This window comes from Tamandua tetradactyla, chromosome 7 (assembly GCF_023851605.1).
Source record: "Tamandua tetradactyla isolate mTamTet1 chromosome 7, mTamTet1.pri, whole genome shotgun sequence".
Lineage (NCBI taxonomy): Eukaryota > Metazoa > Chordata > Mammalia > Pilosa > Myrmecophagidae > Tamandua > Tamandua tetradactyla.
Window position 1 is genome coordinate 121,769,575 of NC_135333.1, and position 72,089 is coordinate 121,841,663.

Here is a 72,089-nt window from a genome sequence, read left to right on the forward strand (position 1 = left end):
ATTCCAGGTTAATCCAGAAGTAACATTCACATCAAGCCATAATGAACTATCATGTTGATAGAAATCATACACAGTCAATTATTACAAACATCTAACTTAGTGGTACAAGATATTATTTATATGGTAGTGGTTGGTTCACACTAGGTGCCCTCCATCTTGCAATAATCAATCTGCAATCTTTCCCATATTCCATTGAGTCTGATCATTAATCTGTTATCAATCCTCTATATATTACAATACTTGAAAATTGGGATTACATCCCCCAGTCGACTGATTTCATACTCACTGTTCCATTAACAACAATTTAAGAACGCTAATATCACATATTCAGGAGCAGACATTTAAATTTATTTTAGTACCCCTGAGATATGACCTGAACATCATCCTCCCTATAATCATGACTGCTGTGATTGATTTCATAAGTTACATGCACATACCCAGATCAATGACACATATGCCCCCAGTCATATCCCCAGCTCTGAGCAAGCTCTGACCTGCACAGCTGGGTCACATCCACCCACAGCCCATGCAGATGCAACATCGGCCCACTGCCCTGAGCTCTGTGCATGCTCACAAAGGGCCCTGTGCCCTAGACCATGCATACCAGGGCCCCACCCTCCAGACACTTGCCCTGCACAGACACATCCTCCCCGCCACTGGGCACATGTGCATTCATGCATTGACTTCTTGACCCCTGCACTCCAACCCCCTGCCCCACAAATGTGCACACTTGCCTCACCTCCCAGCACAGGTGCCCTGCTCCCACGCTGATAGGTGCTCACAGGTGAAACTCTGCTACATAGTCACCACCATACACATGCGTGCACACCTGTTCCAACTCACTCTACACCTGCACACCTGCGCCAGGGCACAGCCCACTCAGTACCACCCCACCAACCCACACCCCACAACCCCAGTGACCTACATGCACCCACATCTGCAATCAGGGCCCTCTGGGTGCCTCCCCCTGCATAAGGAGACACATGCACACTGTCCCCCAGTGCTCCGATCTCTGTGCCACCTACCCTACACTTTGATACACAAGACCCTCAAATCCACGCACCCACCCACATCCTACCTACACACTAGCCATTATGCATTCACATAGCCTCCCCATCAACCTCCCACCATGCTCTACCTCGGTGTCCCCCATGCTGCACCCTGTTCCAGTACTCCAAATTTTTCCTGACCTGCACCCCATACTCTCAGCTCCCAGACCACACCTCCCCAACCTCGTGACCTTCACCCATGCTCATAGGCAACAACATAGCATCCCCAACCTGTGCTGCAACGTATCAGTGCACTGTTGTGCCTTGCCCCACATCCTGCATCCAGCCCCACATCCATCCCATAAATGCAATGCTTTAGACTCCTGACAGACTACTGAAGGAATCAACTTCCAAAGTAAACCTATGAAGATATTTATATGCCTCAAAGACAACAGAAGATCACTAAGCACATCATGATTCAGACACATATAGCCCAGCTTAATGACTAAGTTAAAATACCAAAGGAGACATTATACTTTGGAACAACTAATCAAAGATGTTCATATAACACTACTAAATAAGGTAAATGGGATGGCTAATGACAAAAAGGAGATCAAGCAGACACTAGAAGAACATAAAGAGAAATTTGAAAACATAAATAGAAAAATAGCAGATATCACAGAAATTAAAGATGCTGTAGACCAAGTCAAAAATATAATCAAATCACATACAACAGAATACTTGAAGAAGCAGAAGAAAGAATAAGCAAACTAGAGGACATGACAACTGATTTCAAACACTCAAAACAGCAAATGGCAAAAAGATGGAAAATTTTGAATTAGGTCTCAGGGAAATGATGGATGAAAGAAAGCACACAAATATAAGAATCATTGGTGTCCCAGAAGAAGAGAAGAATAAAGGGCTAGAAAGAGTAGTTGAGGATATAATGGGTGAAAATTTCCCAACCCTTATAAAGACATAAATATGCAAGTCAAAGAAGATCAACGAATTTCAAATAGAATAAATCCAAATAGGCCTTTTCCAAGACACATGAAATCAGTCTGTCAAATGTTGACCAGAAGCAGAAAATCCTGAAAGCAGCAAGAGAAAAACAATCTACTATATACAAGGATAGCATTTAATACTGAGTTTAGACTACTCAACTGGCACTATAGCGGTGAGAAAGCAGTGGTATGATATATAATCCTGAAAGGTATGATAAGATCCTGAAAGAGAAAGACTTCCAGCCAAGAATTTTGCACCCAGCCAAATTGTCCTTCAGAATTGAAGAAGGGATTAAAATTTTCTCAGAAAAGCAAATCCTGAAATAATTTGTCAACAAGAGATGGGCTCTACAAGAAATACTAAACAGAATTCTTCCAGTTTAAAAAAAAAAAGAGAAGATGGAGGTCTGGAGGAGGGCACATAAATGAAAAATACCATTAAGGGTAACTTAAAGGAAAAAAGGAGAAAGAGGGAAAAGAATATACAAATCTGACAAATAAAATCCAAAAGATAAGATGGTGGATTCAAGAAACACCTTTACATTAATATCTTTGAATGTTAATGGACTAAACTTACCAAATAAGTGATACAGATTGGCATAATGGACTAAGAAATATGATCTAGCTATATGCTGCTCACAAAAGACTAACCTTAGACATGGGATACAAACAGGTTGAAAGTAAAAGGATGGAAAAAGATGTTCCATGCAAATTGTAACCAAAAGAAAGCAGGAGTAGCTACACTAATATCAGACAAAATAGACTTTAAATGTAAAAGCATCATAAGAGACAAAAAAGGGCATTATATATTAATAAAAGGGACAATTCACCATGAAAAAATAGCAATCATAATATTTATGTTCCCAATCAAGGAGTTGCAAAGTACATGAGACAGCCAGTGGGAAAACTGGAGGGAACAATAGGTGCTTCAACAATAATAGTAGGAGACATCAATATATTACTCTCCTCTATAGATAGAACAACCAAACAGATAAAAAAGGAAATAGAGAACTTAACTTGATAAATTAATTAGATCTAACAGACATATATAGGTCATTACACCCCAAAACACCAGGATATACATTCTTCTCCCAGTGCTCATGGAACATTCTTGAGGACAGATCATATGCTAGGGCACAAAACAGGTCTTTATAAATTTAAAAACTGAAATTATTCAAAGCACTTTTTCTGATCACAATGAAATGAAGCTGGGTATCAATAATCATCAAAGAATGAGAACTTTCACAAATGTATGGAGATCAAATAACACACTCTTAAACCACCAGTGGGTCAAAGAAGTAATCGCTAGAGAAATCAGTAGCTATCTAGAGACAAATGTAAATAAAAATACAACGTATCAGAACTTATGGCATGTGCCAAAGGCTATGCTGAGAGGGAAATGTATTGCCCTAAAATGCCTGCATTAAAAAATGAGAAAGAGCAAAAATTGAGGACTTAACTGCTCACTTAAAGGAACTTAAAAAAGAACAGCAAATTAACCCAAAGTAAATAGAAGAAGAGAAATAACAAAGATTAAAGCTGAGTCAAATGAGTGGGAGAAGAAAAGAACAATAGAAAGAATCAATAAAACCAAAATTCCTGAAAACACCAAAATGAGCTACACTGACTCAGGAAGAAATAGAAGATCTCAACAAATCAATCACAAGAGATTGAATCACTCATCAAAAATCTTCCTACAAAGAAAAGCTCAGGGGCTTCATAAGGGAATTTTATCAAAATTCCAAAAAGAACTAACACCAATCCTGCTCAAACTTTTCCAAAAAAAACGAGGAAAAAAGGAATACTACCTAATTCATTTAATGAAGCTAACATCATTTTGATACCAAAACCAGATAAAGATGCTATAAGACAGGAAAACTACAGGCTGATCTCCCTAATGAACATAGAAGCAAAAATTCACAACAAAATACTAGCAAATCAAATCCAACAACACATTGAAATAATTATACACCATGACCAAGTGGGATTTATACCAGGAATGCAAGGATGTTCAACACAAGAAAATCAATAAATGTAATATAGCACATTAACAAATTGAAAGGGAAAAATCATATGATCATCTCGATTGATGCTGAAAAAGCATTCAACAAAATTCAACATCCTTTTCTGATAAAAACACTTCAAAAGATAGGAATCAAAGATAACTTACTCAGTATGATAAAGGGTATTTATGAAAAAACCGATAGCCTGCTTGGTACTTAATGGTGAGAGTGAAAACTTTCTGCCTAAGATCAGGAACAAGACAAAGATGCCCTTAGTCACCGTTATTATTCGACATTGTACTAAAAGTTCTAGCTATAGCGGACTTTCTCAAGCAGGAAAAAGAAATAAAAGGTATCCAAATTGGAAAAGGGGAAGTATAATTTTCATTATTTGCAGATGACATGATACTATGCTTGGAAAATTCTGAGAAATCTACAACAAAGTAGATAGAGCTAATAAAGAAATTCATCAAGGTGGCAGGAATACAAAATTAATGTGCAAAATCAGTAAGATTCTATACACAAGTAATTATCTAAGTGAGGAGTTAAAGGAAAAATTCCATTCAAATAGCAAACAAAAGAATCAGGTACCTAGCAATGAATTTAACCAGGGATGTGAAGGACTTGTACACAGAAAACTACATAACATTGCTAAAAGAAATCAAAGATCTAAATAGGTGAAAAGTTATTCCCTGATCATGGATAGGAAGGCTTAATATAGTTATGATGTCAATTCTACCCAAATTGATCTAGAGATTCAATGCTGTACCAATAAAAATTCCAAAAACCTACTTGGAAGACTTAAAAAAGCTAGTCACCAAATTCATCTGGAAGTGAAAGAGAGCCAAAACAGCTTGAAAGCATCCTAAAAAAGAACAAAGTGGGAGAATTAATACTTCCTGACTTTAAATAAAGCCGTAGTAGTCAAAACAGCATGGTACTGGCACAAAGACAGAAATATTAACCAAATGAATAGAATGAGAATGCAGAAATAGACCACCAAATCTATGGTCAAGTGATTTTTGACAAGGCCCCCAAATCCACTGAACTGGGACAAAATAGCCATTTCAATAAATGAGCATGGGAGAACTAGATACCAATAGCCAAAAGAATGAAAGAGGACCCTTATCTTACACCCTATACAAAAATTAACTCAAAGTCGATCAAACACCTACATATAAGAACTGGCACCACAAAGCTTCCAGAAGAAAATGGAGGGAAATAGCTTCAAGATCTAGTAATAGAAGGTAGCTTCCTAAACTTTATACCCAATGCACAAGCAACAAAGGAAAGAGTAGATAAATGGGAACTCCTCAAAAGCAAATGCTTCTGCCCCTCAAAAGTTTTTGTCAAAAAGGTAAGGAGGTTGCTAATTCAATGGGGGAAAAATATCTGGAAATCCCATATTGGACAAAGGTTTGATATCCTGTATACGTAAAGAATTATACAATTTAACAACAAAAGAACAACTCAATATAAAATGGGCTAAAGATATGAATAGGTATTTTTGTGAAGAACAAAAACACATGGCTCAAAATTACATGAGAAAAATGTTCATTTTCATTAGCTATAAGGAAATGCAGATTAAGACTACAATGAGATACCAACTCACACCTATAAGAATGGCTGCTATTAAGCAAACAAGAAACTACAAATGTTGAAGAGGATGCAGAGAAACTGGTGGGAATGTATAATGGTAAAGCTGCTATGGAAGGAAGTTTGGTGGTTCCTTAGGAAACTAAGTATCAAGTTGGCCTGTGCCCCAACAATAGCACTACTAGGTATATACCCGAAAGTCCTGAAAGCAGTGACACAGCAAACATTTGCACACTGATGTTCCTAATAGCATTATTCACAATCGCCAAAAGATGGGAACAATCTAAATGCCCATAAAAAGATGAGTGGATTACCAAAATGTGGTATATAGAAGCTAAAGGTGTGTGAATGGTCAGCTAATGAGTTTGAACTCAAATGCAAGGGAATAGAAAGAAGTGAAGGCAGTTCTTTAGTGGGTCTATAAGTAATATTACCATATTGAAGGTGAACATGATTAAAAGGGGCTGTATAGACTTATGTATCACACTGATTAACACTAGAAATATAAATAAATTCATGAAAGGACTATTTCAAAGGTATGATTCATGTGCAAAGAGTTTTTAAGTACAGGATACAGGGGGGAAACTGCTATTGCATGCTATAGGCTACATTTAACAGGAAAACTTCAGCAGTTCTACATCAACAGCAGGACAAATAATGGGTTGGCAGGGAACAGGAGTTAAGGGGACTATTCTAGTTTGCTAGCTGCTGGAATGCAATATACCAGAAATGGAATGGTTTTTAGCAAGGGGAATTTAATAAGTTGCTAGTTTATAATTCTAAGGCTGAGAAAATGTCCCAATTAAAACAAGTCTATAGAAATGTCCAATTTAAGGCATCCAGGGAAAGATACCTTGGTTCAAGAAGGCTGACGATGTTCAACATTTCTCTCTCAGCTGGAAGGGCACATGGTGAACATGGTGGTATCTGCTGGCTTTCTTGTGTCTCTGCCAAAAAGGGGATCTCTCCAAAATGTTTCCTCTTTTAAAGGATTCCAGCAAGCAACTCCACCTTCAGTGGGTGGAGACACATCTCCACGGAAATCATCTAATCAAAAGTTACCACGCACAATTGGGTGGGTCACATCTTCATGGAAACAACCAAATGCTCCCACCCAGCAATACTGAATGAGGATCAAAGGTCATGGTTTTCTGGGGTCCACCACAGATTCAGACTGGGACAGGGATGTTGGGATTTCCTATTGTGTGAGGGTATGGTTGTTGGTTATCTTTCTCTTGGGGACAATGAAATTATCTAAAGATGAGACTGTTGATGGACTGTGGACTTTCAGCTTTATACATGATGCCTAAGCAGTGCAGGAGGCTGAAGGATGCACTGACTAAGAAGTACGTTGGTGAATGATGGCGTGCACATATGAGTGAATATTGTGCTGCTTCAAAAAGGAATGAAGTTGTGAGGCAGGCAACATTATGAATAAACATGTGGGTCATTTTGTGAGGCAAAATAAGCCAGAAACAAAAGAACAATTACTGTAAGGGCTCTTTAGAAAATGCTTATAAGAAAACAGGGTCCTAAATTGTAAGCTCTTGTAGCAGACATATTACTCTGGAGTGATAATTATTGTTTCTGGATTTTGAAAGGCTGTTTTATATATGTATAACCTGGTAGTTAGAGAGAATAATGAAGCAAATAAAGTCAGAATCAAGGTAATTAAAAACACAAGGATAAGGAAGACATTGTCTATATTTTAGAACCCCACCTTGCTCTTTGAGACCAAAGGAAGAAAGGCTTATTTTGTCTGGAACTTAGATTTTCTGTAACACATAATCTAACTCAACCTGTCTGGATAGCTCATTTGAACAATCAAAACACAGTGAACCCAGAATAAGAATGAGGACCTTTAATCCTGTATAGCTTAATGTAATGCCTGGACATATCCTAGAATATATTAAGCAGATAATAAAATGTATTGGCAAAGTCCCTTGAGGGATGGGAGAAAACATATGGAACTATTAAACTTTTCCACAGGGGGAGCCCCTGATACTGTGTCAAGTATTAGGGCCACTCAAATTATTTAAGCCAAATCCTTGACTTTGAGGCTTACTCTTGTGAAGCTGATATATGTAGTGAAGAAGTTTAGCCTACCTACAGGTGCCTAAGAGTTACTTCTGGAGGGCCTCTTTTGTTGCTCAAATATGGCCTCACTCTCTCTAAGCCCAACTTTGCAACTGAAATCATTGCCCTCCGCCTTATGTGGGACGTGACACCCAGCGGTGAAAGTCTCCCTGGCATCATGGAAAATGACTCCCAAGGATGAGTCTGGCCCTGGCAGCATGAGGTCAACAATTCCATCCTCAACAAAATGGGGAAAGGAAATATAACTAATAAGGTATCAGTGGCTGAGAGAGTTCAAATAGAGTCGAGAGTCTACTCTGAAGGTCATTCTTACTCAAGCTTCAGCTAGATCTTGCTACCTATCATAACTCACCAAACCAAAACCCAAACCATTCCAGCCAATCCTAAAGAACACCTAGGGCAATATATAAGATATACAAAAGTTTCATGCACAGGGTAACTTTCCAGAACGCTACAACCTCCAGATGGGTCCCTGGACCAGATAAATCCCGAAACCTAGAGGGCCAGCCTCTCCAGATCATCAGCTAGTTCCATCTCTCTACCCCATGTTACTGACAGCCTCTTCCAACATGAAAATGTCAGAATGGTCACAGCCCAAATACCACTAAAAAGCGAGATAGAAAGATCAAAGGGCATGGTGGAGTCATAAAGGAGAAGGTAGGGTTTAACAAAGGAGTATGATTGTTGAATCAGTATACTGAAATTTCTTTTAGTCTCAGTATCTTTGAGCAGTTAGAAGTAAAAAACCTAAAATTCTGGAATGAAACCCATATCAAACTCTGAAATCTATTCTGAACTAATTGTTGTGCTGTGCTTTGAAAATTATTGCTTTTTTGTATATATGTTATTTTTCACAAAAAAGAAGAAGAAAAGTTGATTGCGATGATAAAAATATTTATTCCTTTTAGCCTCCTATGTTCTGGAGCAACTAGAAAGAACAATCTGAGATGATGGTATGGTAGCCCATGACAAACTCTGGAAACTGCCCTGTACACACTTGCTGAGGAGTGCTTTGAAAACTATTGTGTTTTCCTTCCTCTGCTTTGTATATATGTTATATTATACAACAACAAAAAAAGTTTTTAAAAAACACAATGGTGTCACAGAACAGCAGATTTGAAGAGGCAGAAGAAAGGAATGGTGAGCTACAGGAAAGTACAACTTAAATCCTATACACAAAAGAATAAATAGGGAAAAGAATGGAAAAATATAAGCAGGGTCTCAGGGAAATGAATGACAACATGAAGCAAATGCATATACATGTGATGGTGTTGCAGAAGGAGAAGAGAAGGCAGAAGAGGCAGAAAGAATAATGTAGAAAATAACCACTGAAAATTTTCCATCTCCTATGAAAGACAAAAAATTACAGATCTAAGAATCACAGCATACTCTGAAAGAATAGACCCAAATAAACCTACTCCGAGATGCTTACTAATCAGACTGACAAATGTTGAAGACAAAGAGAAAATTCTGAAAGCAGCAAGATAAAAACAATCCATCACTTACAAGGGAACCTCGATAATTCTATGAGCAGATTTCTCAGCATAAATCATGAATGTAAGAAAGCAGTGGTATGATATGTTTAAGATACTGAAGAGAAAAACTACCAATCAGGAATTCTATATCAATCAAAACTGTCCTTCAAAAATGAGGGGAGAATTTTAAATATTTTCAGACAAATAGACAATGAGAGAGCAGGAATTCATGAACAAAATACCTGCTCTACAAGGAATAGTAAAGGAAACACTACAGGCCCATATGGAAAGAGAAGAAAGGATGTTTTAATATGCCGAAGCTGCCAGAATGCAATGTGCCAGTAATGGCTTGGCTTTTAAAAGGATAATTCATTACATTGCAAGTTAACAGTTCAAAGGCCAGTGTCCTCATATAAATTGTGGTGGTGAATGCATAACTATGTGATAATATCAGGAACCATTGGTTGTTTACTTAAGATGGATTGTATGCTGTGTGATTGAAACTTAAAAAATAAACAGAAAGATACAAGTTCTGGAGAGAATGTGTATACATAGCATGGAATATTGAGTGGCTGCAAAACCAAATGAAATTGTGAGGCATGAAACCTTGAGGATGGTATGTTGAGTGATAAAAACCAGAAACTAAAGGACAAATATTAGAAAGCCTCACTGATATTTACTAACTAAAACGTTCAAATGCTGAGAATTAAATTCAAGCGGAAGGCTCATTGTAATTGTTCTTAGAGTGTAAATTCTTACAGCAGTCACAGCAACTCCTGAACTGTAACCATTATTTCTAAATTCTGACATGATTTCTGAATTCTCTTTGTGAATAATGAGGTTGGTCCTGGAACTTTGGGTATCTGTCTGATGCCTGAGATCTGTCTGATGCCTGAGACTGAGAGCTAGAGTTCTGCAGCTATGAAAGTCTGCACTACCCCATACAGCAACTGAAAAAAGCTGAAAAAGAGATCAGACTTCAATTAGGGCTATAAATGAAGCAGATCTGTTTAGAACTATATTAAATCAGACTAAAGGGTAAAGGATAATTTTAACTATGTGTTTTTTGTTTTGTTTTGTTTTGTTTTTTGCATGGGCGGGCACTGGAAATTGAACCCAAGTGTCTGGCATGGCAGGTGAGAATTCTGCCTGCTGAGTCACCATGGCCCACCCTTTTGTCTTTTTTACCTTTTATGATTTAGGATTTTTTTTTTCTGCATGGGTAGGCACTGGAAATTGAACCCAGGTCTCTGGCATGGCATGTTAACAATCTTCTAAAACTTCAACTTCTGTTGGAGACCAAAGGAAGAGAGAATTATTTGGTGCAAAATTTATATTTTCTGTAGCAAACTATACAATTTAATTAGTGTGGTCAGTTTATTCGACACCATAAGCACATGGGAACATGAATAATAAGTGAACTCTTGTTGGTTTGTACAGGTTATTGTGACACCCTAAAAAACCCCAGAGTAACCTGGGCAGAAATAAAAATGTGTTTGCAAAGTCCCCTTTAGGAAATGGGGAAAAAATGTGGAAATATAAAACTTTCCCACATGGGGAATTCTGTATACCCTCAGAAGCATTGGGGACTACTAATTTAATAGGCCAAACCCTCAATCTTGGTGCTTGCCCATATGAAGTTATGTAAGAAAATACTTATTATTACCTTTGCATATAATTATAATTATGCCTAAGTGTCATCTCCAGAGAAACTCTTTCATTGTTCAGATGTGACCTCTCTCTCAAATCCAACTTGGCAAGTAAACTCACTGCCCAGCTTCTCCCTCCTCCCCACCATCTCATCTACATGGACATGACTCCCAGGTGTGAAAATTTCCTTAGCAATGTGAGATTGGATTTCCAGAGATGAGCCTGGACCTGGCATCATGGGATTGAGAAAGGCTTCTTGACCAAAATTGCGAATAGAAATGAAACAAAAGAGAGTTTCCATGGCCGAGAGATTTTCAAATAGAGTTGAGAGGTCATTCTGAAGGTTATTCTTGTGCATTATATAGCTATCCCTTTTTAGTTTGTAGAGTATTAGAATAGATAGGAGGAAATACCACTTGCTGCACTGTGTTTCAATAGACTCATTCTTAAAGATGATTGTTTAACTATATTGCTTTTATAGCATGACCATGTGATTGTGAAAACCTGTGACTGACAGCCCCTTTATCCAGTGTATGGTCAAATGAGTATAAGAAAGGACATATAATAAATAAATAATAGAAGGGATAAGGGGTCTAGGATGTTTTGAGTGTTATTTTTTCATTTTCATTTTTATTCTCATATGTATGTTTTTGGAGAAATAAAAATATTCAAAAATTAACTGTAGTGATATATGCATAACCATATGATGATACTGTGAACCATTATATTGTATCATTCAGATGATTATATAGTATGTGAAAATATCTCAAAAAATTGCATTAGAAATGGCAAAAAATGTTTAAAAATATTGGAAATAACAGCAAGCTATAGAAATCATAAAAAGAAACAAATGCTATTTCAAGTAACTAAAATATAGTAACTGAAATAAACAATTATGAGTAGATTTCAGATTTGCATAAGGAAGTGGCAGTGTGCTTGAAACTGAACGTGAGAAGTTATCCTAATTTAGAGCAACATAAAAATTTTGAAATCTATGCAGTATTTGGGGATCTGTGAGATTGTACGATGTATATAATGAATGTGCATTCATGGTCTCAGTAGATGGAAGTTTGAAAAAGTGCATTTGAAGTAATAATGACTGAAAATATTTGGGAAAATAACAAATTTCTAAGAAGAATGAATATAAAGAAAGTAAACAAATTACAGATACATATAAAGCTTAATGTATTTTGAAGAGGTATTTTTGGTGAAAGAAGTAGAACAGTTTGTTTAATATCATCTTGCCTTTCACATGTGAGCATGAACAAAATAATAAATATGTGTAGGTGTATGTGTGTATGCAACAAAATATATGCATATAAATATCTATGTATGTGTGTGTGCACCCTTGTACTGGAGAAACATTCATCCATTTATTTATTTTATATAGTCACAAAGCCTGTAAAATGTTAAGGAAAGAAAATTTAATGCAGGATTACTAGGGCAGATAATAAGTAATTCACAGATAGGCGAATGGGTAAAAGGAGGCAAGGAGAAATAAACAAATAATCACAGTACCCCTATTCTCAGATAATCACATTGAATTTAAGGATAGAAGACAAGATAATAATTATATCTCCTTAAATTGATCTATAGAATCCATGCAATCTCTATTTAAGTAAAGCTCAGTAAAAAAATTAAAATTTAAAAAGTATAAAAAATAAGAAAGTAAATAAATAGATAAAAAGAAAAGTTCAGTAAGGTTTTTTGTATCCATACACAGTTTATTCTGAAATTTATATGGCAAAGGAAAGGCAATAGAACAGCAAAAATAAGTTTCAAAAGGAAGAATGAAGTGGGAGGGATCACCCTTCTCTATGCTGAGGCCTCTTATACAGCTACAGAAATCAAGACTGTAGTATGAAGATGCAAAGAAAAATTAAACACTGGGAAGAAATATCACAAATCACATGCCCAACAAAATATTTGTTTCTAGAATATATAAAGAGCTCTCAAAACTCATCATTAAAAAAAAAGCAATCCCCAGAAAAAATGGACTAATAAAATGAGCAGACATTTCAACAAAGAGGATACATAGAGAGCAAATAAGCTCATGAAAATATGTTCAATATGATTAGTCATTAGTGAAATGTGAATCTCACCACAATAGATTCACTACACCTCTATTAGAATGAATGAAACAAAAATAGTGATAACACAAAAGGCTGGTAAGCAAGGATGCAGAGAAACAGTATCACTCATACATACCTGATACTGATGAAAAATTATACAGCTAACCTAAGAAAGTAGTATAGCAGTTCCTTTTACATCTAAAATGGATTTACCTTTCAACCCAGCAATTGCATTCTTGGGCTTAGAAGAAATTCTCCCTAAGAGCCTCTGAAATGAAACAAACCTGATTCAGCTTACTGGCCTGTAAAACTGTGAGATTTCTATTGTTTAAGCAGTATTTCTGTGGTAAATTATTTCAACGAGACTAGGAAAACACTACATCATGCATGGATAAATAGGCTGAAGATTCTTTCCTTTAGTGTAACTGGTTGGGATTGCTAAAGTGTTGGGTAGCTGATGGCTGGAGGTAAGCAGCCATACTGAGTCAGTCACACAGACACACAGCACACAGCACATGACTCAGGAGACAACCCTCAGGGGTGAGTGGAAGGCATCCACTTTATTGAGGAAGTACACAGGCTTATATAGGCTGGGAGCATGCAGGGACACGTGTCGGGCTGGGATTGGTCACCGTTATTGCTAGGGCAGAGGGCTGATTTAAGGTTAGTGCTTTTGGCGTGAACCACCGCCAGTTCCGGGAAGAAAGCCGGTTGTGGGTTAGGCCATTTTGTGTTGCCTTGCATCAGCCATGGCAGCCATGTTGGCAATATTTTATGGCTTCTCCAACAATTCATCCTTTTTTGTTTTTTAGCTTCCCAGGTAACTGTGCCTGTCTTAGGTTGCCCCCTCAGGAGGTCTTACCTGTCATTGGCTACCAGCTAAGCCACTGGAAGTGAGGGGCAGCAGTGCCTGTCTTAGGTTGCCTCCCCAAGAGGTCTTACCCATCATTGGCTGCCTGCTGATCATCACACAGGAGGACTGTGATGCGCAGCTTAGGCTGGCTATAATGGAGACCGTGGATATGTGGGTGATGCGTCTTTGCAACAAGGCCAAAGCTTAGACAAGGGTATCATCTGTTGTATGAGGTGAGAGTGTATGCGGGGGGGAGGGGGGTAGGCCAGAAACCACCGGTGTTCGGGAGGGGGATGGAGGTCTCAAGGAGCCCAAGGACTCCCTTGGGACTCAGGGGTACACAGCAGCTGGTGTGAGAGCAGGTGGGAAGGGTGCACAGGGGGTTGTTGACGGCAGCTCACAATAAAAATCTTCAACATTTTTTTTCAGCACTTAAGTTCCTCTCAGCTATGTCTGCAATGAATCTTAAACAAATGGTTTAGCGGGAATCGATGCAACAGGCCTTTAAGCTAGGGGGTTTTTGTCATACCTTGGTTACTGCAAGGAATAGGTTAGGGGGAGGAGGAGGTAGAAGGTGAGGAGCGGAAGGAGGGGGGAGTAAAGGAGGAGCAGGTGGGGCAGCTATGGCGGCGGCAGCCACAGGGGGTGGGGGTAAGGGAGGATATAACGATGCTACCATGGAGGAGGAGAACGGTTTGTATGGAGGTGGGGAAGGCTTGGGTTTGGAAAGGGGAGGCTTGGGTTCGGAAACAGGCAGAGGATCGGGAGCGGAGGTGGGTGGTGGAGAGGATGAAGCTGACGTGACAGGCAGAAGTGAAAGCGCTTCAGAAGGGGCTTCCGTGAGGCATGCATGTATTGCAAGGAGGGTGGGAACGAGACCTAGAGGAAAGGTTTTTCCCTCGTGTTCCTCAGTGGCACAAACACACTGAAGGAGTTTGGACCAAGTATTTGGGTCCCATATCGAGGCAGTTTCGAGCCAGGGTTGGATCACTTAAGAACTTCCCAGCACTCATGTAAGGTTTTCTCAGGGATTTTGAACCATTTCGTGGCCAATAAGGCGTGGATGGCTCAAGCCTGGGGTGCGAAATCTGAGGAGGGAGCATTGCCCATGATAGGGAGAATTTAGAGGGGGCGGTATGCAGAGAGAAACCGCCAAGGGGGCCACTTACTGAGAAGGGGGGTGGCTGTCACTGAGAACAGCCGAGGGGGGTGGCTATCACAGAGAACTGCTGAGGGCGGCCCCACGTTGGGTGCCACTTGTTGGGTACCTGATGGCTGGGGGTAAGTGGCCATACTGAGTCACGCAGACACACAGCACACAGCACACGACTCAGGAGACAACCCTCAGGAGTGAGTGGAAGGCGTCTGCTTTATTGAGGAAGTGCACAGGCTTATATAGGCGGGGAGCATGCAGGGACACGTGTTGGGCTGGGATCGGTCACTGTTGTTGCTAGGGCGGAGGGAAGATTTCCGGGATTGGTCACTGTTGTTGCTAGGGCAGAGGGCAGATTTAAGGTTAGCGCTTTTGGCGCGAACCACTACCAGTTCTGGGAAGAAAGCCGGTTGTGGGTTAGGCCATTTTATGTTGCCTTGCATCAGCCACGGCAGCCATGTTGGCAATATTTATCTTCTCCATCACTAAAGAAAAACCACGTAAATTCCATAGAGGTGGATGAGCATGGTTACATAATGATTTCCACAAGTCATTGCCTGTGACACCTGCACAATGATGTCTGCTTTATGGTTATTTCCACAACAAGATGGAATCCTAAATTACTGAACAATAGTGTGTAGCCATAATGTGAGTCACTGAGTATCCTGATCTGAGTCATTGAGTATCTGTGTACATAAGAAAAAATCATTTTGCTTGGGGAGAAACAATGGAGAATAGCATTGTAATTTTAACGAACTAACAATGTCCTGACCGTTACTTTTATTTCTCTACGAATGCTATGTGTTATAACAAAAAAAGTTTGTAAATATATTGCTAGAAGCAAACGCAAACCTGTTTCAGACAAGGCACAGGATCAGAAAATATTTTGTAAAGTTAATTTGAAAACTCCAAATAATGCATGCGCTGTGTAAAAGAAATGTCCAGAAAAGGAAATAAAATCTATTTTCAAAAGTAGAAACTCAATTAAATACTATAAAAAAGGTGAAGAAAGGAGAGTAATTGAACTTAAAGGGAACATGAAAAGTCACAAGAGGGAAGATGTTATATTAATATACCTTCCACAGGAATTTCCTATTTCTCTGTGAATGATTCAGTGTGGCAATGTCAGAATGTTAGTATGCGTTTTTATCTTATGTCAAACATTGACGATGTTGATGACAAACAAATAACGGAAGGTACTTGTGAAATTATGATCTAAATGGGCCTTCAATGTAAATGGCTCAGACCACAGCCAGTACTTAAAGACCCAGATGTTTTCTTGAATAATGGTCATGGTAACGTGAAAATGAAGAGCTGAGCCCTCTTCAGCTTTAGAAATATTTGTACTCTTAAAATTATTGGTGTATCTTGAAATGGCATGAAATTTCAAATTCATATGATGGACGTTTCAATCTTTTTTTCTTACCCCTAGTAGTAACAAAAGAACCAGGAAATATTATTTGAAAAGATAAACAGATATAGAAATGCCTTTCAAAATTTCAAATATTTTTAATAAATTTCTTAGCAGACAAGGAATGGGAGGGAATTTTTTAATCTGAAAAAGGATTTCTGCACAAATTGACAACCAGCACCCTACTTGATGAAAAATGCAGAGTCTGAATTCAAGAAAAAGATGGATGTCCTTAACACTGGAAACAGTAAGGAAAAATAAATAAAATATATACAAATATTGCTAAGGAAGAATTAAAATCATGATTATTTAATGATGTCATGAAAACAAATTTGAAAAACAAATCAATGTAATTCACCATAGTGGGAGATTAAAAATGAAAAAAATATTCATAAATATGTTTATACGAAATTACGCAGAAGAAGCATTTGAAAAACCCCACATCCATTTCCAATAGAAATTCTTAGCACATGAGAAACAAAAGAATATTTCTTGATTTTGAAAATGCAAATTTGTAGGTTGAACTGTTTCCCTCAAGAAGATTTTTCATGTCATAGTTCCCAACAATATTAAAACCCTGTTAAGAAATACACCTTTGAAGATAAAATTAGTTAACTTGAGGCAAACTGGACTTGGTGGACCCTAATCCAAAATTGGACAGAGATGGAGAGAGAGAGATAGAAAGAAGGTGGCCATGTGGCAAAGGTAGAAAATGACATGGATTTTAGCTTAGTCACTGCCAGAACCCTACAGACTTCAGAAGAAGCATGGAAATGCCTACCCTTTAATTTCAGTTTACTAGATCCCAGGACTGTGAGACAATAAATTTCTGTTGTTTTAAACTACCAGATTGTGGAAATACTTATGGCAGTCCTAGAGAGTTAAGACAGACATCTACAATTAACTATAAGTAATATCATAGTTAATGAAGTGAAATAGTGAATGCTTCACCCCTAGGAGCAGGATAAGGCAGGGATGTGTGCAAATGCCACTTCTATTCAACATTCTACTAGTGGTTATTGCCCAGCAGTTAAGTCAAAAAAGGAATAAAAGCTTAAATCTACTGGATGGATGAAGATAGTTGTCTTCATTTGCTTTCAACAAGATCTACCATGTAGAAAGTCACATATCTTCTACAAAAAAAAAAAAATCAATAGAAGTAACAAGTGGGATTTTAAGTATTGCAGGAATAAATTTCACATGCAAAATCCAAATGTAATGGTATGTGAACAAAGCATCAATAGTAAGTAAAAATTCAAAACTGTCCCTAAAATATGAAATATTTAGGCCAAAATTTGACAAAAGATGTGAAAGAACTGTACACTGGAAAGTAAAAAATTTGCTGACAGAGTCTAGAAAGAGACTTACAAATGGAGGTATATACCAGTTTCATGGATCTAAAGACTAAGTATTGCTGATTTCAATTCTACCCAAATCAATCTCTAGGCTCAGTGAAATCCCAACCAAAATCCAAACCTAATTTATATATAAATTGACAAGCTGATTATGACTTAAACAGAAATGCAATAGACCTAGAAAAAACAAATAATACCTGGAAAATAACAAGGTTATATGACCTACACTATCTGATTTTAACATGTACTCTAGAGCTCTGGTTATTAAGAGAGTATGATCTTTGCATTAATTAGAATCAAGATCAATGGAAAAGAATTGAGACTCCTGAAGTAATCCCTCATATTTATGGTCTCTGATTTTTTATAGAGATGCAAAAAATAATTCATTGAAGAAGGACAGTCTCTTCAACAAATGCTACAGAAGAATTGGATATCCTTATTAAGTAATATGAACTTCTATCCATATCATGCACTATTTACAAAAATGAACACAAAATGAACATTGATATTGGGTTAGGCTACAATTCTTAGCAAAAGCACATAAAGCATGAACAACTCATGAAAAAGTAATTCATCAAAATTGAGAAATTTTCTGTTAAAAAGACACTGTTGGATGGTGTGACGGTGGCTCAGTGGCAGAATTCTCACCTGCCATGCTGGAGACCCAGGCTTGATTCCCAGTGCCTGCCCATGCAAAGAAAAAATAGACACTGTTTAAGAGAAGGCAAATACATACCACAAAATAGGAAAATATTTGAGAATCATTTATCTGACAAAAGACTTTGTAAGAATACTGCATAAAGAACTATCACAACTTATTAATAAGCAAAAACAAACCAAATTATGAAATAAGCAATAATTTAAACAGATACTTCAGCAAGGAAGATATATGGCAGGTACACCAAGAGGACCTCAACCTCATTAGCTATTAGGTGTATACAAATTAAAATTTCTAGTTGGTACTACTACATAGGTATTAATTCCTTAGGAGTATAATAACTGATCATTACAAGAAAGTGGACAAATTATGCACTCCTGCACTGTTTGTGGAAATGTAAATTCATGTAAGTACTTTGAAAAAAACATTTGACAGTTTTTAACCATTTAAGCATACATTCCAAGACCCAGCCATTCCTCTCCCAAGTACTTATCCAATAGAGATGAAATACATGCTATTTCAGAGACTTTGGCATGAACATTCAGAGCAATTTTATTTATAATTTTATTTATAATTGCCTATGAAATTGAAATGACAAATATCATATGAGAATTTTTCTCAGAAATGAAAAGTAATGAACTGTCAATACAGGCAAAAACATAGATGAGTCTCAAAAAAAGTCTTCTGAAATAAGCCAGGTGAAAATAAGTACATTTATATAAATTTCTAGAGGAAGCAAACCAATCTATACCAGCAGAAAAGTGATCCGTGCTTGCCTGTAAATGGCAAAATTGGGTGATGGGCAGGGAAGAGAGATTAAAAAAATCACAAGGAAAATGTTGGGAATGACTGGTATGTTCATTATCTTCATTGTGGTGGTATCTCTAGGGAGTGAAACATACGTCAAATCTTATCAAAATGTGGACTTTATATCTGTGCAGCTCACTGTATATCAATTATACTTCAATAATTTAAAAATGAAAAGCAAAAAAAATCAATAGATCCAAATGTATAAAGCCATAAACCACATGCCAAAATAGGCACACTTATGAAGACTATTATCTTATAACACATGTTAAACGTATTTATAAGAACAAAGTATAAATGGAATTACAAATTAAAATAATGTGCTACAATGACATAATTACAGTGGCAAATATCTGAAATAACCTAATCTTAACTACATAATTTCTAAATATAAATTAGTATTTTAATCTACAGTCTATACTTTCAATCTATAATTTTCACTTTTAGGAATTATTCTCACTTATCTAGAAAAATATTACTATGAAGATGTTTCTGATAGAATGATTAATAACTGTGTAAAATGGAGAACATTATACATTGAATTCATTGGTAAAATATATGCCAACGTCTGTATACAGCTAACTTGATGGATACTGTTAAACAGGAAGGAAGAGAAATTTATACTGTGATAAATTAAGATGTGTCTAAAGATACAAAATCATATTTTCCCATCCAATTATAAAATATGGTTACAAATTTTTATTCATTTGTGAATAATACTTATAACATAGTGGGTGTATTTAGAGAAGAAAAATCTGGATGGTTAAGGTCTTCAATATAAGCGGTAGTTTCATATGAACATACAAACTTTTTCTTCTGCTTTTATAAATGAAAATGCCCAATGGGAACATTTTAAATAATTTATTAAGGGACTATATTCATATAATAGAGTATTTTAATCTGGCAAATGCTTTTAGTAGATGCAAAAGTTTTAGAGTATGAACTGTGTGATTTAATATTGTCCTCCTGACCTGTCTAGTGCTGATGTGTTATCACCTGTCTCCAAGGACACAGTCCCCACTGAAGTCTGTTACCTGTTGTTAGTTTTCAAAGTATGTTATCTGTTGTTGGCTTTTTTTTTGCCAAATTTCATTACTCAGAAAGTTCATTAATGATTTTTGAATGTGTGTCACCAAGGGAAATTTCTTTCATTTACCAGCATATCCAGCTATTTAAACAAAGTCATGCTCTAAACTGTGAAGCACTTCCTTCTGTCTTGGTTATTTAGAATATTATCTCTTCTACCAGTGGATAAAGTTCCTGAAATTCCAGCCTTTAGTGTATTTTATTTGGTTTCCAACAATCAGGGGAGTACTAAAATATTGGGGGCTTATAATAGCACTAACCCTATTATCACATTGTCTGTCAGATTCATTGAGGATTACAATTACAGCAGGCTCTATGCATTCCCAGACATGCCAATAATGGTGAGGATTTAAATGTATTGATCAAAATACTACTTTCAACATTACATTATTAATATTGTCATATTTAACCAGCCAAAAGAAATTCTGTCTTACCCACAGAAGAGCAGCTATGATGAAGTTTTTCTCTTTGATTACAATTCCCTTTACAGCATTAGGTCATATTTTGCTCCTGAGGAGAAAATGTATTTCAACAATAATATTTATGTTTTGGAATGCATCCAACAGATAGTTCTGAAATGTCAATTTTAAGAATTTCCCTTGTATAGATAACTGTCAGTATCTAAGAGGATTTTATGCATGAGAGACAAATGCGCAACTAACAATATAAGAAATGCCAATGGCAATTCTGGCTATATATTCAACTTCAAATTTAAATTAATGATTTATAATTAATTAATATTTTCTAAGTATAGAATTCTATAAGCATAACATCCTCACCCAGGAAATGGATTATATATCACATGAAGAAGAAGAATTTTCTCAAAGAACTCTCTCTTCATTTGAACAGTTGATTGAATGTGAGTATACACAGATATCTGTTTTATTTTACAGTTTGTTAACTTTTATTGTGCAATAAGTTGTAATATCTTGGAGAGGAGAGATATATTTTGAGTATTGAATATTTCTTCAATTTTAAATTCTGAGTAAGGTTTCTGAGTGATGTGTGCATTAAAGAGATATTAGGAGAAAGATGGAAGGAAAGTAGGAGAGCAGGAAAAAATTAAAAAAAAAAAAAACTTTTCAACATCTTGACTTGATATAAATTGCGGAGAGTTGTTGAATGAGAAACCGAAATCTCCTGGAGGTTTTTAACTTGCAAGTAAACCATGTGCATCAGTAAATGCTTCTTCCCTATTTTGGTAACTCGGTGAAATACAAAAATAATCACAGCCAAGTCAGTTCCCTCAGTAAGAAGAGAGCACTGTAAGTTAAATAAGAAAGTAAAATTGCTCATAGCCAAATAAACTGGGTACAATAAAAAAATTATTCTATACATTGCCATGAGAAAATCTCAAATATTGAGATAATGATTATATACTGGAAACATAGGAATCCCTTCTGGTATAAGTAACGGTTGACCAGTGGTGCAACCTAAACACAGAATCAACAAGTTCTTAAGTTCTGAAATAAAGCTGTTATTATTAGGCAAAAATGGTATCATGAAGAAAAATAATTCATTTTACTGGAAATTCAAAGGAAAGAGAAGGTAGTCATCTCTTTTGCTAGAAATAAAGATTATATGCATATGCAAAAAAGACATACATATTAGGGGAAAAAGGCGGATCATGTAAGGTGAAAAACGAGCTTAGGGAGGATAAGGGAAAGTAAACACAAATCTAAAAACCCATGAACAAACAGAACAAATGATTTATTTTCTGCTTAGAGTATGTATACTGAGTCAAGCCAATCTGTTATGTATTAGCATAGGTTTAAACAGTGCAGAGTCAAAAAATACATTAAATCAATGGTTGAACTTTATTAGTTTAATTTGTGAATAAGGAATAATTCTTGAAAGCCAAAGGGCATTATTGCTAACAAAATATTATATGTAATCAGAGGTGAAACCCTAAGCAAAACCCTAAGCAGAGAATGTAAGTAAAATGTAAATTTATAAAATGTAATGGGGAATAAAATAATGAATATGCTGAATTTCAGAACAGAATAATCTAAAAAATAAATCTTTCCAAATATCAGCTGCAGATCAGACAGAAGTCAGCAGTCAGTGATGAGAAATGGTACAATAACCACATTCATTCTGCTGGGACTCACTGATGACCCTCAGCTGCAGGTTCTGATTTTTATATTTCTATTTATCACCTACATTTTGAGTGTAGCTGGAAACCTGACCATCATCACACTCACCTATGTGGATGCCCATCTTAAAACACCCATGTACTTTTTCTTACAAAATTTCTCCTTCATAGAAACCTCCTTCACATCTGCGTGTATTCCTAAATACCTGTACAACATAGCAACAGGTGACAAGGTCATTACCTATAATGCTTGTGTCATCCAAGTGTTTTTTACTGACCTCTTTGCAGTAACAGAATTTTTTCTCCTTGCTGCCATGTCCTATGACCGCTATGTGGCCATCTGCAAACCCCTGCATTATGTGACCATCATGAGCAAAAGAGTCTGCAGGAGTCTCATCATCTGTTGTTGGGCATCTGGTTTGTGTATAATAATCCCACCACTTAATCTGTTTTTGAAACTGGAATTTTGTGACTCTAACATCATTGACCATTTTGCCTGTGATGCCTTTCCTCTAGTGAAAATTGCATGCTCAGACACATGGTTCCTGGAACAGACAGTTACAATCTGTGCTGTACTGACCCTGATTCTGACTCTCACTTGTGTAGTTCTGTCCTATGCTTACATCATCAGGACAATTTTTAGGTTCCCCTCTGTCCAGCAAAGGAAGAAAGCCTTTTCGACCTGTTCTTCCCACATGATTGTGGTTTCCATCACGTATGGCACATGCATTTTCATCTATATGAATCCTACAGCAAAGGAAGAAGTGACCATTAATAAAGCGGTTTCAGTGCTCATTTCTTCTATTTCACCTGCACTGAACCCCTTTATTTATACCCTGAGGAACACACAAGTTAAGAAAGCCTTCAAGGATTTAATCAAAAGAATAAAATTGTTTTCAGCTAAGTAAAGGAAATGGTATGTAAAGAAACACTTCAAACAAAAGATTTATTTTCTCATTTATGATCTGGACATTTTCACTTGTTTATAAATTTGTTTGTGTTTTAATGATCAATAATAGAGTATGAGTGAGATTAATTTTGAGATATTAATTTTCTCAACACTTATTTAAACAAGCTTCCTTTGAACAGTTTCAAGCCAATTCTTTATGCTTATTTTTCATAAAAATAGCTGATAATGTTTTTTATCTCACTGAGAAAACATTTAAATATAATTCTTAAAAAAACTTTTGGAATGAAATTAACTACATAATATTATATTTTTAGAATAATGAAAGTCATTACTATGATCAAGAAATTATAGGGTATAAACCCTTGTAGGACTATTCATATGTTGATGCAAAAACATCCAAGTGCATGCAATAAGAGTAATTTTATGTAAAAACTCTATAAAGAATGAGTTATGGCTAATGTAAAAACACAAACAACATTTTAGAAAGAGAAAATAGCACTTACAATATTGATAAAATGTAGGATAAATGTAACCTCAAAAGACTACTACAAACACATTGAAATGTTGGATAAATTTTAATAAAGATTCTTTTGAACCTGGAAGCACTGCTAGGTTGTAAATAAATAGTAGAAGTAAAGATGCAGCCTAAAGCACAGCAATGAGCTATAAAATGACCTGTGGATGCTCAGGAGAGCGTACCCTGGAGGATGGGAGCAGGGGTTGAATTATGGATCCCAGGGACTTGTGTGCAGAGTCCAGCCTCAATGTGGTAGACGCCCTTGGAATGACACAGTAGAATAAACTCAAGAACTGTCCAATCATTGCACACTCAAAGTCTGAATTAGAAAATCATGCACATTTCCAGAGATACATTTTTTCTGGATAATACTGACTGCCTTTTATTAGGTGTCCTTGATATCCTGTGCCTGCATTTAACACAAATTAAGCCTTTTCAGTCCCAGTTCTCCCATGATAAATCTAATTATACACAAAGAATTTGGAAACCAACACCAATATAATTCCTTAAAAAATTGTTATTTACATCTAATTAAATAACTATTGGCCTGGAAGTAAGGAAATAAAGTCACTTCATTGTAAATTATTTGGAGCATTGAAAAAACCGTACTCAAAAGGAATTCTATTATCTTAAATGTAACTATTACTTGTCAAATTGTCAGGTAGACCAGAAAGGGGACCTTATGTTTGTTAATGAATGTGAAAACAAAAAATTAATGAACTCAAAACAGCATATTAATCATAGAAAATTTAAAAATTTAATGAAATCCTCATGCAGGTTTTGGAAATCAAATAGCAGTGAATATTAATGAGTAAAAAGTTAAAAAAAATTCAATAATTCAGTGGAAGATCTTGGAAAATCAATTAAGAACACATTTAGAATAAATAATGGAAAGAATAAGAGAAATTAATGATCTTTGTCAAAATAAATTTTAATTTTCACACCTTACTTTTCTGAGGTTGATATATAGCATACAATGGATAACATTGAGCACTGCTCATAATTTGTAAACAATTTCTTTTAGTTAGTGAAATTTACAAAGCTTGGTGTCCTAAAACTGATGGGATAGTCTCCCCCAAACCTGCCCCAAGAATATTCTTACATATCTTCCAAAGTCAAGAAATGTAATAGGAAATTAGCAGACTTATTAAGAGATATAGTACTCCAGCTGAAAAAAATGGATATTCTAAAGACAATAAACTCTCTTTATAATTGCATTATCACCAGAAATCAATGAGCAAATATTATTTCACTCATAATAGACAAAACAATATAATTATCAAGGAAATAGATTTTACATGAAATGCACAGAATAAATTTAAAGAAAACTTTAGAAACTTTTTAAAGGAATCTAAGATATAATTTGAGTGAAAGAAAAGCACTCAATGTTCCTGGATGAGAATATTCAATTTCAGCATTTGTATATACAGTTTTATTTATGAATTGTGAAAATATCTATCATTTATTTATTTATTCATATTATGCGATTTGTATATAGTCAACAACTATGTAGAATATTAATGAAAGGCTGTTTTTAAAGCAGACCATAAGTGGCAGGAAATAAGTGATTCAATCAGAGATAAAATGGGTAGAAAGATATTTTTTAAAAACAAGACATTGATCAGATGATCATATTTTCGCATGTGGGTTTGTGTATATATATATATATATATATATATATATATATGTATGTATGTATATTAGGTGGAAAATAAACATTTCTTTCAGGATTTCCATTTACTGCATGAGAGAACCATCAAATATCTACTGCCAGATGAAAAAAGTAGAGTTGTAGTATATTCTAATAACTATGACACTCTCACAGTGAAAATAAACAAGAAATGCAAAGAAAGAAATCTCTATTAAGATATAAATGTTTGGGGTGGGCCATGGTGGCTTAGCAGGCAGAGTTCAAGCCTGTGATGCCGGAGACCCAGGTTTGATTCCCGGTGCCTGCCTGTGCCAAAAGAAAAGGAATGTTAATATGAGCAAGAGCACTGGTACAATAACATATACACCTATCTGTTAACATCAACTGCATTACCAGAAGAATATTTGAAGATAGATGATCACTGTTGTATTGGTTTCCACATTGCAACCAGAATGAATAAAAACATGAAGAATTTATTTTAGGAATTATTGCAATACCAACTGAAAACATTGCTTTAAAGTTTTGATCAATAGAAAATGGTATACAAAATATATTCATCTTATGAGATACTTCTTTTCTTTTAAAAGGAATAAAAAAGAATTTTGCTCTTCGAAAGCTAATTGTCATTTATAGATATGGCAAGATTATGTCTCATATCTTCCATATTAGTTCATAATTCACAGTAAAATATATAAAACCAATTAATGAATGGACTTTTTAGAATAAATACAATAACAAATCAACCTTATAAGTCAGTTCCCTATATAACCAAACAAAAGAAGTATATATTTACATTGATCACTCTGATTTGAGGTAGGCCCTGATATAACTGAAACTTTACTGAACAAATTGTGTAGAAGAAGAGGCCAAACTATATAACACACTGTGAACAATGTTATTCAGCCACCCTGAAAGAAAAACTAATAATGGCCCCTTTCTATGAATAATCTTGATATGATATCTCTCAAATGGACTATCCAGCCCCTCTCATTGACAGTCCATTAAATCTAGCTTCAAAGACCCTGATCAAATCCTTTCTAGAGTTATAAAAGTGCATGTGTTTTTAAACAACCACCATAATTTGTATAGCATTATTTTGAAGAAATATACTAGATTTCTTTTTAGAAATCTAACAAATTTAAGTCTATTGGGTTCCATTTAATCTCTCCACTTAAAAATTGAAAGTCATCAGAAAAAATTACTACAGAGAGAGCTTTGACCCAAATGATTTAAGCTGTTCAGACCAGCTCAAATAGGACCTAAGTTAGAATAAACCTTATCTTCTGCAGTTTAACTACTTTTCTCTGGAAAAATCCAAGTCACATGTAAAAGACTCTAAAATGACAAACTCAAATAGTCTTAATTGCTTGAACATGTGAATATATTACCTTACATAGTAAAAGAGAAATGGCAGATGTGATGAAGTTATGAATAGTAAAATGAAGAGATAATACTGAATTATCCAGGTGAGTCCAGTATAATAATAATAATAATAAAAAGATGCTCAACCTTGACAACCTCTTGAGTTCAGACAGCTGACATCTAGAATTCAAGGGAATAAAATTAAACTATTTTAGGCAACTAAGTTTGTGGTAATTTTTGACTGCAATAACAGGAAATTAATACATTTGAAGGTAGAATCGTTTCTGCCAAAACAGATGTGCAAACACATCCAGATTAACTACAACTATACTCCTCAACATTAGATACCCTAATGTAACCAATCCAAGTGAACCCCAATGCATCACCCGCTACACAAGTGACTTTTTAGAGACCACGCAACAATATCCCTGAGAATTTTTTTTAAAGTATTAAAGAGGAGCAGTGTTATATGGTACAAGGAAATGTCACTGTCCTAATAAAAGTCAAGCCACGGAAAGGATTGAAATGGGCAAAGAGCTCTTCCTGCTGCAAAAGGTTCCCAGAAGACTGTTTGATATTCTAGCAATACTTGTAAGGATATTATTCACACATTGACTATGCCAGAGTGACTGACTTTGAAGTATTCCTTTAATTATTCAAGATTGATCTAGAGGTAACATTCACTTCAAACCATAATTAAATATCATGTTTTTGGAAATCATTAACAGTCAATTATGGCAAATTTTTAGCTTAGTGGTACAAGATATCATTTATATGATATAAGTTGGTTCACATTAGGTGCCCTCCACCTTGCAATGATTTAAACTGTATCTTTCCCACATTCCATCAAGTATGATCATCAATCTGTTCAATATTCTATGTATTCCAATACCTGAAAATTGGGATTACATCCCCCAGTTTATTGATCTCCATACTCACTGTTTCCTAAACAATTGAGAAAGCTAATATTACATCTTCAGGAACAGATATTTAAATTTATTTTAGTACCCCTGAGTTATGACCCAAACAGCATCCTCTCTGTAATCATGACTGCAGTGATAGATGCTGAAAATGTGAGAATTCCAGAATTATACTGGAACTGAATTTTTATCTGACTTTCTATCTTCAGTTTTGGAATCTCCTTGCTCATCATTAAGAAAAATATGATTGTTATTGCAATTGGGATGCACAGAAATTCTGATCAGTCAGATCTGAGGAAGACTTGTGGACCCCTTGGTATTCAACTGCAATTCCAGAAAATCCACACATTAAAAGTAGGCTAATATAACCTAGAAAATTATAATCATTCTAAACCCACCTAGAAAAGCTTCTCAAATCTTAGAACCATCTAGCAGATATATAAGTGAATTATCTATCTAACGGAAGTAAAATCAACCATTATCTAAAGAAAAATGCACCCATAAATATCCAGCACACCATCAAAAACTACTTGTGTGTGCATAGAAGTAAGACTCAGAACCCATAACCAGAGGATAAACAGTAAATAGAATACAACCCTGGCATAATTCAGATCATATAGGAATTAACAGATGAGTATAAAAAGCAGTTATGAAAAATATGTTTAAAAATATAGTGCAGAAGATGGTGGTGTATCAAGTGTGGAATTTAGATAATCACCTAGCGCAGGTAGTAAATAGCTAAGAACAGTCTGGAACACCCATTTTGGAGTTTTCCATGACTAGACATACAACGTATACCAGTCTGGAATTGGTGGAATGGCCAAGACACCATACAGAACTGTAAATTCCCCAGGCAATAGGGGCTTTGCCCCTTTCCTACTGGCATTGAAAGCTCTCTTGAAGTTGGTTCTCCAAGAGAAAAAGAAGTCCTCTCTATTAGAAGGAAGGTAGCTCATCAAGCTCCAGTTGGAGAATTAATGAACAAATTTGGACTGTTGACTGCAAGCTTTAAGCACAGATAAATTTGAAGCAAGCAACAGAGGAACTGAGTTGTTTGCCACAGCAGAAAGGAAGTGGACTGATGGAAAAAAAAATTGGAGTTGGACATCAGAATACTGGAAAATGGCTGGACACTTATTAAAGGATCACAGAGTCGGGTACCAACTCTTGTTCTTGACTGGTAAACCTAAGGGGCTGGGGTTCAGGGCTGAAAAGGATTTTTTTTCTCCCCTTTGTTTTTTTTAATTTATTTTATTTTTTAATGATTTATTAAATAGAGTTGTGAGCATTATCAGGCTTCAGCACTGCCCCAGGCAACAATGTGATTAAGATATGTCTGAGAGACAAAGTAGTCACATAAAGGAGATAATTCCCTAAAGGTTGTATCTTTAAGTGATGCCTACCAGTAGCAAGGGAAGGCAGCTCAGCCCAGCTCAAAATGGAGTTTTAATCCCAGCAGACAGGAGGTGGGTATGATGGAAAAAATACAATGAAATAAAATAAGAAAGAATAAAGATGGAGACTCAGGTGTCAGCCAAGTTCGGAGTACAGGAAAGAGGCTGTGTCCCAAGAAGTGGGGCCTAAAAGCTGGGTATCAACTCTGAATTTTGACTAGCAAAACTTTGGGGCTTTGAAATGGCCCTGAAAAGGTATATTTTTTTTTATCTTTTTCTCTTTTTGTTTGTTTGTTTGTTTTTAAACAATTCTAAATAGCTCACTAGAGAAAACATAAGACATTTTCAATTGTAAATGAAGACCAGGCAAGGGCTTAGTTAACATAGGTCTGAAAAAAAAGTGATATGTCAAATAGGGAGATTATCACATAAAGGGCATATGTTTCCATGAAGCAAAGGGCAACCACAAGTGGTAACCCTTCTTCAGAGTTTCAGGCCCTGGGCTAGAACAGAAACAGCTTATGCTTACCTTCCACCTCACCATCTGTCGCAATCATGCACCTGGAAGGGATAGTCTGCGGAGATTTAAAAGCACCACATCACTTTACATATCCAGAGAACCGTGGGCTGACAAGCACCACCAGCTGGGCAGGATAGGAAAAGTACAGAATCAAGAGGCTTCATAGAAAAGTTTGACAACCAGCTGTATCTCACACTCAGAGAAACAAGATACTGATAACACCTTCCTCCTGTGAACTGCTGCTCTGGTTCAAGGAAAATCTGATGGGGATAAATCATATCTGGGAACATTCCTCTAAAAACAATTTCCATAGTTAAATTTCAAGAACCAGAAAAACAAGAGTGGAAAAATTCTGAGCAGTTAAACATAAGCTATGCTAGAGCTCTAGAATAAGCTGAGTACCGAAGAACAGATAGAGAACAAAGCCAACCAACATGAAAACCCTTGGTAAAAGAGTGAAAATGACCTCCAGAATAAACTCATCAAGGAAACCAGATGCCTAGAAACCAGCAAAAAAATTATGAGACATACTAGAAAAAATGAAGATATAGCCCAAAGGACTAAACTAACATTTCAAAGGAGATACAGGACTTAAAAGAATTAATTAAGGATGCTCAAACAAGCATGAAAAATCATATCAAAAATCAAGTCAATGAGTTGACGGAAGATATGGCAAAAAAGATGAAGGATATAAAGAAGACATTGGGCAAACATAAAGAAGAATTCAAAAAAGCAAATGCAGAACTTATTGGAATGAAAGGCACGGTAAAAGAGATGAAAAACAAAATGGATACATACAAGAGCAGATGTGAAGACAGAAGAAAGAATTAGTCAACTAGAGGACAGGACATCTAAAATCCTACACATAAAAGAACAAATAGGGAAAAGAATGGAAAATATGAGCAGGATCTCAGGAAATTAAATGACAAGATGAGGTGCAAGAATATATGTGTTGTAGGTATCTCAGAAGGAGACAAGAAGGGAAAAGGGGCAGAAGGAATAGTGGAGAAAATAATCAAAGAAAGTTTCCAAACTCTGATGAAAGACATAAAAGTACAGATCCAAGAAGTGCAGTGTACCCCAAACAGAATAACCCAAGTAGACCTATTCCAGACACTTACAAATCAGATTGTTAAACGTCAAACTAAGAGAGAATTCAAAAACCAGCAAGAAAAAAGTGATCCATCACATACATGGGAAGCTTACAAAAACTAAATGCGGATTTCTCAGCTGAAATCATGGAGTTAAGAAGGCAGTGCTATGATATATTTATGAAACTGAGAGAAAAAATCAGTTAACTATCCTTCAAAAATGAGGGAGAGTTTAAAATGTTTTCAGACAAACAGACTCTGAGAGAGTTCATGAAAAAGAGACTTGCTCTACGAGTAATACTAAAGGTACTCTCCAGGCAGATAGGAAACGATAGGAAAGGGGTTTAGGAAAGAGTGTAGAAATGAAAATTTATTAGGAAGGCTAAACAGGGAGTAACAGATATGATATGACATATAAATCCAAAAGATAAAATGGTAGAAAAAAGTATTACAGTACAACATTAACATTAAATGTTGATGGTTTAAACACTCCAATAAAAGACACAGACTGGAAGAGTGGATTAAAAAACAGAGCCCATCTATACACTTTCTAAAAGAGACTCAATTTAGACCCAAGGACAATAGTAGGTTGAAAGTAAAAAGTTGGAAAAAGGTATTTCACACAAACAGCCGGGAAAGGGTGGGGTAACTACACTAATGTTTGACAAATTAGACTTTAAAGGTAAACAATTAAAAGAAATTAAAAAGAAAGAGTAATGTGTTAATAAAAGGAACAATTCATGAAGAAGACATGACAACAATCATAAATATTTATGCACTGAGCCAGAGTGCCCCAAAATACATAAGGTACACACTGACAACTCAGAAGAGAGAAGCACACACTTCTACAACTATAGTTGGAGACTTCAATACACTGCTCTATTCAATGTACAGACCGTCTAGACAGAGGATCAACAAGAAAACAGAGATGTTGAATAGTATAATAAATGAACTATACTTAACACACATTTATAGAATATCTACACCGAACAATAGCAAAATATATGTTTTTCTCAAGTGCTCATGGCTCATTCTTCAGGACAGACCAAATGTTGGGTCACAGAGCAAGTCTCAGTAAATTTAAAACGATTGGAATTATACAAAACACTTTCTCAGATCATAATGGAATGAAGTTGGAAATCAATAATAGTTGGAGGGCCAGATCATTCACAAAGATATGGAGGCTAAACACACACTTAAACAACCAGTGTGTCAAGGAAGAAATTACAAGAGAAATCAGTAAATGTCTTGAGAAAAATAAAAATTAAACTACTGTATACCGAAAGTTATGGGATGCACCAAAAGCGGTACTCAGAGTGAAGTTTATTGCCCTTAAGCTTATATTAAAAACAAGAGGACAAAAATCAATTAATGAACAGTTCATCTGGAGAAAGTAAAGAAATAACTGCAAATAAACACCAAACCAAACAGAAGGAAAGAGATAACAAAGATTAGAGCAAAAATAAATGAAATTGAGAACATGAAAACAATAGAGAGAATCAACAAAACCAGAAGTTGGTTCTTTGAAAAGAAAGAAATAAATAAAATAGATGGACTCTCATCTAGGCTGACAAGAAAAGAGTGAGAAGATAAAAATAAACAAATGTGAGAAGGTACATAACTACTCGCCCTGCAGAAATAAAGGAGATAAGGAGATGATTCGATGAGCAACTATGTGCTAATAGCTAGACAATGTAGACAGAATTGACAGCTTCCTAGAAACAAACAATATTGACTCCAGAAGAAATAGACCACCTTAGCAAATCAATCATGAGTAAAGGGATTGAAAGAGTCATGAAAAAGCTCCCAAAAAAGAATGATTCTGGACCAGATGGCTTCACATGTAAATTCTACCAAACATTCCAGTAAAGACTTAGTATGCATCCTGCTCAAACTCATCAGAAAATTGAAGAGAAGGGAAAGCTAACAAACTCATTCTATGAAGCCAACATCACCCTAATACCAAAGCCAGAAAAAGATACTATAAGAAAAGAAAATTACACACCAATCTCTTTAATGAATGCAAAAATCCTCAACAAAATACTCTCAAATGAAACCCAGCAGTACATTAAAAGAACTATACACCGTGACCAATCTGGGATTTATTCCAGGTATGCAAAACTGGTTTACCACCAGAACATCAATTAATGTAATATACCACATCAATAAATCAAAGAGGAAAAAACACATAATCATATCGAATGATGCAGAAAAAGCATTTGAGAAACTTCAACATCCTTTCTAGATGAAAACACTTCAAAAAATTGTAATAGAAGGGAACTTCCTTAATATGATAAAAGGATAATAAGGAAAACCCAGGGCTAACATCTTTCTCAATGGGCAGATACTGAAAGCTTTCCCACTAGGACCAGGAAAAAGAGAAGGATGCCTATTGTCAGCAATGTTATTCAACATTATGCTGGATCAATAGCTAGAACAATTAGACAAGATAAAGAAATAAAAGGTATCCAAATTAGAAAGGAAAAATAAAACTTTCAGTGTTGCAGATGACAAGATTCTATATGTAAACAAATAAACAAACGAAAAAACCCAAATCCACAGCAAAGCTCCTATAGCTAATAAATGAATACAGCAGAGTGGCAGGGTATAAGAACGGCATGGAAAAATCATTACTGTTTCTAAACACTAGCAATGAGCAGTTTGAGGAGGAAATTAAGAAAAAAAAACCATTTACAATAGCAACAAAATGAATCAGATATTTAGGAATAAATTTAACCAAGGCAACAAAAGACCTATACACAGAAAATTACAAGAAATTGCCAAAAATAATCAAAGAAGACCTAAATAAGGAAGGACATACAGTGTTCATGGATTGAAAGTTAAGACAGCAATTTTATTGAAATTGATTTATAGATTCAATGCAATACCAATGAAAATTCCCAACAACATACTTTACAAAATTAGAAAAACTAACAAGCAAATTTATTTGGAAGAGCAGGGTATCTCAATAGCTAAAAGTATCTTGAAAAAGATGAATGAAGTAGTAGATCTTGCACTACCTGACTTTAAAGCACATTACAAAGTTACAGTGATCAAAACAACATGGTACTAACAAAACGATAGCTATACTTACCAATGGAATCAAACGGAGTTTTCAGAAATAGACCCTTTCTTCTATGGACGATTGATCTTTGATAAGGCACTCAAGCCAACTCAACTGATATACAGCAGCTTCTTCAAAAAATGTGTGTGGAGAACTGTATATCCAAATGAATGAAAGTAGATACCTTATACAAAATTACATCAAAAAGAATCAAAGACCAAAACCTTAGAGCTAAGAATGTAACATTTATCAAAAAAATATAGGAAATAACATATCTTTTAATAGGAGGTGGTTGCTTAGACCTTACACCCAAATCACAAGCAAGGAAAGAATAAACGAATGGGATCTTCTCAAAATTGTCCATGTTGGTGCATCAAAGGACTTTGTCAGAAATGTAAAAAGGCATCCACACAACGGGAGACAATATTTGAAAACCACATATATGAATTTTGTCTGTTACCTTTTCTACTTTATCCTTGGTAAAAAATCATGATGCATTCTTTGACTTTATTAGCTTTAAAGCACATTGTATTCTTCTCCATATTTTCTATTTCTTTAACTATTCCAGCAGCTGATTTAAGTTGCAAGGCATCACACTAAGCACTATACAATACAAATCCTCTGTACCTTTTAATGAGCTGTTAATTCCTTGAACAGATAATCCATGCTGTTTTAGATTTTTCTTTAAGTCATGATCAGAGAGCAAGTTATACACAGTTTTGGGCAATGGCTTCCTTTTTTGGACAGATCTTCTGAGGCTTTCCTCTTTCTCTTCATGTGACAACAGCTATCCAAGGGCTTATTAATGTGATTTTCTGGAATATTAACCTTGCAAATGGGACAATTCACTTTAGTAACCTGTTTTCAGGTAGATATAGAGGATGTCTCAGGAACATAAGCTGCTGAAGAGCCTGAAGTCATCATTTGTAGAGAAACTGTCTCTTTGGTCTCTACATAAATGCGCATCTCTTTTTGAGGGTAGAATTTCCTTTCATTTTCTCTTATCAGCAAAGGTGATGTAGAATCACCAATTTCTCTGATCAAGAAATCATCAATTAATCTTCTCCCCTGCTTTAGAGAATGTCTGGAGGCAACAGGATTATACATTTTGACAGGAAGGTTCTTTAAAGAGAAGGAAGCAGGAGATATGGGTGGTGATTCCAGGGCAAATTGCAACAGTTGATTCCATCCAAAATTCAAAACTTTACAAGTTAATCTAATACATGGTCATTTTTCAGATCCGGCTCTGTGACTCGCACTCAACACATTTGGCATTGAGTTTTATAGGACAGAAATTTTCTCATATAGAGACAACAGTAGTCATGTGAACACTGAGGAATCATCATTGCAATGTTAAAATAGTCAAAGCAAATCACAAATTGTAACAAATCATCTATTGTCAGGCCCAGAAATCATGGGGCCTCGGACAGGGAGTCTATACTACTTCCAGAGGAGACTGAGGGTCTGTCAGCCACTATAGAGCTTTGCTGCTGCTCAAAATTGCTGTCTGATTTTAATATGTACCATAGAGCTACAGCATTTAAGAGAGTGTGACATTTGCATTAAGATAGATACAAGATCAATGGAAAAGAGTTGAGACTCCTGAAGTAATCCCTTACACTTATGGTCATCTGATTTTTAATAGAATTGCAAGCATAATTCATTGGTGAAGGGAGTCTTTTCAAAAAAGTTGAATTCGTTGAACTCTTGGATATCCATGTTAAATAACATGAACTTCTATTCATACTTGGCACTGTTTACTAAAACTAACATAAAATGAATATTGATATTGGGTTAGGCCACAATTTCTTAGAAAAAGACAAAACCATGATCCAGTAACAACTCATGAAAATCAATCCATAAAATTGAGACACCTTCTGTTTAAAAGACTGTATAAGAGAATAAGGAAACATACCACAAAAATGGGCAAATCACATATCTGACAAAAGATTTGTATCAAGACTGCATAAAGAACCATCAAAATTCATTAATAAGAAAAAACCAAATTATAAAATAGGCAATCATTTAAACAGATACTTCATCAAGGAAGTATATAACAAGTACCACAAAGTCCTCAACCTCATTAGCTATTAGGCATAGCAAATTAAATTTCTAGTTGACACCACTACATACCTACTAAGGCCCTAGGAGTATAAAGACTGATCATTCCAAGGATGTGGACATCTTATACACTCCTGCATTGCTAGTGGAAATGTAAAAATCATATGACTACATTGAAAAAGCACCTGGTAGTCTTTTAAACATTTGAACATACACTTTCCAAGACCCAGTCATTCCACTCCTAGGTACTGATTCAATAGAATGAAAGTACATGCAATTTCAGAGACTTTGGAATGAATGCTCATAGCAGTTTTATTTATAATTTTATTTATAATTACATAAGAAGTTGAAATGCCAAGTATCACACATTGAAATTTTTTCAGAAATGAAAAGTAATGAACTGTCAATATAAGCAAAAACATGGATGAAACTAAAAAACAATCAGAAATAAGCCAGATGAAAATAAGTACATTTATATAAATTTCTAGAGAAAGCAAACTAATTTATACTGACAAAAAGTGATCCATGCTTAGCTGTGAATGGCAAAACTAGGTGATGTCGGGAAGGAGAGATTGAAAAGATCACAAGCAAATTATTGGGTCTGATTGGTACATTCATTATCTTGATTGTGGTGAGATCTCTAGGGAATAATACATATGTCAAATCTTATCAAAATTTAGAATTTAGTTATATGCAGTTTACTGTATATTAGTTACAGCTCAATAAGGTTAAAAATGAAAAACAGAAGAAAATCAATAGGTGTTAATGTATAAAACCATAAAGCACATGCTTCAAATAAGCACAGACACTTTTAAAGAGTTACTATTATCTTAAAATATGCTTTATACATATTTATAAGAACAAATTATAAATAGAATAAAAAATAAAAATAATGCGTTACAATGACATAATCACAGTGGCAAATTTGTATGTAAACTAATCTTAACGACACAATTTCTAGGTGTAAATTAACATGTTGATCCACAATCTAGAGGATACAAAGGTAGTTCAGTGGTAGAATTCTCACCTGCCATGCAGAAGACCCAGGTTCGATTCCCGGCCCATGCACTTCCCAAAAAACAAACAAACTAACAAAAATTCAACCAATGGTGCTGCAATAATCGGATACTCACATGGAAAAAGAATAAAATGTGACTTTGCCATACAGCATAGAAAAAAAACAAACTAGTCTACAATCTACACTTTTCTTCTATAATTTGTACTTTTCAAAATTATTCTTACTCATCTGGAAAAAGTACTTTGAACATGTGTTTGATAGAATGATTAATAACTGTGTAAAATGAGGAACTTTATACATTGAATTCAGGCTTGGTAAAATAAATGCCAATTACTTCATGCAGCTAACCTATTAATAGTGTTAAACTATAAAGGACAAAAATTTATATTATGTGATAAATTAAGATGTGTTTAAAGATCTAAAAAAAATATGTTTTTCCATCCAATTATAAAATACAGTTGCAAATATTTATTCATTGTGAATAACACCTATAATATAGTGGGTGTATTTGGAGAAGGAATATATGGAAGGATACGGTCTTCAACTTAAGCAGTACCCTCAAATAATCATATAAATTTTTTCTTCTGCTTGCCTGCATGAAAATACCCAATGATGATAATTCATATAATATATGAAAGGACTCTATTTATACAAGAAAGGATTTTGATATTAACAAGTGCCTTAGAAGATGTGAAAGTTTTAAAAATATGAGCTATGTAATTTAGTAATATGGTTAACTCCTGACCTGTGTCTAATGCTGTCCCCAAGGACAAGGTCCCCAATGAAGCCTGTTACTGATTTTTTTTTTTTTGCCAAACTTCATTACTCAGAAAATTCATTAATGGCTTCTGAATATATACCACTAAGAAGCATTTTATTCACTTATTGGCATATTCAGTAATTTAAAGAAAGCCATGCTCTAAATGGTAAAGTACTTCTTTTTGTCCTGGTTATTTAGAATATCATCTCTTCTACTAGTAGGTTGAATTCCTGAAATTCAAGCCTTAAGAGTAATTTTATTACATTTCAATGATGCAGAGAGCACTAATACATTGGGGATTAAAATTGCACAAAGCCCATTATCAGGGAGAATGTCAGATTTATTAAGGATGGCAATTTCAGGGAACTCTATGAATTCCCAGACTTGCCAGTAAAGGTGAAGATAAATTACTTTAAATATTACATTATTAACATTGTCATGTTTAAACAACCAAAAGAAACTCTAATTTGCCAACAGAAGAGTAAGTATGTGGAATATTTTCTTTTTGATTTTAATCCCCTTTACAGAATTTGGTGATATTTCATTCCTGAGGAGAAAATGAATTTCAGCAATCATTTTTGTGTTTTGTAATGCATCCAACAGATATTTATGAAACATCATTTTTAGAAGTTCTTTTGTGTAGATGTCAGTATCTGAGAATATTTTATGCATAAGAGACATGAATAAATGCACAACTAAATAAATAAAGAAATAGCCATGGCTACCTAGGCTATATATACAACCTCAAATTAAAATTAATAAAGTATTTTGGTAAGTATAGAAATCCATATGCATTGACATTTATCTTCAACCCCCCCAAAAAAATGGGTTATATATTGAAGACAGTGGCATAACTTCAAAGAACTCTATGTTCATTTGACCATTTGATTGAAAGTGAGAAGATGAAAATATCTGTAAGTTTTACTTTATTATCTTTTAACTTTTACACCTAATAAGTTGTAATATCTTGGGAAAAGAGAGGTATTTTGAGGACTGAACAATGCCTGCTGTAAAGACTGGGTAAGGTTTCTCAGTGATGTGTGCATTTGAGAGACACTAGGAATAAGATGGAAGGAAGATAGGTGGTTTGCAAAAAAAAAGACCTCTTCTATATCTTAAAATTTGATATAAATAGTTGATGGTTGTTGAATGAAAGACCAAATTCTCTAGGAAGGTTCCAACCTGCAAGTAAACCATGTGCTTCAGTCAGTGCTTCTTCCCTATTCTGGTAACTCAGTGAAATACAAAATCGCAGCCAAGTCAGCCTGGCTCAGTAAGAATAGAGCACAGTAAGTTAAACAAGGAAGTGAAATTTCTCATAAATTAAATAGTTGCTACAAAGGAAAAATGTTCTATACATTGATGACAGAAATTTCAAACATTGTTGTAATGATTGTGTATTGGAAACACTGGAATCCCTTTTGATATAAGTAATGGTTGCACTGAGAAGTATCTATGGAGAAGCCTAAACACAAAATCAAAAAGTTCTTTAACTTTTGAATTAAATCTGTTATTATTGGGCAAAAAAAGGGTATCATGAAGAAAAAGTAATTCACTTTCCTGGAAATTCAAGGAAAGAGAAGGCAGTCATCTCTTTTGTCAGAAGTAAAGATTGCATACATATTTTAAAAAGATTTACATATTCAGGAAAAAAAGGTGGATTATGTATGGTAGAGAAGAAGGGTTTCAGGTAAATGAGGGGAAGTAAACACATCTAACAACCCATGAACAAACAAAAATACTGTTTTGGATCCGAGAACTTATTTTGTGCTTAGAGTTGTATAGTGTGCCCAACCTATCTCTTATTTATTACCATTATTTTAAAAAATGCAATGTGAGAAGGAAAGAGATGAAAACAATGGTGGAAATTTATGATTAAATTTGTGAATAAGGAATAATTCTTGAGAACCAAAGGGCATTATTTGAATTTTAGTCAAAGATAAAACCCTAAACAGAGATCAGAAATAAAATGTACCTTTTAAAAATATAATGGGAAATAAAATAATACATTGAATTTTAGAACAGTTAGAATAATCTGAAAAAATGTCTTTCCAAATATCACCTGCAGATCGGACAGAAGTCAGCCATCAGTGATGAGAAACGGTACAATAACCACATTCATTCTGCTGGGACTCACTGATGACCCTCAGCTGCAGGTTCTGATTTTTATATTTCTATTTCTTACTTACATGTTGAGTGTAACTGGAAACATGACCATCATCACACTTACCTGTATGGATTCCCATCTTAAAACACCCATGTACTTTTTCTTACAAAATTTCTCCTTCATAGAAATCTCCTTCACATCTGCATGTGTTCCTAGGTACTTGTACAACATAGCAACAGGTGACAAGGTCATTACCTATAAGGCTTGTATGGTCCAAGTGTTTTTTACTGACCTCTTTGCATTATCAGAATTTTTTCTTTTTGCTGCCATGTCCTATGATCGCTATGTGGCCATCTGCAAACCCCTGCATTATGTGACCATCATGAGCAAAACTGTCTGCAGGAGTCTCATCATCTGTTGTTGGGCTGCTGGTTTGTGTATAATAATCCCACTAGTTAAACTGCTTTTAAAACTGAAATTTTATGACTCTAACATCATTGATCATTTTACCTGTGATGTATTTCCCTTAGTGAAAATCGCCTGCTCAGACACATGGTTCATAGAACTGATAATTATAATCTGTGCTGTACTGACCCTGATTCTGACTCTCACTTGTGTGGTTCTTTCCTATGCTTACATCATCAGGACAATTTTAAGATTCCCTTCTCTACAGCAAAGGAAGAAAGCCTTTTCGACCTGTTCTTCCCACATGATTGTGGTTTCCATCACCTATGGCACATGCATTTTCATCTATATGAATCCTACAGCAAAGGAAGAAGTGACCATTAATAAAGTGGTTTCTCTGCTCATTTCTTCTATTTCACCTACTTTGAATCCATTTATTTATACCCTGAGGAACACACAAGTTAAGAAAGCCTTCATGGACTCAATCAAAAGAACAGAATTGTTCTCAGCTAAGTAGAATAAATGCCACGTAAATAAAGGTTTCAAAAGTAATGATAAATGGCACTGCAAATTTTCTCCTTGATGTTTAACAGCTTTATTTTGTTTAAAATATCCTTTAGTTCAGGTACATTAATTTTTTCAACATGTCTTTAAAATAACTTGCGTGATGACTCTCAGGTAATCTCTGTGTAGTCATTTTTCAAACTAAAACCTCATAATATTTTGAGAGAACATGTAAATCTTTTTCTCAAAAATCCATTCGCATGGTACAATCCATTATAGCTCTTCTCAAATATGCATAAAAATGTACGTGAAAGCATAGAGAGGATAAATAGTGCCATTATGTAAAAATATAGAGATTACGAGAGAGAATAATAGCGCTTAGCAACATTGAAAATCGAAGATTTTCGTAACTTCTAAATAATCCTACTACAATCACATAGAAATGCAGGATAAATTGTAACAAGGATTCATTTGAATATATTGGTGAAAGAATTTCAAAGATGTGAGAAAATAGAAACCTAAAGTAGTGTAATGAACTAAAAAAGTAACTTGTGGATGCTGAGGAAAGCATACACTGGAGAATGGGAGCAGGAGGTTGCATTATGGATCCCAGGGACTTAGGCACTAAGTGATAGGATCAGTGTGCTGACAGCATTTTAAGTGCCACAGAAGAATATCTGATTTCTTTTTTTTTATAGGATCTCCTGAAATTCTTTTAAGGCCCTCCTGATTCAGAGTTAGCCATAGTTAAACAGTATCCTACGAGGTCCTATTCACAAATAAGTCTACACTTTAACTGATAATACATCTTCAAAGAGTCCTCTTTACAAATGATTCCACACCCACAGGGAGGCAGACTAAGATTAAGAACACATCTCCTGAGAGGGTACATAATTCAATTGACAACAACCAGTTATATACAAAGCCCAAACAACATATGCCTAGTTAAGGTTATAGATGTCTATATATAGACATCTCTGGAATACATATATATATCTCTGTATATATATATATATATATATATATATATATATATATATATATATATATATATATATATAAAGAGAGAGAGAGAGAGAAACAGAGAGGGATAGGGAGTGAGAACAGTTGATAGATAGATAGATAGATAGATAGATAGATAGATAGATAGATAGATGACAGATAGGTATGGATAGATACAGTCAGATAGACAGACAGACATATAATAGATAGATCTTAGATAGATACATACATACATACATGTATACATAGACAGACATTTAATAGATAGATCATAGATAGGTAGATTATATAAACAAGAGGGAGAGAGAAGAGACGTCATAATAAGGAATTAGCTCATGTGATTGTGGGGTCTGGGAAATCCACATTCATAGCACAAACAAGAGGCTGAAAATTTGATTAAGCATGCCATTAAATTTTGGTCTGAATTTCGTGGGTCGTAAATGCAGAGAATAGAAAATTCCTTATTAAGAATCTCTATTGAGTCACTTAATTTATCGACAATAGTATATGAAGTTTATTAAGTAATTTAATTTCTCAACAATATTATATTTCCATATTCGGAAAAGCATAAAACGAAATCACTGAAAACAAGCAGAGGTTTGGGAATGAGATTAGTGCATTAAAGCTTATTTTTTTACACTTAATGACATTGCTGTCAAGATGTTGGAGTGTGTTTCAATGTTATTTAACCAACAGAAGATATAAAAAACTAGCAATTATGCCATACAACACAGGGCATATCTCATCAATGTATCTGTACATTCTAGGTAATTTAGACAGAATTATGTTAGGAAGAGATGGTAAAGAATGAGTATAAAGTTAATAGAGAAAAATATAAATTTTAAAACTTGTAATAATGCAGAAATTAAAATCAAAAGCAAAGTATATGAAGAATCTGTACAGTGAGGCCCAAACTATTTGTCATATAAATGCATTTAATTACCAACCAAATCACAGGGCAAGACGTAAATTGTTGAAGAATTTTAAGGTTTGGCTTTAAAATTCACCTGCAGTTAGCAGTCCAAGGTAACTATATGGATAATTCTAATTCTATGTGCAGATAAATAAAATATAAGCTGTAAAAAGCGGTAAGACGGGAGAATTCCTAACATGTTGCAGTGTGATATGGATAAAGTAATCTGGTATATTAAAAATGTTCCATGATATTTGCAAAACACAGAACAGTGTGTTTTTGCACGAAAGAAGAAACTATGCTTCTATTGTAATGATACTGCTTAAAACAAAACTTTTAAAACCTTTCATGTGAAATTCTTGGCTTAATGTGTGGAGCCATTAATTGTTGCAAATTGTTGATGTCAACACCTCTCTCTTCATATCAATTATCTCTGAATTATAAATGCAGATTGAATAGAAGTCAAGATTCATTGATGAGTAATCACACAGAAACAAGATTTATCCTGCTGGGACTGAATGATAACCCACAACTGAAGGTTTTGATTTTCCTCTTTCTGTTTTTCACCTTCTTAGAAATCTCATTTATTTCTGCTTATATTCCTAGATACATACAACACATATCAACAAATGACAAGACTATTACATATGTCATCCCAAAATTTTTTTACAGACCTCTTTGCTGTTACAGAATTTTTTCTACTTGCCACCATGCCGTGTGACCAATATGTAGCCATCTGCAAACCCCTATGTTACATGACCATCATGAACAACAGGGTCTGTAGAAAACCCATCCTTTGTTCCTGGACAGCTGGCTTGTTGATTCTACTCCCACCTCTTGACATGGGCCTAAGTCTATAATTCCATTTTGCCTGTGATATATCCCCCCTTCTAAAGATCTCATGCTCAGACACATGGCTCATAGAGCTGATGGTCACAATCTGTGCTCTGTTGGCCTCTATCATGACCCTTCTGTGCATCCTTCTCTCCTACATGTGCATCATCGAAACACTTCTAGGATTCCCTTCTGCCCAGCAAAAGAAAAAGGCATTTTCTAGCTACTTTTCCTACATGATTGTGATCTCTCAACTATGGGAATTGTATCTTCATCTATGTCAAACCTTCAGCAAAGGAGTCATGGCTGTTAATTAGTGTGTGACAATATTAATTACTTCCATTTCTCCTATGCTAAACACCTTCACTTACACCCTGAAGAACAAGCAAGTAAAACGAACCTTTAATGACAGTCAAAAGAATTATATTGCTCTCAGAAAAGTAAAAAAATTTACTGATATAGAAGGATCCAATTTTCATGGAAATCATTACTCTTTAAAAGCATTACATTTTTATTCCTTTCCTTCCTAGCAGGGAAGCTTTATCAGGATCACATTTATCACTAAGAGAATATAATCCATTTTCAGGAAATGAAAAAATGACTTCACATCTAAGGAAACCTTAATAAAGTGAAAAAAACAAACAAAATAGATATAATCAGTAAGTTCATCTTCATAAATATTCTAGATTAAGTAATATGCTTCTTGCCTATACCAATTCCAGTTTTTGATGATATCTTAAATTCTAAGAACCACTACAGGTTATTTCAGATTTTATAATAAGCACTAAAGTGTGGAAATTAATCGTTTAAAGACAGTCGGTTTAATAAAAGATGAGGTTTAAATCATGAAGAAATAAAGCCATTAATAGTGTTTATCTTCTCATTGTAATGGCAATGATTATAGCAGCTGCCTCTTGAAAAAAAATCACTTGAAACCTATTATTTTATGAGTTAATTTATAAAGGTGTTTTATCTTATCTTTTCTTACCAAATAGCTAAACTGAAATTTAGAGAGTTAAAAAATGTGAGTAAGTGGTAAAGTCAGAACATAATTCCATTTCTGTCAAACTCCAAAGCCTGCATTTGTTAGTAGACAGAATGCCACAATGACAGATGTTTAGCACCATTATGTGTTCAGAAACCTCCTTCGGAATGTCTAAAAATCTGAATACAGTTGCAGGTTAAGTCATGAAAACTGAAAAATTATGTGGTTCTTAACAAAAACTAATATTTCTTTTTAATATAAGCCTCCATGTATACAGATTAAAATTAGAAATATTTAGTTTATTAGAATTTACTTTGTATCTTATACTATATTCAGTAAAAAAGTAATCTGTACTGTAACATAAAGTGATGAAGAGCAGAAAGGTTTGTTCAAAAAAGCATGTTCAAAAGCATATGTACTCTCTCTTGAGAAGGTAGTATACATGGGATTATGTATGAATTGGTATGCATTACTAAACACATAAACATCAATTATAATAATGCCCTTTCATAGGGAGTACAAAATAAAACATCAGGACAACAGATTTTTAAATAGACTCTCTGTGATTAATTTCAAAAGATGCAAGGGTCCAGAGAAAATATTTGGCTACCCTTTATCACTGATGTTCTTTCAATCACATACTTATACATACATTCTGACCTAATGGATTCTCAAGATAGATTGCTGAAATAGGTTCCTTACATCAGTGTGCCTAAGGTCTGAGATACAAGCCCATCCCAGCATTTAATTTTCACCCAATGAGAATTGTATTTGAATGATTTTTCCCAACTTCTCACATATTCACTGAAACCATTCCTGACCATATTCACAGACTGACAAAAGCTCTTCATTAGATGTTCCTAAACTACAAACTTTGGAATGGATATACCATAATTATCATTCCTCTTCATTTTAGCAGGATTAATTATTTAGAAATTAATTATCAAACAATGTATTAAGTTGATCACTCCGACTTGAGGTGGCCTTGCAGTGGCTGAAAACTTTCTGAATGAACGGTGAAAAACAAAGAGACTAAACTATTTAACACACTATGAACACAGGAAATGCAGCCACCCTGAAAGAAAAAATAGTAAGGGTCTCTTTCCAAGAATTATCTTGGTGTGAGGTTTCTGAAATGTCCTATCCAGTCTGTCCCATCAGCAACCCATTAAATCCAACTGGGGAGAACCTGATCCTTTCTAGTTCTAAAAGCCATGTTTTTTAAAATAACCACCATAATTTGTATATCATTACCTTGAAGAAATATACCTGATTTTTTTATAAATCTAAGAAATATATAGGTCCATTCAGTTCCATTGAATCCACTGAAAAAAATCAAACTCATGACATAAAATTACTAGAGATAGAGTATTGCTCCAAACTGTAAACTCAAGTTTGGACTCGGGTTAGAATAAACTCCACCTTCTGGAGCTTAATTATTTGTCTCAAGAAAAATCTAAATCACATGGAGAAGACTCTATAATTGCAACCCCAAATTGTCTTAATCACTTGGACATGTGAATCTGTTAACCTACATGATAAGAGGGTATTGGCAGATGTGATGAAGTTATGAATTGTAAAATGAAGAGAAAATTTTAGATTATACAGGTAAGCCCAACGTAATAAAGAAGATTCTTACAAGAGGGAATCTGGAAGATTATGTTATCACAGTAGAAGATGAGATAAAGGAAACAAGAGTTTGGTGTGATGCAAGGAAGGGACCATGAAAAAAAGGAATGCAAGCACTCTCTAGAAATTGTAAAGGACAAGAATAGTAATTCTCTCCTGAAGCTATCAAAAGGTACTCAGCCCTGACAACCTCTTGATTTCAGACATCTGACTTCTAGGACTTAAGAGAATAAAATTGCACTGTTTAAGCAACCGAGTTTGTGGGAGTTTTTTATTTCAGTAATAGGAAACACATCTGAAGAAAGAACCATTTTAACTAAACCAGATGTGCAAAAATATCCATATTAAATACAGCTATTTTTCACACATAGTTACATCTAATACAACTAAACCACAAGTGAACCCCAATGCACCATCTTCCACACAAGTGATGTTTTAGAGACCATGCAATAATGTCCTGGAGAATATTTTAAAAGAATTAAAGAGGAGAAAAGTTATATGGTACACAAAAAATACCATGGTTCTAATAACAGTCTGGGCACACAAAGGACCTAACTGGCCAAGCAGCTGTTCCTGCTGCTAAAGGAATCCCAGAAGACAGTTTGATATTCTAGCAATATTTGTAAGCCTATTATTCATACATTGATTATGGCAGAGTGGCTGACTTTGAAGCAGTCCTTTAATTATTACAGATTGATCACTGAAGTAAATTTCATGTTAAACCATAATTAAAATATCATGTTGATGGAAATCATTATCAGTCAACTGCTTCAAATATTTAGCTTAGTGGTACAAGGTATCATTTATATGATGTTGTTTGGTTCACGTTAGAATGCCCTCAATATTGCAATGATCTAATCTGTATTTTTCTCACATTCCATCGAGTGTGATCATTAATCTGTTATCAATCCTCTATATATTCTAATACCTGAAAACTGGAATTGCATCCCCCTGTCAATTGATGGCCATATTCATTATTCCCTAAACAATTAAGAAAGCTAATATTACATCTTTTAGGAACAGACAGTTAAATTTGAGTATCCCCAAGACATGTCCCAAACAGTATTCTTTCTATAATTATGACTGCAGTTATAGATTTTATAGGCTGCATGTACACCTTATCTATTCTGATAGTTTGAAAATTCCAGAATTATGCCTGGGCTGAAATTTTGTCTGATTATCTATCTTCAATGTAGGAATCTCATTGCTCATTGTTAAGAATATGATGGTTTCTTGAGGTTGGGATGCACAGTATTTCTGAACAGTCAGATCCATGGAAAATTTCTGGACACCTTGGTTATTCAACTGCATTTCAAGAAAATCCACATGTTAAAAGTAGGGCTAATATAACCATAGAATATAATAATTATTCTAAACCCACCTAGAAAAGCTTCAGAAGTCACTAAATCATCTAGCAGGTATATGATTGAATTATCTAACCAAAGAAAAAATCAATAGCTACAGAAAATGCACCCATAAATAGGCAGCATATCATTAAAAAAATTTAGTATGCAAAGAAATAAGACTTGAGATCCATATGCAGAGGATAAAGAGTAAATAGAAAACAACTCTGACATGATTTAGATAATGTTGGAATTAATAGATAAGTAAATTAAAGCAGTTATGAAAAATGTGTTTAAAACTACAGCATAGATGTGTCTGAGGACCGACCATTGGAACCACAGAAAATTTGTTGAGCCCATTAGCTCCTGTGGCCTAGATTCTATGCCACCACTATGGTCCTGCTATCTGCACCAACACGTCTCTGTTCATGAGGAACAAGGCCAATGACACCAGGTCTGAAGATTCACGTCAATAATTTGGTCACTATGGCCCTATAGTGATGTGTATGTTCCACTTGATTTCCACACTCATCGTCCAAGAGGATCTGCTTATGTTCAATTTGAGGATGCTTGTAATGCTGAAGATGCATTATATAATTTGCACAGAAAATGGATTTGTGGATGTCAAATTGAAATTCAGTTTGCACAGGGGAATCAGAAGACAACAAATCAAACGAAAGCCCAGGAAGGGAGGAATGTATACAGTTCCTCACACTATGATAATGTGACAGATACAGACATTCTAGAAGCCAAAGTTACAAAAGAAGGAGATCAAGAAGTAGGTCTTTTGATTACAGCTATAGAAGATCTTATAGTCCTAGAAACGGTAGACTGACTGGAAAACCATGGCATCCAGAAGCCATTCTGACGATGATAGATTCAAACACTGAAATCTATCATTTTCAAGATCTAAATCCAATTCAAGATCATGTTCCAAGTCTCAGCCCAAGAAAGAAATGAAGGCTAAATCACATAGTAGATCTGCATCTCACACCAAAACTAGAAGCACCTCTAAAACAGATTCCAAAACACATTATAAGTTTGGCTCAAGATATGAAAAGGAATCAAGGAAAAAAGAACCACCTAGATCTAAACCTCAGTCAAGATCACAGTCTAGATCTAGATCAAAATCTAGATCAAGGTCTTGGACTAGTTCTAAATTCAGTGACCACTAATAACTTCAACCATGATTTTTTAGGCATGTATCATTCATTTACTCATTGGTTTACTTAAATTATTAGGAACACAATGTTGCAATGAAACTTAAGAAACAAAGACACTTGTTAGTTTTCCCTTGACCAGGCAATGGTTATAATTAAAATGCTATGCTGTTGAGAAGACACTTCTAAGAGTGCAGTTTGTTTAATGTTAATGGGCAGCTACCAATTTGTGGTGTCTCTGCATATTTTTGTAAAGATTCTCTCTTTTTTTTATGCTTAAAGTATTGGTGAAAAGATGTTGGTTGACCGGTGTTATAGTTTGCAGCTGCTGAAATGCAATGTACCAGAAATGGAATGGCTTTTAAAAAGGGGGAATTTAATAAATTGCTAGTTTGCAGTTTTTAGGCTGTGGAAATGTCCCAATTAAGGCAAGTCTATAGAAACGTTCAATCTAAGGCATCCAGGAAAGATACCTTGGTTCAAGAAGCTGATGAATTTCAGGGTTTCTTTCTCAGCTGGAAGAACACATGGTGAACATGTTGATGTCTTCTAGTTTCCTTTCCAAGCCTCTTGCTTTATTAAGCTCCCCAGGGACTTTCTCCTTCTTCATCTCCAAAGGTCACTGGTTGGTGGACTCTGGTGCTCCCATCATTCTTGTGACTCTGCTCTGTTGCTCTCCGGTCATTCTATTTGTTCTCCCATCATTCCGAAGCTTACTCCAAAATGTCTCCTCTTTTATAGGATTCCAGTAAACTAATCAAGAACCAAGTAGAATGATGGAGACATGTCATTGTCTAATCAAGTTTTAATACCCACAATTGATTGAGTCACATCTCCATGGAGATAACCTAATCAAGTTTCCAATCTATAGTGCTGAATAGGGATTAGAAGAAATGGTTGTTCCCACAGGATTAATTAGGATTAAAACATGAATTTTCTAAATAAATCCTTTCAAACCAGTACAACGATAATTTACAACAATGTTTTATTCAAGATAAACTTTCATATTCATATTTGGTAGAACTGTTAATCTAGAAGTGTAGCTTGTTAATAAAATAGAATGATACAAAAGTGAAGTTGTAGCCATAGTACAACACTGACTGCCTAGAAACATGTAAATTCAGGGTGGACCTTTAATGTCTTGTGCGGATGTCTAGGCCTGTTACAATAGTTTATTTAGCAAACTGGAATAGTTATGTTGTTATCCCCACTGCCTTGGGGAATGATAGCAACTGGTTAAGTAACATTTTCAGGGAATTGAATTTTTGACTGCAACAGCCTTCACTGTTTTTTTCTGGTTTCTATGAAGATATGAAACATACAAAACATCAGAAGAACTCACCTTAAATTTGAGCAGATCTTTGACGACAGGAGTAATTTTAAGGGGAATGCTGTTTTGTAGTTATTCTAAATTTTAAGGAGCATGCTCCACCATGATAGAGCTTAGTTTTCTTACTGCTATTAGAAGCATGTAGATTGTTTCAAAGTAGGCTTTGTTTTTGGGTGTACATAGTGTAAAATTAGCACTCAGTTGGTTTGGGCTTTTGTATCAAAATCTGCTTACATTTTTATGGGGGAAGGTTGCTCTTCACACCTCAGTTTACTTTACATGAGGCAAGTTGAAAGACAACACTCCCATTACTAGGGGGTTCTGTGGTGCCATGAAATTTTAAATAATTTGGGAGAAAGGAATAGTCCATTTTAAGTAAGAGTCATATCTCTTGAGTTTTTGGTTGATTATCAGTGTACTCATTGGTAATTAGTACATTATTGTAGTTGGCAGTACCTGGCTAAAAATGAGAAAATGATACCTTTAGTCATTTATCATTTCTATTATTTCTCTGAAAGGTGTTTTTGGGGGGCCACAAAAGTAACTTGATAGCATGTCCAATCTCATTTCAGAATAAAAGCTAGCATCTTTAGAAATGTCAAGATTGCTTGCTTGCAGATTTAAGTAAGAAATGTTATGGAAAAACAATTCCTTTTAGATGATTACTTTTTAATTTTTTGGTTTTAGCTATCTAGGCCAGCCTGTAAAGAACAAAGGATGGTTTGTAAATACTGTTTATGGAATGTGTTCAAAGGGCGTTTGTACGTTTGATAGTATTTCTAACTTTCGTTTCCTTATTGTTTGCAGTTAATGTTCATATTCTGCTCTGCAGTCATTTATGCGCATATTTCTTTAATTTTTTTCAGATGTTCTTGGATATATAGTCTAAACAACAAAACAGTCTATTTAAAACTGTAGCAGCAGCTCGCAGTTCTAGCAAAGAGGAAGGTTGTGGAGTTAAACTTTGTGTTTTCTTTCTTGTAGAAGCTTGCAAAAAGGTATTCTTGTATACTCTTTTTAACAAATATTGTGTACAGCCTTTAAAACATCAATGTTTGGATCAAAACAAGACCCAGGTTATTTTCTGCTTGCTATAAATTAAGCAAACATGCTATAATAAAAACAAAATGAAGGAAAAATATATAGTGAAGAAGAAGGCAGTGTAGTGAGGTGTTGGATTTAGTTGGTCCTCTAGTGCAGCTAGTATACAACTAGGAACAGTCTCAAAAAGCTATTTGAGGGGTTTCTATGACAGGACTCATAACATACACCAGTCTGGTGGAATGGCCAAGATACCATGCAGAACTGTAAATCCCCCAAGCAATAGAGGCAGTTGCCCCTCCCCATCTGGGACAGAAGGCTGTATTGGATTTGGGTCTCCAAGGGTAAATAAGCCCTCTCTACTAGAAGGAAGTAAGATGCTCAACCAAGCTCCAATTGTGGAATTAATTAAACTTGAACTGTTGAATACAAGCTCTTAGCACAGACAGACCTAGAGAAAAGAAAAGAGGAACTGGGAGTTTTTCCCAAGCAGAGAGAAAGTAGGCTGATGGAAAAAAAATCTTTTAGAGTTGGATAAAATCTGAATACTGGAAAAGAGCTGGACCTCAAGGACATAGGCACATGGAGCTATGTACTAAACCAGGCTCTTGATTATCAAACCTTGGCGGATGGAGGCTGGTGCTGAAAAGTAATTTTTTCTCTCCAATTTTTAATTTTTTTATTTTAATGGCCCATTAGATTAGAGTTGTGGCCTTGATTAGGCTTAAACCCTGCCCCAAACAAGGGCAGAATTAAAGTACATGTGAGAATCAAACTAACTAGGTAATTTTATAGTAAGGGAAGGGAAGTAATTCCCCAAAGGGCATATTTTTAAGTAGTCCCTACTGGGAACACAGAAGGCAGCTCAGCCAAGCTCCAATTTCAATTTTAGTCCCAGCAGAGAGGAGGTGGAGCTGACAGGAAACAAAATAAATAAAAATGAATATAGGAGGAAACTCTGGTGTCAGCTGAGCTTAGAGTACTTGAAAAGGCTATGCCCCAAGAAAGAGGGCACATAGAGCCAGATATCAACTACAGCTCTTCCTGGCAAAACATGGAGTTGGACACTGGCTCTGAAAAGGGCAATATTTTTTTCCCTTTTTTCTTTTTGTTTAAACTCTTCTAAGTAGCTCATTAGAGAAAGCATGAGGCATTTTCAACTGTAAGCAAGATCCAGGCAAGGGCTGAATTAAGATAGGTCTGAGGGACAAAGTAATGTGTCAAGTGAGGGAGATTATTCCCTAAAGGGCATATGTTTCTACCAATTAAAGTGGGAGTGGGGAGTGGGAGCTTGGCCCACCACAAGTGGCAGCCCCCTTCAGAGTTTCTATCTCCAGAGGCTGGAAAACAGAAACAGCATATGCTTGCCTTCTATCTCAGCAACTATCTGATCCATGAATCTGCCAGGGAGAGTCTGCTGAGAATTAAAGATACTACATCACTTTACACTGGCAGGGAGACAAGGTCTGGCAATCTCCACCAGCAAGGTAAGATAAGAAAATCACAGAAACAAGAGGTTTCACAGGAAAATCTGACAAAAGCTGCATCTCACACTCAAAGAATTCTGATATTTATTGCACTTTCCTCCTGAGAACTGGACCTGTCTGGTCTGTGAAAATATGATTTAGGTCAATGATATTTGGGGAACCCTCCACTAAAAATGATTTTCATAGAGACATGGCAAGAACCAGAAAAATAAGAACTAAAAATTTCTGACCAGTTGAACAGAAACTGTGCTAAAGGCCTAGAATAAGTTGAACTGAACAGCAAAGAGCAGATAGAGAACAAAGCCAACCAGTGTGAAAACTCTAGGTAAAAAGAGTAAAAATGGTCTACAGAATAAACTACTCAAGGAAATCAGATACCTGGACACCAGCAAAAAATTATGAGTTATACTAAGAAAAATGAAGATATGCCATAGTCAAAGGAACTACCTAACATTCCAAATGAGATACATGAGTTGAAACAATTAATTGAAGCTGCTTAAACAAGCATCCAAAATCACATAAAAAATCAAGTCAATGAGTTGAGGGAAAATATGCCAAAAGAAATGAAGGCTATAAAGAAGACATTGGCCAAACATAAAGAAGAACTCAAAAGAACAAATGGCAGAACATATTGGAATGAAATGCATAGTAAAAGAGATGAAAAACAAAATGGAGACTTTCAACAGCAGTTGTGAAGACACAGAAGAAAGGATAATTGAACTAGAGGATAGAACCTCTGACATATAGCACACACACACAAAAAAACACATAAGAATGGAAAAATAGGAGTAGGAGCTCAGGAAATTGAATGGCACAATTAAGTGCACAAATAAACATGTAATGGGGTACTTAGAAAGAGAAGAGAAGGGAAAAAGGAGCAGAAAGAATAATGGAGGAAATAATGACTGAAAATTTCCCATCTCTTATGAAAGACATATAATTACAGATCCAAGAAGCACAGTGTACACCAAGCAGATTGGATCCAAGTAGACCTATTCCAGTTACTTACTAATCAGATTGTCAATTGTCATAGACTGTGAGAAAATTCTGAAAGCAGCAAGAGAAAAAATGATCCATCATATACAAGGGAAACTTGGTAAGACTATGTACAGGTTTCTCAGTTGAAACCATGAAGATGAGAAGGTAGTGTTATGATATATTTATGGCAGTGAAGGAGAATGTCTGCCAAACAAGAATGCTATATCTGGCTCAACAGTCCTTCAAAATAAGTGAGAGCTTAAAATATTTTCAGACAAACAGACACTGTAAGAGTTCATGAACAAGATACCTACTCACCAAGAAATACTAACGTGTACATTATAGACAGATAAGAAAAGACAGTTGAGAGGGGTGTGGAGAAGAGTTTAGAAACAAAGATTATCAGGAAGGGTTGGGGGAAGGTATGACATATAAAATCCAAAAAACAAAATGGTATAAGAAAGTACTGCATTTACAGTATTAACATTAAATGTTGATCATTTAAATTCCCCAATAAAAAGACATAGATTGGCAAAACGGATTAAAAATCAGGACTCATTTGTAAGCTGTCTAAAAGAGACTCAATTTAGACCAAAGGACAAAAATAGGTTGAAAGTGAAAGACTGGAAAAAGATATTTCACACAATCACCCAGAAAAAGGGTTTAATAGCAATACTAATATCAGAAAAATTAAACTTTAAATTCAAAATAAGAGAAGAGACTAAGAAGGGCACTATTCATTATCAAAAGGGACAATGCATCAAGAAGACATGACAATCAAAATATATATGCACCAAGCCAGAGTGCCCTAAAATACATGAGGCACACACTAATAACATTTAAGGGAGAAGTATATAACTCTCCAAAAATAGTTGAAGATTTCAATACACTGCTCTCATCAATGGACAGAACATCTAGACAGATGATCCATAAAGAAACATAGATGTTGAATAGTATGATGATTGGGTTCTCATGTCAACTTAAATGATCATGCCCAGTTGTCTTGTCAGGCAAGCACTGGCCTGACTATTGTTACAAGGATACTTCATGGCCGATTACATCTGTGATCAACCAAGGCAAGTCTCCCACAATGAGATAATCCAATCACTTGAAGTCTTTAAAGGAAGAAGAAAGTCTCTTTCACTGCTTCTTCAACCAGTGAGCCTCTCCTGTGGAGTTCATCCTGACCCTTCATTGGAGCTGCCAGCTTCACAACCTGTCCTACAGATGTTGGACTCTTCCATTTCTATGGTTTCATGAGACACCATTATAAATCTAATATTTACAGATCTCTCTTGTTGGTTCTGTTTCTGTAGAGAACCCTGACTAACACATCTTGGTACCAGGAGTGATTCTTGAGAATCAGCTTCTTAAAAATGGGTTTTTACAATTGGTTTTCTTCTCTGTTTATACTCAGAGGCACTAATGACTCTGTTTCCAATAGTCAAGATGGCACCAACAGTCCATGGGATGAGTTGGCAAAAGAAATACTCAAAATATCACCATTAGATACTGCTAATTGTATGCTTATATGAGGCAAGACTTTGGGTGATAATGTTTTTGACATCTTTATGGAGTTTTCTGGAATTAAGAAGTGCAGTAATATTGACTGATCATTGTTAGATGTTCTGGATATAGTGATGAGGGAAAGGGATGAGCTGAAGGCTTCAGATTTGCACCTTAAGCACCATACGAATGATGTATAAGTTTCCATATATGCCATGAAAGAAAATCTTATTTCCTGTGTTCACAGACTTGAGATTTTTGAAAACGAGGCACAAAGCCTCATTGTGCAATAGCAAATTTACAACATAAGCTAAAATCTCAAACTTGCAGGGTGTCTGCTGTTAGAGTAGGGGCTTTGATTGGAAAATAATGGGATCCTGAAATGTGGAATGGTGATAAATGGCTTGATAATAATGGCAAAGGGGAGATGGGATCCTGGAACCCGCTGAGCTTTTACTAGTTAAACCTGTAATAGACTGCCCTGAGGAAAGAGCTTCCTGACCTCCAGCCCACCTTGAGGAAATAACTTCTGTTCCAGTCTCCTCAGAGGAGTCTGCCATCCAAACTCCACTTAAGGAGATTAACCCTTCAGTGCCTGGTAAACCTGTAACTACCTCCCCTGGGGAAATAGCCCTCAATGCTCTGTCTGGAGCAATTAATCCTACTTCAACAGATGAAACTGGAAAGGAATGTCCTGAGATAATTAGCTTAAAGGCAATTTTATTTCTTTTAATGGCCCACACCCCCCTAAACCTCTTTTCTTTAAGACTTATAACTAAAGTCTCAACCCAAAAGGTGAGGTATAACCTGTGACCCATGAGGAGATACACTATACTCCAAAAGAATTGCATGAGTTTCCAATCTATGTAGAAAGAAATCAGGGGAATATGTATGAGAATGGATATTAGGGGTGTGGGATAATGGGGAAAGGAATGTAAAGTTGTTATCAAGCTGCAATATTGATATAGATTCACTAAGCAGAAATTATGTATTCAGTATTGTAGCTCGAGGGGTTAGAAAGGGGATTAATAGTTTGTTTGCATGATTGGCTGAAACATGGATCAAAAGATGGCTGACATTACCTGAGGTGGAAATGCCAGAACTGCTATGGTATAATGTAGAAGAGGGGATCAAAAGGCTTAGAGAGATTGGATGTTAGAGTGGATTTATAATGGAAGACTTGCTCATACACCTCAGGAATGTCAGAAGGACACAACTTTCATCAGAACCTTGACTAATAAATTCATGAAACTAGCTCCATCATCCCCGAACAGCTCTGTAGTCGCTCTTCTCTGTAGGTCAGATATCACTACAGGAACTGCTGTCACTGAGTTGGAATACTTACACAATGGAGATTATCAGATCTCAAATTGGCAGAAGTCCATATGGTAAAAATTAATCACCATAAACAAGGTGGGCATGGCCACCCTAATGGACAGCAGACTCAAAGCAGCAGTCAAAATAATCTGACTCACAGGGATTTGTACATTGGCTATTAGATCATGGGATGACTAGAAAAAATATATATGGGCATTCTACTAAATTCTAATTTGAACTATATAGCAGAATTCTAGGTCAAGTGATCAGAAGTCTAACTTGAATTACAAAAGCAGAGAGTCATGGTCCCTTAATCAATTCCCAGACTTGAGACAGTTTACAGACCCAGAGCCTCTAGAATGAGGGGAAGTCCAGATATTCTTAGGGAAGGACCCTTTACAGTGCCCAAAACATACATTGTTAACCTACTCCCAGCCTTTCCCAAGGAGACCTATGGATTTTGGAGCAAAGCCTTACCATCTGCTGTAGATAACTATTCTCCTTTTCAAAAACAGCTTTTATCCTGTTTTTATCCTGATAATCAGGGATTATTACACACTGACTCAGAAGTGACTTTAATTTCAGAAGCCTCAAAGCATCACTCTGGTTCATCAGAGTAGGGGCTTATGGAGGTCAGGTGATCACTGAGTTTTAGGTTAGATCCATCTCACAGCGGGTCCAGTGGGTCTCCTCACCCATTCTGTGGTCATTTCCCCAGTTTCAGAATGCATAATTACAATTGACATACTCAGCAACTGTCAGAATCCACACATTCATTCTCTGATTCATGGACTGAGGGCTAATATGGTAGGGAAGGTCAAGTTAAAGAGACTAGAACTGCCCCTACCTAACAAAATAGTGAATCAGAAGTGATGCCGTATTCCTAGAGGGATTGCAGAGTTTAGTGCCACTCTAAAGAATATGAAGAATGGAGGGTTGTTGATTCTCACCACACCCCCACTCTCCTCTCCTATTTGGCCTGTTCAGAAAACAGATGGGACTTAGAGGATGACAGTGGATTGTCATAAACTTACCGAGGTGGTGACTCCAATTGCAGCTGCTGCTCAGATGTGATATTATTGCTTGAGGAAATCAACACATTGCCTGGTACCTGGCATGCAGCTATTGCTCTGGTAAATGTTTTTTTTTTCTCAATAGCTGTCATTAAGGACCATCAGAAACAGTTTGTATGCACTTAGCAAGTCCAGCAGTAAACCTTCACTGTCCTCCTCAGGAGTATATTAACCCTTGTCTGCAAGGACCTTGTGATATTCCACAAGACATCACACTGGTCCATTATATTGATGATATCATGCCAATTAGACCTAGTGTGCAAGAAGTAGAAACTACTCTACATTTATTGGTAAGGGGTTTGCAGTCAGTGGATGGGAGATAAATCCAACAAAAATACAGGGGCTTTCCACTTCCGTGGTTTTTAGTGTCCGTTGGTATGGGACATGTTGAGATATCCCTTCTAAAGTGAAGAATAAGCTATTGTATCCGGCCCCTCCTACATCCAAAAAGGAAGCACCATGTCTAGTTGGCCTCTTTGGATTTTGGAGACAACATATTCCTTATTTGGGTGTGCTACTCCTATTTACCAAGTGACCAGAAAAGCTGCTAGTTTTGAATGGGGACTGGAACAAGAGGAGGATTTGTGATAGGTTCAGGCTGTTGGACATGCTGCAGTGGCACTTGACCCAAGTGATCCAGCAGATCAAATGGTGCTGGAGGTGTTGGTGGCAAATAGGATGCTGTCTGTAGCTCTTGGTAGGACCCTATAGGAGAATAAACAATGCAGACCCTTAGGATTTTGGAGCAAAGCCTTAACATCTGCTGTAGATAACTATTCTTCTTTTCAAAAACAGCTTTTATCCTGCTACTGGCCCTTAGCAGAGACTGAACACTTAACCATGGGCCACCAAAATACCATGAGGCCTGAGTTGCCTATCATGAGCTGGGTATTGTCTGACCCATAAACTAATAAAGTTGGGCATGCACAACAGCACTCCATCATAAAGTGGAAATGATATATTAGAGATAGGGCTCAAGCAGGTCCTGAAGGCACACATTAGTTACATGAGGAAGTGGCCCAAATGCCCATAGCCCCCACTCCTTCCACATTACTTTATCTTTCCCAGACCAGAGCAATGGCCTCTTGGGACATTCCTTATACTCAGTAGACTGAGGAAGAGAAAACTCAGGCCTGGTTCACAAATGGTTCTGCATGATATGCAGACACCACCAAGACGTGGACAGCTATGCACTACAACCACGTTATTGGATGTCCTTAAAAGATGAAGGAAAATCCTCCTAGTGGGTGGAACTTTGAGCAGTGCATCTGGTTGTTCATTTTGCTAGGAAAGAGAACTGGCAATAAGTGCATTTGTGTACTGACTCATGGGACTTTGTCAATACTTTGGCTGGACGGTCAGGAACTTGTAAGTAGCATGATTGGAAAATTGGTGACAAAGAGGTTTGGGAATGAGGCATGTGGATGGACATTTCTGAGTGGGCAAAGAATTTGTGTCCCACATGAGTGCTCATCAGAGGGTGACTTAAGCAGAGGAAGGTTTTAACAATCAGGTGGATAAGATGACCCATCCTGTCGATACAAGTCATCCTCTTTCCTCAGCCACTCTTGCCTTTGCCCAATAGACTCATGAACAAAGTGGTCATGGTGGTAGGGATGAAGGCTATGCATGGGCTTAGCAACATTGACTCCCACTCACCAAGGCTGACCTTACCATGACCACTGTTGAGTCCCAATCTGCCAGTGACAGAGACCCAGACTCAGTCCCCGATATGGCACCACTCTCTGAGGTGATCAACCTGCTACCTGGTGGCAGGTTGATTACATTGGACCACTCCCATCATGGAAGGGGCAGTGATTTGTTCTAACTGGAATAGACATGTACTCTGGATATGGGTTTGCATTCCCTGCATACAATGCTTGTGCAAAAACTACCATATGTGGACTCACAGGATGCTTTATCCACCATCATGGCATTCCACACAGCATTGCTTCTGATCAAGGAACCCACTTCACAGGAAATGAAGTGTGGAAATGGGCACATGTTCATGGAATCTCTTGATTCCCCATCATCTAGAGGCAGCTGGGTTGGTAGAATTGGAAAATAGCCTTTTGAAGACCCAGTTATGGTGACAACTAGGTGGCAATACCTTGCAGGGCTGGAGCAATGTTCTCCAGGAAGATGTGTATGCTCTGAATCAGCATACACTCTATGGTGCTCTTTCTTTCATAGCCTGGATTCATGGGCCCAGGAATCAAGAGGTAGAAATGGGAGTGGCACCACTACTATCATCCCTAGTGATTCACTGGGAAAATTTTTGCTTTCGGTCCCTGAACCCTTAAACTCTTTTGATCTTAGTTCCAAAAGGAGGAATGATCTTTCCAGGAGGCATAACAATGATTCCATTGAACTGGAAATTAAGACTGCACCTGGCCACTTTGGGTTGCTCATGCCACTGAATCAGTAGGCACAAAAGAGGATTATTGTTCTATCTGGGGTGACTGATCATGACTATCAAGGGAAATAGGACTGAGACTAACCAATGGAGGAACAGAAGAATTTTCCTGGAATATAGGAGATGACATAGAACATCTATCAGTATTACCATGCCCTATGATTAAAGTCAATGGAAAACTGCAACATCCCAATCCAGGCAGGACCATTAATGGCCCAAAAACTTCAGGAATGAAGGTCTGGGGCATCACACTGGCAAAGTATGGAAGTGCTTGCTGAGAGTAAAGGGAACATGGAATGGGTAGTAGAAGAACGTAATGATAAATATGTGCTATGACCACGTGACCAGTTACAGAAATGAGGACTGTGATTGTATGAATATTTCCTCCTTGTTTTGATACAAGTATGTTTGCACCTGTACATAAGGAAATATTTTGTTTTCCTCCTATACTATGACAGAAGTTGTATTGTCCATGTTATAATATTTAAATCATAATATATAAAATTTAATAGAGAATGTTACGTAAGGATTTGCACAATATTCTGGAGAGATGTGGTGAATTTCTGTTTGTACACAGGACAGTTGAGTATTGTTAAGTGAAGCTTATGCATGTTATTGTGTTTTATTAGGAAATTAAGCATGTTGCATGGTGATGTGTATAACTGCCAAGTGCACAGAAATATTTCCTTTATTCCTGGAAAATTCTTCTTTTCCTCCATTGTCTAGTCTCGGTCCTATTTCCCCATGATTGTCATAATTAGTCGCCTCAGATAGAACAGACTGTGATGGTTAGGTTCCGGTGTCAACTTGGCCAAATGATTATACCCAGTTGTCTTGTCAGCAATGGCCTGACCATTGCTGCAAGGATAATCTGTGGCTGATTACATCTGCAGTCAATTAAGGGACGCCTCCCAAAATAAGATAATCCAATCAGTTGAAGGCATTTAGGGAAGAAGAGAGATTCTTTCACTGCTTCTTCAGATCTGAGCCTCTCCCATGGAGTTTGGCCAGAACTTTCATTGGAGCTGCCAACTTTACAGCCTGCTCTACGGATTTTGGACTTTTCCATTCGCACCGTTGTGTAAGACACCCTTATAAATCTCATATTTACAGATCCCTCTTGCTGGTTTTGTTTCTCTAGGGAATCCTGAATAGCACAAATAGTATGCTAAATTAACTAGACTTAACACACATTATAGAACACCTACACCCCACAAAATTGCATGATGCATATGCTTCTCCAGTGCTCATGGATCATTCTCCCATGTAGCCCACATGTTGGGTCACAAAGCAAGTCTCAAAAAAATTAAAATTATTGAAAGTCATTTTCAATCAGATCATAATAGAATGAAGTTGGAAATCAATAGTATGTAGAAGGCCAGATCATTTGTAAACGTATGGAGGCTAAGCACTATACACTTAAATAATCAATGTGTCAAGGAAGAAATTACAAGATAAATCAGTAAATATGTTGAAGCCAATGAAAATACAACATACCAGAACTTATGTGATGCAGCAAAGCTGGTGCTGAGAGGGGAATTTAATGTCCTTAATGCCTATAAAAAGAGAAGAAAGAGCAAAAATTGATTAAATAACAGCACACTTGGAAGAACTAGAGGAAGAACAGCAATGTAACCCCAAAGAAAATAGAAGGAAAGAAATAACAAAGGTTAGAACAGAAATAAAAGGAATTGAGAACATGAAAATAATAGAGAGAATTAACAAAACTAGATATTGGCAATTTCTCAGAAGCTAAGTATAGAATTGACAAATGATTCAGCAATCCCATTATTAGGTATATATTCAGAGGAAACGAAGACAGGTCATGAACGGACATCAGCACACTGATCATTATAGTGGTATTATTCAAGAATGCCAAGAAATGGAAACAGTTTAAACATCCATCATCAGACAATTGGATAAACAAACTGTGGTACATACATACATACAATGGAATGTTATACAGAAGTAAGAAAGAATAAAATTATGAAGTATGCAACAACATAGATAAACCTAAAGGACATTTTATGTTGAGTGAAATTAACCAGAAGCAAAAGTACAAATACTGTATGACCTCACTCATATGAACTAACATTAATGAGCGAACTTTGGGAATTACAGTTGAGAACACAGGTTATCAGGAGATAGAGAGTAGAGATTGGGCATTTGATGTTGAAACAGTTTAGAATGTCCAAAAAGATAAAATGTATAGATCCAGAAATGTGTAGCACAATAGTATGTGATGATAACACAATACTGTAAGTACACTGAACAAAGATGATTGTGAGAATGGTGGAAAGAGTTAGACTAGCTGCATGCATGACACCATAAGGAAAGATAGCAGATAAAGACTGGGATTTTGTAACTTAATGAAACCTAGAGTGGTCATGATAGTGATTAAATGTGCAAATATAAGAATGCTTTCATATGAGAAAGAACTAAGGATGTGAGCATTGAAAGGTGTTGAAAATGGGATGTTAAATGGAAAAAATACAATTAATGCAAACTAGTGTCTGTAGTTAATAACATTGTAATGTGCTTACATTAAATGAAACTAAGACAATATATCAAAGCTAAATGTCAAACAGAGGAGTATATAATGGAGGGAGATGGGATTTTTGAGTTGGTGTTGATGTATCTTTTTGTATATTATTTCATGATTTTTTATTCTACATTTTTTTCTTCCTCTTCCTTCTTTGTGGAAGAATTGGAAATGTCCTCATATAAATTGTTGTGGTGAATGCACAACTATGTGATTATACCAGGAGCAATTGTTTGTTTATTTAGGATGGATTGTATGGTGTGTGAATGAAACTGTTTAAAAAATAAACAGAAATATGCAAGTGCTGGAGAAAATGTGGAGTGTGGATGTACTGTTCCTTAATCAGTGTTCATAGACAAGTAGAATGGTTTAGCCCCTTTGTAGGGCAATGTGGTGATTCAACAAGAGGCTAAGCATAGGGAAGTCATATGATCCTGCAGCCCTATTCCTAGGTATACACTCGGAAGGACTGAAAGCAGGACATTTGCACACTGGTGTTTATGGTGGCAGTATTACAATTTGCAATGAATGGAGGTGGCCTAACGTTACATTGACTGATGAACAGAAGGGCAAACTGTGGTGTATACATACCATGAAGTACTGAGCAGCTGAAAGAATTAATGAAGTTGTGAAGCATATAACTAGGTGAGTGATCCTTAAGGATAGCTTGTTGAGTAATATAAGCCAAAAAACAAAAAGACAAATATTATAAGGCCACACTAATAGTGATTAACTAAAATGTGCAAATGCTAAGAATTGATTCAAGAGCATAAATTATCAGGGGAGGGCTTATGGTCAAGTTTCCTATACTGTAAACTCCTACAGCAGTCACATCAATTCCTGAGTTGTAAGCATTATTTAAAATTCTGAGATGATTTCTAAATTCACATTGTAAATCACCATGTCCATTCCTGGAACTTTGGGTATCTGCCTGGTACCTGAGACTAAGAGCTAGAATTCTGAAGCTATGAAAGTCTGAATTACCCCATACAGCAACTTTGAAAATAGCTGAAATGGAGATCAGTCTTCAATTAGAGCTAAGAATGAAGCAGATCAAGTTAGAACTAAGGTAAATCAAGACTAAAGGGCAAAGGATGACTTTCACAGTATTCTAAAACATCAACTTCTGGGTGAGACCAAAGGAATAGATGTTTATTTGGTGTAAAATTTATATTTTCTCCAACACACTATCCAATTTAATTTTTGCTGTCAGTTTATTCAAACACCATAAGTATGTGGAACCATGACAGTGAGTAAAATTGTGTTGGTTTGCACAAGTTACTGTGATACCTGAGATACCAGATTAATGAGGCAGGAATAAAAAAGGATTTGCCAGATTCCCTTGAGGGACTGGGGGAAAATGTGGAAATATTAAAATTCCCCACTTGGAGAATTCCAGATAGTCTCATAAGTATTGAATATTACCAATATCATAGGCCGGGCCTTCAATCCTGTTGTTTACCCTTAGGAATCTCATGTAAGAAAATACCTATAATTACAATGAAATGATTATAATTATGCCTAAGTATCACCCTCAGGGAACCTCTTTTGTTGCTCAGATGTGGACTCTTGTTCTAATCCAACTCATCAGGTAAACTCACTGTTTCCACCCCATGGTCTACATGGGACATGACTCCCAGGTGTGTAAATCTCCCTGGCAATGTAGGACTTGACAGCTGGGGATGAGCCTGGACATGGCATTATAGGATTGAGTAAACTTCCTGACTAAAAGAGGGAATAGAAATGAAACAAAATAGAGTTTCAATGGTTGAGCAATTTCAAATTGAGTGGAGATATCATTCTCAACTATCCTTAAAGAGGCTATTCTTAAACATTATATAGCTTTCCCTTGTTCATTTGTAGTGTAGTAGAATATAAGGAAATAACTGAAACTGATGAACCAAATTACAGTAGGGTTGATTCTTAAAGATGATTGTTTAACTATATAACTTTAATACTGTGACAGTGTGATTGTCAAAACCTGTGGCTGACATTCTCTTTACACAGTGTAAGGATATATGAGTATAAAAATAGAGATAATGAATAAATAAATTAATTAAAGGGGGTTTAAGGGGTCTGGGATATTTTGGGTGTTATTTTTCATTTTGATTTTCATTTTATTCTTATATGTATTTTTTGGAGAAATAAAAATGTTCACAAATTGATTGTAGTGATGATGCACAACCATATGATGATACTGAAACCATTCATTGTACAATTCTGATGTTTGTTTGGTATATGAAAATATCTCAATAAAATTGTGTTAAAAACAGCAAAAATGATTAAAATATATTGCAAACACTGTGATATGAATAAACATTTTGGAAATTATAGAAATCATTAAAAGAACCAAACAATTTCAAGTACAAGAAAATGAAATAAACAATTGTGACTGGCTTTCAGAACAGCAGAAGAAAGTTTTCAGTGTTCTTGAAAATTGTACCTGGCAAGTTATCATAATTTAGAACCATATAAAACTATTGAAAAATATGCAGAATTTTGTGAGATTATACAAAGTATCTAATAAATATCTAGAGTCTCAGTATATAGAAGTTGGAAAAGAAAAGCATTTGAAGTAATAAGAGTTGAAAATATTCCAAATTTGGTAAAACACCAAATTTCTAAGAAGAAAAAATATAAAAAGGAAAGTATATCTATATATTAAATTACAGATATATAGATATAACTTGGAGTATTTCTGAAAAGGTATTTTTGGCTAAGGAATTGGAACAGTTTAATATCATCTTGCCTTTCACACGCAAGCAGTGAACAAAATAATAAATGTGTGCAGCTATATGTATGTGAAAAGATACATGAATATAAATGCCTGTTTATGTGTGTAAGTACTCATGTATTGGAGGGACATTCACATTGATTTATTTACTTAATTTTATATAGTCACATAGTCTGTAGAATATTAAGGAAAGAAAATTTCATGCATGATTAATAGGGCAGAAAATAAATGATTCAAACAGATAGAGGAATGTGTAAAAGGAGACAAGGGGGAAAAGAAACTAAACAATAACAGAACTTCTATTCTCTGATAGTCACCATGACTTCAAAGATTAGAAGACAAGGTAGCAATATTCTATCTCCCTAAATTGACCTATAGCTTCCATGCAATTTTTATTTTTAAAAAAGCCTCAGCAAGGTTTTATATATTCATATATAAGCTTAATCTAAAATGTATATGCAAAGGAAAAGCAGTAGAACTGTGTCATGGTCAGGTCCATGTGTCAACTTGGCCAAGTGGTGGTACCTGTTTGTCTGGTTGGGCAAGTGCTGGCCTGTCTGTTGTGATGAGGACATTTCATAGAATTAGATCACGATCACGTTAGCTGCATTCACAGCTGATTTCCATTTGTAATCAGCCAAGGGGAGTGTCTTCTGCAATGAGTAAAATGCTTAGTCTAATCACTGGAAGCCTTTTAAAGAGGATTCAGAAGAGACAGTCTCTCTTCCTGCTTTGGCTGGCAAGCCTCTCCTGTGGAGTTTGTACAGACCCTCCATCGGAATAGTTGGCTTCACAGCCTTCCCTGTGGATTTTGGTCTCTGTATTCCCTCGGTCACATGAGACACTTTTATAAATTTTATATTTGCGAATGTTCCCTGTTGATTCTGTTTCTCTAGAGAACCCTAACTAATACAAACAGCAAAAATAAGATTTAAAAATGAAGAATGAAGTGGGAAGAATCATTCTTCTCTATGCTAAGGCTTCTTATTTAGCTACAAAAATCAACACTGTAGTAAGAAGATGAAAAGATAAATTACAGACTGGGAAGAAATTTTGCAAATTACATGTCCAACAAAATATTTGCATCTAGAATATATAAAGAACTCTCAAAACTCATCATTAAAATAGCCAAAAATAAGCAATCCCAGTAAAAAATAGACTAATAACATGAGCAGATATTTCAACAAAAAGGATATGCAGATAGGAAAAAAGCTCATGAAAAGATGTTCAACATGATTAGACATTTGTGAAATGCAAATCTCATCACAATATATTCATTACACATCTATTTGAATGGATAAAATACAGTGATAACACAAAAGGCTGGTGAGCAAGGATGCAAAGTAATAATGTCATTCATATGTACCTGTTGTTGATGGAAAATGATACAGCTACCCTCAGAAAGGAGTTCCTTTTAAAACTAAAATGGATTTACCTTTCAACTCAGCAAGTGCGTTCTTGGGCATAGAACAAATTTTCCCTCAGAGCCTCTGAAAGCAAATGACCCTGCTTTCTGGCCTGTGGAATTATGAGATTTTTATATTTTAAGTAGCAAGTTAGTGGTAATTTGTTACAGCAAGTCCAGGAAACTACTACATCGCACATGAATGCATAGGCTGAAGTTTCTTCCCTTTAGTGTATCTGGTTGAGATTTCTAAAGATCAACCATGTAAATTCCATGAAGGTGAATGAGCCAGGACATAATGATCTCCCAAAGCCCATGTCTGTGAACACCTGCACAATACTATCTGGGATACTTAGATGGAATCCTAAATTACTGAACAAGGGTCTATAGCCATGATCCAAGTCACTGTGTACCTTGATCTGAGTCACTGAGTATTTACGTAAGTAGGAAAACATCATTTTGTTTGGCGAGAAGGAATGAGAATGATACTGTAATGTTAAATGATATCAATGTGCCAACCATTACACTGATCTCTCTGCTAATGCTATGTGCTATAACAAAAACAAGGTGTATAAATATATTAACAGAATCAAACGCAAACCTTTTTCAGATAATAAGGCACAGGATCCGAAAATATTTTATGATGTTAATCTGAAAGTTCCAAATGATGTGTGAAATATGTAAACCAATTATCCAAAAAAAGGAAAGGAAATCTACCTTCAAAAAGTAGAAACTTGATTAAATGATTATAAAAAGGATGAAGGAAGAAAGAGAGTAATTTAATTAAAGGGAACATAAAAAAGTCACACGAGGGAACATGTCATGATTAATATACCTTATGCAGGGAATTCCTATTCCTCTGTGGATAATTCATCCTGACAATGCCAGAATTTTAGTACACTTTTTGACTTTATATAAAACATTGTAGATGTTGATGAAAAACAAATAATGGAAGCTACCTGTGAAATTATGGCCTAAATATATCCTTCAGTGTAAATGACACAAATATACCTTCCAAGACCCAGCCATTTCACTCCTATATATTTACCCAGTAGAGATGAAAGTACATGGCATTTCAGAGACTTTGGCATGAACATTCAGAGCAATTTTATTTATAATTTATTTATAATTGCCTATGAAATTGAAATGACAAATATCATACTTTGTAATTTTTCTCAGAAGTATAAAGGAATGAGCTGTCAATAGAGGCAATAATGTGGATGGATCTCAGAAAGTATTCTGAAATAAGCCAGGTGAAAGTAAGTAGATTTATATAAATTTCTAGAGAAAGCAAACTAATCCATACTGATCAATTCTCCTTCAACCAAAATGAGTAACAAGGTGCATTGCTTGAAGTTCTCCCATCTGAGAGGATTTTATCTCACCATTGACTTTCAGGCACATCCAAGAAACAGGCTATGGATCTACATGTCCACTTTCATCTGGTGCCTTCATATTGCAAACAACCTCCTGTAAACTGTGCTGAATTTTCCTTTCTCAGTCAACTAATCATAGAGAATTACCCGAGAGACCATTGTTACAGGTTGGACTAGAGAAGAAAATGTGGCAAGAGTAGCGGTCATTGGCATGTGTGGCAGTTCTTCACATAGCTCACTTGTGACTTCAGTGCCTGCTTAACCCCATTCTTTAACTTCCATTTGATAATGGAGGGCTGCTGTACACCCTCAGCTCTGTGGCTTGCTGAATCAGACAACATGTAGTTCATGATGGGAAGTTAGGTTTTGGTGGCCCACAGTAAAGCGTTCAGTCTTAGTATACTAACGTGGTAGCAAGCCAAAAGGTGAGTTTCTAAAAAGGTGAGTAGATATCTACAGAAAATGCAGGGCCTTGCTTGTAAAATCCTTATGTTGTGGGCTGGGATTTGATTATGGGTGTCTGCAAATTTTCCAAACAACTTATATGTCTGGCAATTAATCTGACAATATGCAATGAAAAGTTTGTGTAAGGAAGCTTTTTGAATACTTTTAATAATTGTGAAAAATGAAAAAGGAACAAAAATGATTTGTTGAAGGTGAGTAAATTATTTGATAACTATAAAAATATATTTTTAAATGGTAAAAAATAGGAAAGAACATGAATTTACAATAAATTTTGGTTTAGACACTGACATTACTTTAATACACGGACTCAGTTGAAATGGAATTAAACTGAAGTATATCACTGATTACTGAAAAAATAGATTTGCATATATCTAAAGTTAAAATAACATCTCACAAGCTATATACTCAATATAAAAAATATATTTTTAAGTTTAATATTCACACATTTGTAAATATTACATGTGGCATATGTAATATAAAAAGTACATATATAAAAAGTAATATAAAAAGTACATAAAAGTATGGATGTATATGCTTAAAAATAATAGTATTTATTGACAATTGTGGGTGTCTGCAAATTTGCTGGAGATAAGTAAATTCTATGCTAACCATACAAATACGTAAAAAATTATTTTCCTTATTTTTTGGCATACATATTTCTGCATTTGTTCATTCAATCAGTTGTCATAGCAATATACAATTTATTAATTTTATTAAAAATTGATAAAGAGAGAAAGGAAAAGTAAAATATTTAGTTACTTACCTTACATGTTAGAAATTATAAAAGTAAGACATTTAGGGTTTTTAAAATTAGATTTGCATTTTTTTCCTACCTTTCTCTAATAAATGTTTTGGTCATTTTTTCCTGTCTCTAAAGGCCATGTCCCCACTATCATTGTGTTAGGTTTGATTCCTTTTTCCCCATAGATCATGACACAAATGATCTGTTAGTAATTTTTGAACCTGGGTCACCAAGGACCTTTTTGTTTATTAACTTGGTGGTGGACTCGAAAAATAAATGAATGCCAAACTTGATATTGCTGATCCCTCTCTCTGAGCAAGGATAGGTCAGAAAAACAACTCTTCCAAAGCAAAAAGGAGGTCTTTTGCAAGCACTTTATGCCATACATTGAACATCGAAAATGCAACTCACTGAAGGCTACTGTAAAGGTTCACATGCATTGAAACAGAAGGGACCAGAAATGTTTATGAGTGGTTTCAACATGACATTCATTTTCAAATTCCTAATTCCATATTTGTTTCAATTAAATAATTCTTTGTGGATGCTATAATTAATTGACATAACTGTAAGTATGATAAATTATTGTTTGGGTTATATTCTCTTTTCAAAGACTGCATGATATTTGTGTCTGGCAAATGGGTTTCTCCTAATTGTATGAAACTGAAATCTGAATGCTAATATGGCTATTTTGGAAATGCCAGTTTTATAGTATATTATTCTTAGATAGACTGTATACATTGATATGATCATTTTATGCAGTAATAAGGTGTGTATCAGAAGGTAATATAACTTGAGGGATATTCAGAGGCATTATGGCCCACCAAAGAAACAAAATGGACACTTTGACTCATGTCACACATCATCTCATGAGAAATCAAAATCTTAAAATCTCCTGTTATAATATAAACAGTAAGCACCAGTAACTGACATAAATTCTTTTTCAGCAGTTGATTTTTAATGCCAGATTTCGCCTATAGTTACAATGTTAATGATTGAAGTAAAATGAAGTTTTAGAGCTGAAAACTATTCAAAGTCAACAAGTCTTCATTAGTTACATCAATGAAGCACTGGCGTCTTCATTACAAGAAAAAGCAAATTCAGGGAGGGAACTGGGCTGCAAAAATGGTCCTTTATGCATCTGCAGATAGTCTGTTATAAAAGACAAGTTGGACATACATTATAAGGGAGCACCCCAGCTCTCAGGCAAACTGTGAGGAAGTCCATGCCCTTTCTCTATCATAGTGATTGAATTCCTGGAACTAAACCCTGGAAATTGGACACATGATCCGAGCTGACCACAATGCAACTTCAGCAGGGAAGAAACATTTTAAAGCAATATAATGGTTGAGGATTGAATCATATACCACACATGCCCAAGTCTTATTTGGAGCTGCTGTTTTTGTAAACTCATTTGTAAATAGGATCTTTGACAGTGTTATTATCAGTTTAGGTGTGAACTCACTTGTGATCTTCAAAGTCCTAATTAGATGACACTATATTGAATCAGGGTGGGCCTTAATCCTTATCCCTGGACTCTTTCTAAGGCAGAGAAATTTAAGACATCAGTAAAGTCAGAAGAAGCCAAACAATACCTACTCATCATGTGCAGAGGCCGAGATGCAAGCCAAGGAATAGCAAGGGTTAAAATAAGCCAGAACTAGATCACTTACAGACTCCAGGAGAAGCTTAGCCTGTCAAAACTTGATTTCAGACTGCTAGCCTCCAAAACTGTGAGACAATAAATCCCGGTTTTTATTTCAACTCATGTGTGGTATTTGTCACACTAGCCCTGCAAGAATAGGGGAGTAGTAAAACTTTTCACAAAACAAAGTAATTGGAGGCACCAGGAAAATATGCAGCAACATTTCCTTTTTGGGGGCATTAATTCAGTTTTTTTTTTTTTTTTTTTTTTAAAGGAAAGACAGAGAGAAGGAAGGAAGGATAGAAGGAAGGAAGGGAGGAAGAAAGGGAAACATCTTTTAAACATTTTCTTGTTTTATTGTATTTTGTTTCTCCGTTTTTGGAACATGGGCTGGGGCCGGGAATCGAACCGAGGTCCTCCGGCATAGCAGGCAAGCACTTTGCCCGCTGAGCCACCGCGGCCCGCCCTAATTCAGTTTTTAAACTGTTTGGATAGGTGCTGTAAGATTTAGTTTGTGTTCTTTGAGAAAAAAATCTATCACAAAGGTATTGACACAAATTTAGAACTTCAAAGTCCCTTAATTCTGGTTTTAATATCTACTCAAGTTTGCACAGGGGAAGCAAAAGCAGCAGGGATGAAATTAAAAGTATTCCTCTTTGCAAATGGCAAGGAGGAGAAGCCAAATATCACTTTTGGCAGGAGCATGGTAAAGAATATAATCAGAACAGGGTATCTGAGTGATAAATCTTACGTCAAATTAAATTTTTCTTCAGAAATAAAAGTAGTCAAAATGTTAGACTCATATACAGCAAGTTGAATAATTAAATTCCCTACTCACCAGTTTTGTTTTGTTTATTTTTTGGTACATCCTAGAAAGAAATTATATAGCTCTATGTGGAAATTTTTGTTTTATTTTTTTCCAGATTTTTCTTAGGTATTGTACACATGTCTGAAACTGTGTAAGTTGTGGATCGTTTACCATTTGCCCTAAGAGAGGAGTAAGAATTGCTTCCTATGAAGTTCTTCCACCCAATAGTTCAGGAGTTCATCAAGTTCCCAGAAGAATACATGTTTAAAATAAAAAAGCAATAACTAAGTTGGTGCATCGCAAATAGAACTTGGGTTTGGAGTGCATAGATAAGAAATAAATAGAGTATCAGAGGACCGATTGTTTCAGAGAGATAATCCATTGAAAGTGATGAGTTCAATAACTGGACAAACCTATTAGATTATTTAAATAAAAAGCCTGCAAAGGAAAGAGGTGCAGCTGTGTAATATTCATGTATGAGTTATCTATGTCTAAATGCCTGAGATTCTGAAAAGTAACAATTTTTTGGAGCTTAAGGAAATGGAGTTCAAGAACATACTCATAAATGTGTATTTATTAAGTTAAAGGGATCGACTAGAGAATAATGTGAAAAGTAAATGTCACAGACACCAGCAAAAAAAAAGAACTCAGGAATTAAAAATAAAAAAGGTGGGAGGAAAATTGTGTGAAGTGTTTTGTGACAAAATGTTTGGTGATAAGTACACATTCCATGCAGACGTCTTCTACAGTTTTGGAGCAAAAATCAATAAACT

At 35.6% G+C, this 72,089-nt stretch overlaps 2 protein-coding genes and 2 pseudogenes across 2 annotated transcripts; 3 read left to right on the plus strand and 1 right to left on the minus strand.

The window, feature by feature from the left end:
• The first annotated feature begins 13,918 nt into the window (after positions 1-13,918).
• LOC143690101 (olfactory receptor 6C2-like) lies at positions 13,919-23,212 on the plus strand. The gene is made up of 2 exons (XM_077168089.1): positions 13,919-13,972; positions 22,246-23,212. The coding sequence occupies exons 1-2, from the start codon at positions 13,968-13,970 to the stop codon at positions 23,210-23,212; spliced, it is 972 nt and encodes a 323-aa protein (XP_077024204.1). The 5' UTR covers positions 13,919-13,967.
• Positions 23,213-34,106: 10,894 nt separating this feature from the next.
• LOC143690637 (E3 ubiquitin-protein ligase RAD18 pseudogene) lies at positions 34,107-35,142 on the minus strand (annotated as a pseudogene).
• A 4,502-nt stretch (positions 35,143-39,644) lies between these two features.
• On the plus strand, positions 39,645-40,607 carry LOC143690102 (olfactory receptor 6C2-like). The gene has a single exon (XM_077168090.1). It carries the CDS (start codon positions 39,666-39,668, stop codon positions 40,599-40,601), a length of 936 nt encoding a protein of 311 aa, XP_077024205.1. The 5' UTR covers positions 39,645-39,665; the 3' UTR covers positions 40,602-40,607.
• Positions 40,608-43,213: 2,606 nt separating this feature from the next.
• LOC143690638 (uncharacterized) lies at positions 43,214-48,469 on the plus strand (annotated as a pseudogene).
• The last annotated feature ends 23,620 nt before the right edge of the window (positions 48,470-72,089 follow it).

What these genes read in the sequence shown, in the direction of transcription:
- LOC143690102 (XM_077168090.1), top strand. Translation starts at nt 39,666, where the DNA reads ATGAGAAACGGTACAATAACCACATTCATTCTGCTGGGACTCACTGAT.